This window comes from Aplidium turbinatum, chromosome 15 (assembly GCF_918807975.1).
Source record: "Aplidium turbinatum chromosome 15, kaAplTurb1.1, whole genome shotgun sequence".
NCBI lineage: Eukaryota > Metazoa > Chordata > Ascidiacea > Aplousobranchia > Polyclinidae > Aplidium > Aplidium turbinatum.
Window position 1 is genome coordinate 5,502,394 of NC_137486.1, and position 59,355 is coordinate 5,561,748.

Sequence of the window (59,355 nt, forward strand, 5' to 3'; positions counted from 1 at the left end):
ATATCTGTAGGAATATTGTCGAAACTCAAATACATTCTACCAAACAAAACATTATTAACTTACAATTATACTACGCACTGGTACATTCTCATATCGTATATGGGATAACGATTTGGGGTACATGCTGTAAGTCACAAATGAACAAGCTTAGCACCTTACAAAATAAGGCTGTCAGAATAGTAGCAGGTGGTCTGATCATGTCACACCTTTCTATAAGAAACTTAACATACTCAAGCTTAAAGATTTGTACGAACACGAAATTGCTAAATTCATGTTTAAATTTGATACGGATGTATTGCCTCTGCCTTTCGCACACTACTTTGAAAAAAACAAACTCATGTATAATGCACGTCTTACTAGACACTCTTTTAATGATTGTTATTTTGTCCCACGTTACGCCTCATCCCGACTCCAGCGCAGCATTAAATATGCCGGAGTGAAAATCTGGAACTCCTTACCAACGAGCTTGCGTAAATTGTCATTTTATTCTTTTAAAAAGCAACACAAATATTCACTCATCGCCAAATATTAGCACGACCAATTTTGTACTACCTTCATGCTACCGATAGGCTACTTTGGCTACTAAATATATTTCTCTGTGACCATCATCTAACACCTTGTCTCAATTTTCGTTATTGAATTATTCATTGTGTTCTCTATACCAGAGTTTCCCAAACTGTGGTCCGCGGACCATTGGTGGTCCGCGACGACTGCACAGGTGGTCCGTGGCGATATGACAAGAAATTAAAAAGTCACGCATATACGTTGTACAGTATGTATGTACCCTGTCAAAGATAATTGCCGCAGTTCTTTATTAATACAGAGTTGATTTTCTCTGACGTTACACAACATTTGGAATTGCTTTCTGCACATTTCAAGAAGTACTTTTTAATGAGAATTTTGAATTTTAAGAATTATGAGAATTTTGACTGGATTTTAAATCCTTTTGTTGTTACAAACACAGATTTGTCAGGACGCGAAGAAGAAGAATTAGCCGAATTATCATCTGATCGAACTTTCATGCTTAGTTTCAATCAAACAGCTATTGCATCTTTCTATGGTTGAGTGTTGTGGAGGAATACCTATTACCCATTGCTATCGCAAAAGGCAACTAAAATTTTATTGCCTTTTGCCACGACCTCAGCATTTTCAGCTCTTACCAACATGAAGACAAAATACAGGTCCAGACTTTCCGTGGACCCTGACTTACGAGTTTGCCTTTCACAAATAACTCCGAGAATTGATGACATACCGGTATGCAATAAGAAACAATCCCATCCGTCCCATTGATGTTGTCAGTTTTTTAAATAAACAAAATTCGGTTTTATTCATTTTTACCTTTGTATTGGAATTGAGGGGTCCGCGAATAAACAGATCCACAAATAATGGTCCGTGGCCCAAAAAAGTTTGGGAAACCCTGCTCTATACTATGTCGCTTATTCGTAGTGATCTTTCAGATTTCGTAATTAACTGTTATCGCAATGTTAGATCTTCTATTAGAATCTGGGGTATCTGCTTGACTCGAAGACCCATGGTCTCTTCGCAGATTCCTGTTGCAAGAAATTCCTTTTTTATTGCTGTATTTATTGTACTATATTTCCCTACAACGAAATAAAATCAATCAATCAATCAATGTGCCAGAATCCGAGCTTGGATTTGTTTTTGTTGAATATCAGCATTTAGCAGCAGAATTACCGGACTATGAAAAGGTTTTAAAAACTAAATAATACAAAAAAAGGCCAAATAAGGAAAATACCAGATAAGTCAAGTCATTTTATTTTGTTTCAACAGCGCCGTATAACAAACAAGCAGAGTAAATGTAATTGTCAAAACAATGCATTGTACAACTGTTGGTTAGATTATGGCGCAATCAGGATGGTAGTGAAAGACCATAAGCAGTCATCACTCAGCCACCACCCCATAACAGTAAATCTAACTACACATTCATACACACTAGTGTGCAGAGGCAGGCACACTACTTCAATGAATAAAAAAGGTTTGCCGCTGAGATTGAGAAACAACTGCTTTTGGTTTGAATTTCCATTCTTAGACTTAGTAAGCCGAGGATGAAGACTCAAACCAGCGACCAATAATTAACCAACAACCAATATGTGATTGTGTGCTAGAATAGGCTACAGCACTTGCGAAAGCTTTCCTGAAATTACGGGGATAAACTTGAATACCTCCACCGCCGAATTGCAACAATTATTATGTAAAACATACAAAAACAGGACAATCTGATAACTTACTACTGTAGAGAACAAAGATTAAGAAGTACGATACGATTTTTTGTTTGTCGTATCCAGGCTTTCACCCGGTGGTTGAAGATTTAGACTAAGTGGACAGGAAGGCAAGGAAGCTAATCTTCGTGTTCACCTTCAGGCATGCCTTTAAGTGTCCTGCCACAGACACAGCCGGATGCTCTTGAGCGATGTCAAACCGGCGCCCTTTCGGTTGTTGTTCCAGGGTTCTCACCACTCGGCTATGCAGCCGACGATGATATACCGTAAAGGTAGGTTATCCTTTGTATTGAGCTTTTGAGGTACGCATGTATATCCATGTAACAGTGGTTTTTGACATTTTTTTTAAAGCGATGGAACGGTAAAAAGGCCAAATGGATATTTACCTGTTTCTATCAATGTAATATCTTTATATCTATAATAGGCTATTCATATTTATTGATAGCGGATTGTAATAAATTGTAGCAAAAATATTTCTGAAAGTAGCTCAAAGTATAACAAGTATAAAAGAACTGTAGAGGATGAGTTTTAATCCGTTACAGTGATGACATCTGGTACCACTAGCTGGCTTAGAGGGTGAGCGCTGTCTGACTCGGCGCTGGCGTCACATCAAGAGTATTAAACAAGACAGTAGGCCTATTGAACATGCATTGAACAATGGTAAATATAGTTTTCATCTGGTAAGGTTACGATATATGAGAAATATTGATTATTATGTATTTTGAAGAATGAATTTAAAAAAAGCCAAATTTAAGGCCAAATCTAGAAAAAGGCCAAATGTATAATTTCTAAGGCCAACAGACTCTAAAAAAGGCCAAATTCGAGAAATTTGGCCTTAAAAAGGCCAATCTGGTAACCCTGAGTGGCACCACTGGTTCTAAGTGCTCAAAAGCTCGCATTGCGAAATTGCAAGGCAGCATTCTTACATCACAAAGCTTGCTTTGATGTGAGTGAACAACATTAGGGTTGCCAGATGGCCTTTTTATAGGCTTAATTACGAAAATCTGGCCTTTTTAAATTGCAGTTGGCTTAAAAAAAACTGATGCAAATCAGGCCAGAAAATCTGGCCTTATTCGGCCCTTTCTATGGCTGCAAACTTTGACCGGTTTAGAAAATATTATTTTAAGTAAATTGCAAATAAAAGTATCACTTATCATCACTTCAAAAACTTAAAGCCTGAACTATATCCGTTTTAATTACTAAGTAGAGACATAGAGAATGTGTTAGCTGTGGACAGGATGGTTCTATTGAGTTGAACCGGGTGGGCTACTAAACGTTTTCAGTAGGTAGGCTACATAACGTTTTAATTCCAAAAAAAGAATTTAGCTAAAATTTCATGTCTCAAACGTAAGCTTTAGGTGCATATACAAACCAAGATATTTTATCAGCACGTGTTTCCACGTCATAATTTTGATATAAACTGGCAAAACGGGCTTTGTAATGGAAAAGCGTCACATGGAGGAGGGGGGGTGACAAAAACGTTACGTTGGCGTCACATGGGGGAGGGGGGGTCAAAAATTCGGAAAAACAGCGTTACGTAATATTTGAACGCTCCCCTATGTTTTTTACTAAACCCATGACTAAACCACATAAAAAGAAGTTTGTGTTGGTAGTTTTTAAAATGAAACAAATAAACATGAAATTAAATGTTTGATACCTTTTTGAACGCATAGTCAGAAAAATTATAATTGTTGGCATATTGCTGGCAATGTTGGACAAAATTGCCAACCATGTGCCAACACATCTAGCATATAGCCGACATTGCAATTGTTTATTTTGTGGAAACGTGTAGGCTAATGGAAACTTTAAACTGTTTCGGTATCAAGCACGTTATCGCGTTGGCGTTTTGTTGCTCCCACCATTTTCTAGATCTCTGCTCAGTTTGGCATAAACAAACTGAAATGAAACTACTTTGTTGGCAAACCGTTGGCTACCCTTCTGACCAACACTGGTCTTAAATATTCATACTATATTTCTACGGTATCATAAAAACAATAGCAGCATTGATAGCCTATTATTAAAATTTAAAATTGAATGTAGCAAAATGATGGTATATATTTGCATAACTTTAAAGAAAACACCGAAATTGTTATGAATTGGCACAACGCTGGCAATGCTTCTGACCGAGATTGCCCAATCACACAGCTATATTTTGAAGCAATATAGGCTAACATAAAAAGAGGTTTGTGTTAGTATTTTTAAAGAATAAATCAAATAAACCTGAAATAAAATCTTTGAGACCTTTTAGAACGCATATAATCAAAAATATTGAAATTGTTGGCGTATTGTTGCCTTTGTTGGCAACATGTTGGACATAATTGCCAACCATGTGCCAACACATCCAGCATATAGCCGACATTGCAATTGTTTATTTTGTGGAAACGTGTAGGCTAATGGAAACTTTAAACTGTTTCGGTATCAAGCACGTTATCGCGTTGGCGTTTTGTTGCTCCTACCTTTTTCTAGACCTTTGCTCAGTTTGGCATAAACATTAAACAAACTGAAATGAAACTACTTTGTTGGCAAAGCGTTGGCTACTCTTCTGACCAACGCTGTTCTTAAATATTCATAGTATACTTGTGCGGTATCAGAAAATAATAACAGCATTGATAGCCTATTATTAGAATGTAAAATTATAGCAAAATGATGGCATACATTTGCATAATTTGAAAGAAAATACCGAAATTGTTAAAAATTGGCACAACGTTGGCAATGCTTCTGACCGATGTTAGCCAATCACACAACTGTGTTTTGAAGCAATACCACATGAAAAGAGGTTTGTGTTAGTATTTTTCAAGTTTAAAACAAATAAACCTGAAATAAAATCTTTGAGACCTTTTTGAACGCTTAGTAAGAAGTATTGAAATTGGTGGCGTATTGTTGGCAATGTTGGCAAAATGTTCGACGAAATTGCCGACCTTGTGCCAATATACCCAGCATATAGCCAACGCTGGCCCAGCAATCAATGTTTGCTGATCAGTCATCGAGTGAGCTGCGCTTCGCTGTTCTTATTAATGTGACCAGAGGTGGGCACAGGGCCGGATTTAGCTGATGGGGGGCCCGGGGCACTTTTAGATCGGGGAGCCCCCTGCAAAAAAATTTTTCGCGCCTACGACGCGGAAAACCACCTTTGCGTCTACAGTAACTTCAATCCAGCACTGCACAGCATTTTGCAGAAACTTCAAAGGCTGAAAAGAAGAAAAAATAACACAAAATCACATTTTTTCCACGTAGGGGGCCCTTCAAAAGTCGGGGGGCCCGGGGCACCTGCCCCCTCTGCCCCCCCCTAAATCCGGGCCTGGGTGGGCACCCGCTACTTTTAAAGTAGCGCGCTACCCGCTACTGCTACTTGGACCAAAATAGCGCGCGCTACCGCTACCCGCTACCAATTTACAAAAGTAGCGCGCTACCCGCTACCGCTAATCGGACCAAAATAGCGCGCGCTACCGCTACTTCTTCCGCTACTTTTGTATAAAATGACACTAAGTTAGGAAACACTCTTCAAGTCCCTAATGACGCAAAAATGACCTTGAAAACGAATGTTATCATTTGTTTACACTGTCATTTTAACGTCGTTATAGAAAACACATTCTAAGGGAAATTTATTGTTATGCATCTTTCAAAAACACAAGCATTTCAAAATGAGAGTCACTATAAAAAATAAGTCCTGCCAGCTTTGGCTTTAAGCACATCTTTTCCAACAGAGAAAAGTCTCTCCACCGCAGCACTGGAAGAAATGGGAGTGTTGTATTTAATGAACAGATGTTTTAACTCGAAAAGCTCAAGGGCTTGCTCCTGTCCGAAAAAAAGGCGTCCACAATTGTTGCTTCCTTCTGCACCGACGTTTCACGGGATGGCGCCAACACACCAAAAAATTCATCCTCGGAGTCGTGAGTGGTGGTGTCACTCTTCTAAGTATCAACCTGGCTTGATGTCTCTCGCAACAGTCGAATTCCATCTGTCTTGACTTTTTCTCGCAGTGCGTCAGCATCAGCCGTGGAAACGTAGTGCAGAAATTGTAGCCACGACGTCTTGAAGGAGGGATGAAGACATGATGCCATAACGCATTTCATGTCGTTGAAGCACTTGTTAAATCGTTTCTTCACCCCTTCAAGGACTTTCACTCTCAACTCCTCACAGCTCACAAGATCACTGATCTTGGTCAACTTTTTCGCGCAAATTGTAATGGTTGGAAGCAAGACTCCGTAATACGCCTTGGACTCGCCCTGGAGAATGTCTAAAGCCTGGCAGATAGGCTTCATCACATGGAGATATTCGCCGAAGTAGTTGACGTCAGCTAGAAATAAATGAGCTGTTTAAAAATAAGACAAACTACGTTGTAACTTCAAAGTTGTAAGCAAAACAAACCACACAAAATTGCCCTGTAATGATTTCTTTTAACAAAAACAAAAACCATTGTGTAAGAAAACTTTATCAGCAACAAATATCTTAGCTAACCAATTGTCAACAGTTTTACTTTAACCAATACGATAAAACCTTATTTTTGGACATCTTAACATAGGTAATGACTGATGAGGCAATGCTCACTGCATGGAGTCTATATTCTATAAACTTTGTTGCATACAACTTTACTTCGGCTATTATTAAAACAAACATTATCGATTTCATACCTTGATCGCAGCATCGCAGCTCCACACCAGAAAACGAGATTCCCAAAAGACCGAAACTTTGCAACCAAACCGATCATATAGAATTATAGGTTAGGCTATATAATATAACTGCTTGACCACGCCAGTGTTGTAAAAAAAACGAGTATTTTTTTACTTTAAATTAAAAAGTAGCGGGTAGCGGGAGTGCGACTGAAAAAAAGTAGCGCCTCTTCCGCTACCGCTACTTTGGTAAAAAATAGCGGAGCTACTGCAGCCGCTACTCCAACTAAAAAGTAGCGCTGCTACCGCTACTTTTACCGAAATAGTAACGCCGCTAGTAGCGGCGCTATACTAGCGGCGCTACATGCCAAGCATCGGCAAGTTACGGCTCAGTTTATTTATTTTATTTTTTTCCATTTTCCCTTTTGTTACTTTGCCGTTACTACATGTGCGCGCCAGCCATGAAAAATAAAATTTAAAAATTAAATAAAAAAAGTAACAAGTTGAGGACTTAAAATATTGTTGAAATGAAAAAATTGTGCTTTGTAATTTCGAAACGTTTCGTTCCGGGACTAGGTTTCGTTTCGATCAAAATCATTTATCTTTTTTTCATTTCAAGTTGACTTCTTTTGTGGAAGATTTCGTTTCGGCTAAAAAATGTTTGTTTCGAACAGCCCCAGTTAGTGGTCCACCTTTCTGCATTATCGGAAATTACATTCAGTATAGTGCCCCTTCAATATCAATATCAAAATAATCTTGGCCGAATAAGTAAAATGATTAAGGCGATGAGCATCTGATATACTGTATATCAGTGGTTCTCAACCTTTTAACAGTAGGGGACCGGCAAAAAATTTTAAAAATGTTCGCGGACCAGCAACCAAAGATCGTAGGCCTAGTGAATAGAATGAATATTTTTTTAAGTTTTGTTAACCAAAGTTGTCGTTGCGCATCATAATGCAAGGTTTTAGCATATGATTTGTATTCAGGACAAAAATTGGAATAAAACGGCAATCAAACCAACTCAAACAGGAAAATGTCAATCCATTTGCATACAGAGATGAAAAAGAATTGTCGTTTCTAAATAGCTAGTTGAAACAATTACCATCAAGTCGATTGTTTTGAAAGTTAGGCACGAATTCGTTTGCAAGACAAACCAGAAGTGTGACAATGATGTTTTCAAATCAACTCAAACAGCAAAATGTCAATCCGTTTGCATACAAAATCAATGTCAGTGGGAAATTTGCTACTGTTGTTACGCTGCCAGTATGTGAGGCAAACGAGATATCAAAGAAGTTTCTAAAACACGTAGCTCTGTTTCGGCATCCAGGCGATTTCTTTGCTTTGTTATTAAAGCTAGAGATGAAAAAGAATTGTCGTTTTTAAATGGCTAGTTGAAACAATTACCATCAAATCGATTGTTTTGATTTGAAGGTTAGGCACAAATTCGTTTGCAAGAGATAACCAGAAGTGTGACAATGATGTTTTTCGAATCTGGACAGCAAAGTAGAAGCACAACATATTGTAATTCAATCAGACTTTCTTTTTCATGAAGATTAAGGTCGCATGTGTTGACATCATCGATGCATGGATTATTTATCCAAAAGCTTCCATGTCGAGGATCTTCATGCTACGCAAAATGATCGTCAAAACTGTTAGCCAACTCTTTGAGGTGTTGACTCACAATGCTTAGCACCTCGTTTTACTTTTTTCACCACTCCATTTTACCAAAGTTTTCCACAGCAAATCGGCTTGTCTTCATTCCATTTCGAAGCGCTATTTTCCGCATAGGTTTTGAAAAACAAGATCTTTGCTTTCTCCAACTCCGGTTCTGGCAAATTTAAATTGCAGGCCTGACTTTATCCCGGAACTTCAAATTTATCTAATTCCAAATTTTCGTCTCCAACGACTTTAAAAATTTCCAAAATCAAGGACAAAATTTCCCATTTGGTTATGTATTTTTGTGTTTCAAAACTTTTTGAAAACTACACGCAATTCGTCACAAAAACATATTATCAGCGGTACAGAATTAGGTCATCAAAAAGTTCACCTTTTTTATCAAACGATTTCACCTGGAGATATGTCAGTTTTACAGCTGTGCATGTTTCACAGTGCGATCACAATTTTACAATATGCTAATGACTCCACATTAAAATAAGCTTTGCGGAAAGTAAGATTTTCTGCGGACCGGCAAAAAAATTACACGGACCGGCGGTTGAGAACCACTGTTGTATATGATTGCCAAAAATGATTTTGTCCTTTCTTTTTGGAAAAACATTTGAAAAAATGCATATTTATAAATAAAACATATTTTGAACGTTGCCAGAGCCCAGAATATGAATCATGTTTATCAGTTCATGAGAAAGTAGAATTTTACTTGCACATTGCTATTTTGTAAAAAAATCATTTGAATTATAAAAATTTCGATACACCAAATACCACAAAAACGTTATGTTGTCAAAAATTGTTGACATTAATATTATTGGTTGGTTAGGATTTTTTTAAAAGTTTAAAATATTTGTGATATAAAATATTGAGAATTGCTGCACACATGGCAACACTATTTTATTAAACAAGTGAAGTGAGTAAAGCTTGGTTTGGATTTGGAAAAAATGTACAGAAACAGAGCCCCGAATAGGATTAGGGCATAACTGTTCATTCAATGTGAAGTTTGTAAAGTGCCAATGCGTGCTGGCTTATCTTCGGAAGAATGATCTGTGCGCTGGGCTTTGATCAGGTTAGTGTTATTGTCACTACTGGCAGTTCAGTTCAAAACAGCATACCATGGAGATCAAAGCCAGACATTGTGACTGTGACGTAAGACTTGAACTAAATTGCGCTGATTAGTGTAGAACTAACTACTCCCATCCATTGTTAGCCAAGAATTCACCTTTGTTACGCTGATTCAATGTCATCAATTGTTGAAGCAACGTAAAAATTCAAAGCTTTTCTGATTAAATGGAAGCTAAGGGATATTATACTGTATTACCGTAATATTTTGTAGATGCGCACTGGAAATTATATTCTCGCAACAATTGTTCATGCTATGCAATGGCGTCAGGGTTAGAAATGTTTAAGCCAAGGATTCAACCTATTTTGTCCCCAGAACACTTCAAACCTTGATTTCAAGGGATGAAATCGGGTACAAATTTTTCAGGGGACGAAATAAGTTGCATCCGCCTTGGGCGGCAGCTGACTTTGGTGACCTTTTGATCTTTCGCTGTCATCCTTGTTATGCAAATTATTTGTGTTTTGTACAGTATATATATTTTTGTTATTCACCAACAAAATAAACTCAACTAGCCCAGGGTTTCCCAAACTGTGGTCCGCGGACCATTGGTGGTCCGCGACGACTGCACAGGTGATCCGTGACGATATGACAAGAAATTAAAAAGTCACGCATATATGTTGTACAGTATGTACCCTGTCAAAGATAATTGCCACAAACAAACAAAATAACAACATTCATAAAGAAACTCAACATATGGAAAACAAGGATAAATGATAATGTTGTGCATATTATGTTTCCTGTTCTGTGTGACTATACATTACCAACAAAGTTAAACAAACCCTTAATTAATACAGAGTTGATTTTCCCTGACGTTACACAATATTTGGAATTGATTTCTGCACATTTCAAGAAGTAACCTACTTTTAAAAGAGACATGTGAGAAATGTGACTGTATTTTTAAACCCAGACTTTCCGTGGACCCCCGACTTACGAGTTTGCCTTTCACAAATAATTCCGAGAATTGATGACTTGTGCAATAAGAAGCAATTCCATCTGTCCCTTTGATGTCAGTTTTTTAAATAAACAAAATTTTGTTTTTATTCATTTTTACCTTTGTATAGGGGGTCCGCGAATAAACAGATTTACAAATAGTGGTCCGTGGCCCAAAAAAGTTTGGGAAACCTTGAACTAGCCAACACAAAAAGCAACGAGTGGATGAAATAATTCACAGAGAACAGCATTTCTACAAGCAAAAACCTCAATTTGTCAATCTTGGTGATCCGGCCTGAGTCATTGATGCTGAACTGCCAAAGTTAAGCCCTCAAAAAGCTTTTTCAGTTCGAAGATTACAAATCCCACTAACAATAAAAGATCCCATCTAGACAAACCAAATGATATATTGTACTTTTTTAACTGTAAATCACCCACTTTTAAGAAAATTTTAAGTATTCTATAGGCCTACTGTGTAGTAGCCTAGAACTACTGATAAGTAACATTATGAAGTTTTAAGTACAGAATCCAAATCAATTCAAATCTTAAGCATCTGAATCCTAAATAGAATTAAGTTTATATAGATCTCTTATTGCTATTTTTTTATGTCACATGCATGTTATTTTTCATTGACAAACTTTTTGCAAATGTAACAAATATGAGAGCTGGTGCACAAGTTTCTGCCTTGGTCAAAAATATGTTGATGTCATCATTTGTCATAGGATGGAATCGACCAAATTAACCCAAAAATATGGAATCATCAGAAGGTCCTGAAAAATATGCAAAAGCAATAAATTGGTAATACTTAAAAAGATATTAAATATTATAACCCTAATTTAATCTGCAAAAAAAAACATCAGAATTACTAAGCGGTGGCATGGCGGTGCAGATAAGGTGTTGACTTTTTAATTATACAAACCTGGTTCGATTCCCGGATTCAGCTGGTTGTTGAAAGTTTACCGCTCACCTCTACCTAGGGTGTAATAAATTGGTGGGCATAATTAAGGCGGCCGAGAGAAAGAAACTGGCCACCTTACTCCCCTTAGTGCCGAGGGCTTAGTACAATGAGAACCTTATCTTCTTATAGCTGACACTTGAATCAAGTATGGGACCACCTTTACCTTTTACCATCATCGGTTACGTCTTAGTTGAGGCTTTTGTGGTAACCGATGGAGGTAGTCTTTTGTTATTCTGATGTTGTTTTTTTTTCAGATTAAATTAATGTTATAATATTTGATATCTTTTCAGGTATTACCGATTGATTGCTTTTGTATATTTGTATATCTTATTGTTTAAATCGTAGTATGTGTGTTATTTATGGCAAGTGTAAGAATATTCAAGCCTATTGTATTGCGAAGTGGTGCTTTGTAATTAAGTCTATTACTGGTATGTACTATGTAATATATATACCTAACCTACCATAACAGTGTATGTTCGATTTTGTTGCAGTGTCTGGTTTGTTTGATGTAAGTTTGATTGTAAAAAATCACATATTTATTATTTGTAATTAGTTGTAGCTATATTGGAAGAAATGTTGCGTTGGATTCGAGGAGAAGAAAAGGAGAGGGAACCAGAAATATTTGAAAATGTGGCGCTTGGTTTGAAAAAACTGTACAAGAATCGATTGAAACCTCTAGAAGATGCTTATAAGTTTCATGATTATCATTCCCCGCCACTAGACGATGCTGACTTTGATTCTAAGCCCATGATTTTGTTAGTCGGCCAATATTCAACAGGAAAAACAACTTTTATTCGATATCTTCTGGAAAAAGATTTTCCTGGCATGAGAATCGGTCCTGAGCCAACTACTGATTGCTTTATTGCTATAATGGCTGGGGACAAAGACAAAGCCACCGGTGCCATTAATGAAGGTGTAATTCCGGGAAATGCTCTTGTTATTGACAAATCAAAGCCATTTCGAGCTTTATCGTCATTTGGAAATGCTTTTCTTTCAAGACTGCAATGTTCAATGATGGAGAATGAAGTGCTACAGAGCATCAGCATCATTGATACACCTGGAATTTTATCAGGTGAAAAACAAAGAGTAAATCGTGGATATGACTTTTCTAAGGTAAGTTGTAAAGTTTAGTTAGGAATTGGTTTGTGCAAAGGTTATATATGAAGATAGTCTAATGAAATGAGTATATTTTTTCATTCTTCTAATGATCTAATCTAAATATGGTTTCATAAGAAAGTTTACTTTCTTGTACCAGACAGGTAAGGCACAGCAACAGATTGGGGTTAAGGAATATGATAATATATCTTACACATTTGTAAATAATTTGAACAGTCGAATGTTTTCGACTCAACTTAGGTCCTCATCAGGAATCCCAAGTATAAACTTCAATGTTTCTGGCTAGGTACTAACTTGGCTAGCTGAGCGAGTAGATCGAATCATCTTATTGTTTGATGCTCATAAGTTGGATATTTCTGATGAATTTCATGAAGCCTTGAATGCCGTAAAGATGTACGACTCTAAAATCCGCGTGGTGTTGAATAAAGCTGATCAAGTGAATACACAACAGTTGATGCGAGTGTATGGTGCTCTTATGTGGTCATTGGGAAAGGTATGTTTCCTCTATGAATAGATGCATTTGTGCAAACTGTTTAATGTGTTTATGGTATTTCGAGTTTACTTGTACTAGGTAGATTTTCTTCAATTTAGTGCCTTTGAATAAAAATTGAGGTGAAACATTGTTTATTAGTGCTATGTGCTACAAACCTTACCAATGTAAATTGTCATTTGTCAATATATAATAATACAGTAGTCTCTACTTGTTAAGCTCAGCACGGGACTTGTTAGGCGGGGAACGAATTTCTGCCACTTCTATACGCTTGATTGACTATGGTTTTTCAAACTTTCAATCGCGTGGCATAAGAGGTCTGATCATTTCAAAATTACAAATTATAAAGCATATATTTTGGCCGTTCCTTAGCCTACCAAAGTTGATTCATCAAATTGATTAACTTGTTGAAAACTGTCACGGCATGCATTTGTAAGTGTTCAATGGGTTAGGTTTGTGAGACATAAATTAATGCATAGATTTCATGTTGACAAGAAGTAATTTTATTTTGCTGCCTAAAATTTATTTTACTTTTGGAAAAGTGTAAACACCTAACTCCACGTAATTGCTCTTTTCAGTTTAGATGCAAATTGTTTTTGTGATTCCTTATTGTATAAAAATGTCGGCTATATCATTGTGCTGTACAAACTGTCATTTAAACTGCTTTTATTTAATTATTTTTTTGTAGGTTATTACAACTCCTGAAGTGGTTCGAGTCTACATCGGTTCATTCTGGGATCAACCTCTGCTGTATGATGAAAATCGAATCTTATTTGAAGCTGAACGCAATGATCTGTTTGAAGATATTCAGAGCTTGCCAAGAAATGCTGCCCTCAGAAAGCTTAACGATCTCATAAAGAGAGCTCGATTAGCGAAAGTAAGCTTCATACTTTTATCATGTTACTCATATTTTTTAACGATCTTTCTGTTAGTTTTCTGTTATAAGAAAATTATGTAAAACAACAAAGAACAAACAAATAGAAATTAATTTTTATGATCATTTTGAATACTTTCAATCTGTATTTTTCTTACTGGCATCTTCTCTTTTTGTGTATGTTAAATGCTCACGCTGTCGTTGCTAATTGTTACCACCTAATCGCTAAAGTGCAGTATCGTTCAAACTAGTTAGGCTACTAGTTTACGCAAACTGCCTCGCTTAAAAAAGGCTTGTCCTTACGATGGAGGTGGTGTCTGAACGTTATTCTCCAAATTTCTTTTATGTTAGCTTGGCATTTCAGGTGCATGCCTACATCATTGCCCATCTACATGACAACATGCCTTCAATGTTTGGGAAGGATAAGGCAAAGAACAAGCTGATCAACGACCTTGATAAGATTTATGTTGAGTTATCGCAGAAGTACAACACATCATTAGGTAATTAGCTAGTTAGTTTTATGGCGCCCGTTCGTATGCTATTTGAACGTTGCTGTTTACATAACAAGTTTTTCTTATACAAGTTTGTTTATACCGGTACTGTAATTAATCGAGCCCTATACACTTGCACAGTATTGTTGTTTCATTTGTAAGTAAAAATGACAAGCGGTTTCCTAACCGCATCTTGAAAAATGTAAAAATTGGCAAGTACCGGTACCTAAAATCTCTTTACTTTGTGAAAATATGTCTGCCTTTATTGCAGTGACACGATAGAAAACTAAACTCTTAGTTCTGAGATCATTGCAATGTGATGATTGTAATGTTCCCACAACAAAAGTTTTATCCGGGTTAGTGGCCGCCTGTACGCTGGATTCCGTCCCAGACGAGAAAAGGCGGAAGTATTGTCTAGGCTTGGCTAGGAAAGTGGAAAAGTTGCTTAGCGTTTTGCAGCAGAGCTATTTTTTGTTGATGATCAGTGATCACCCAGTAGGGTTTCCTTTGCTTTTTCGAATCGAACATCTTGAGGGGTTCAAAAATCCAACTAAACTTTAGAAGCAATTGGTTGAAATTAATGGTTGAATGGTTAGTTATTTTCAATAAAAGCAAATAACACAAAGATCCTGACCTGGATTTTCATCACCTGTTTTGAAATTTGAAAAATCTGTCTCATGGAAACGAGAGGCAAAAATATTTAAGATTTGTTGCGGTTTTCAAATTAGATGCCTAGTGAACAGGGTCTGCTACTATTCGGTGAGTCCGATTCGGTGAGTCCGATTCGGTGAGTCTGATTCGGTGAGTTCCTAATTTCTAACCCCTAACCTTAACTCCTAACCCCTAACCCTAAAACGGCAATGATAATTAGGCTACGGTACCCGAAAATTTAAAAAAAAAATTTAAAAAATCCCCCGTTAAGGGATCGGACTCACCGAATCGGACTAACCGAATCGGACTCACCGAATCGGACTCACCGAAACGGGCCATTCCGTAGTGAACAATATATACATACAAGAAAATACTTCAAAGTTTAATTGCAGGCTATCAAATCTTCTTCAAGAAAACTCTAACCCAAATTTCTAGGTTAAGTATTTTTTTTAATGTCCGTTTTGTTTTAATTCTGCCATAATATCGCATTATGATTAAACGTTGAAAAAAATTTGTTTTTTTAACTCAGCGTTTAAACTTTTAAAACCGACTGAGTGAGCATGCGCGTATTGTGTTTGGACAAACAAGAAACTACGGAAACAAACTTGTGTTTATTGTAGAACATATGTTTATTGTGCGATAGTGTAAGTTTTCTGTGGCAACTAAGTACCTATGCAAATCTAACTACCATTGACGGACTCTATTATGTGTTAATAATGCTGCTTGTTTTTTAAGATTCAGGTAAATTGCATATTCAGGTTAGACTTGTGGCTTCATGGGTTGTTTAGCATGATTGTTTTCGATGGTTTTGCTTTGAGAATGAGTGTTGCTGGTTGCAAATCATTTGTTGTTCATTTACTCAACCATTATAATTCAAACTTGCGTACAGTGCAAGAATACATTTGGCATTTTAATGTGTGTGAAATTTTCTGCAAGCTGAGGAAACGGGATAATTTGTTAAAATGAATGGGTTGCTTTTTACTGCTTGTTGGCTAGCAATCACATGTTTCAAGTACCAGTTGATGCCTGCTTATAGTAAATCTCGCTTTGATCGCATAAATGTGTAATCTAAAGTCATAGCCTGATGAATTTTCTGCATGAACTCTGGTTCTGTTTAATATTGTTGGTTTGAAACAGTCTCCGAGCGGAGGTTTATTTATATGACACAATGTCACATGATGTGTACACTGTACAGTAATGTCACCGAGCAAAGAATTTGTTGTTCATGATGTCATTGTATGACATTGGTCGGTTTGTTATTATATACCTGTCCGTTAAGTTATTTGTGCATTGGTTGTTGTGCTTTTCGTCAAAGTTGTCTTCTCGCAAATTCCATTTCAAGTATGATTATTTGACTTGCACAGATTATGATGAAAGTCAATATTTTAAACTATCTTTCCATAGCTGGCCATTTTTGACCTCAGCTTCATGAAATGTATGGCATAAAAATATAAGCGCAAGAGCGCAATGACATATTAAATAGCCCTGTGTGTTAATTCTTTGCTTGGTTTCCCGGTAATTTTTTTGTTAGCTGTATCTAGTCTACTGCAGCTAATGTAATTAGCATGATTGGTATGCCAGGCGACTTAATGCGTTCCCATCAAAAGGAAATGATGAGCATTTGTTAGATGCGTTGGAGCCAATGCATTACCTTAGTTTACCTTTCCACTTTTAAAATGAGTTCATAAGTTGTAGGATTTCTTACAAAGTAGTAGGCCAAAGCCGACAAGGACAAGATAGAGTGAACCTCTTGCTTCGGTGTAATATCCATCATACATTGAAAGAAGTTAATACAAAGTTTGGTTGCGCAGAAGTAAATCCAGCTGCAATTTCCTTTGTCGCTTGTTCGTGATTTAATAGTCATGTAGTGTGTATTCTGCATAAGATACACTACATATGCCAATTTTATTAATAACCACTGCTTTTGTATTGAATACTACAATATAAGTATCTAATTTTTTATCTGCTAACAGTAACGGAAAAAAAACGAAATCTTTGCACTGTATTGTGGTTTGTTATTTTGCAACTGCACTTAATTCAAGCCGTCCGGCAAAGTGTGATTGTGCATCGTGTTAGTGAGACATTGAATTATTTTTAATATTTCAACAGTTTTTATTCTGTACTTTTTTGCAATTTGTAGTATATAATTATATATATATATATATATAGTGTATATTTCTTATAAAGATTGAAAATACACAAATAAAATATTTAGAATTACACATTACCTGTTACCACCTACATATTAACATCAAATATCATTTCTCAGGTGACTTCCCAAAGGTCGAGCACATGCGGAAGCAACTGAAACTTGCCGATTTCACCAAGTTCAGAGGGATCAGTGAATCGATGATCAAAAAGGTGCACTGGTTAACTTTTATTGTCACAATTTTTTATTTCTGAAAGCGTAGTATACTTTTCAAAAAATAACGTTTCATCTCTCAAAAAAAAACGCCCGGTATATATACTTTAAATAAGTTTATCGGGGTTTGGATTACGATACATTGATAAGACATAAATTGATGTTAATACTGTGTATGTAAGTACAGTACATACATATGACTATGTTCGCGGCATAACAGTGCACCGCGTGATTTTCCTTCCCAAAATTCTAGTCTCTGGTTCAATCTCCAATCACAACGAATTAACCAGCACGATAGTCACGTTTGTTAAACAGAACCCAACAAGCTATTTCGCCTCCCGCAATCGCGTAGCTGACTCCATTTGTATTGTCCTCAGGTTGACGACATGCTGTCCAAGGACATTGCTGAGCTGATGAAGCTGATCCAGAAGGAGGAAGCGAGAACAACAGTGAGGATCAAACAAGACGGGCCCGCAGTGAAAGGCATGTGGCCGAAAAACTTTAAACTTGACTTCAATTTTAAATTGCAACTGACTCCCACTCCGAAAGTCGTGCATTCCCACTTGACAATAGTTGTCTTTTTTGCGTTGATTCAACGTCTACAATTGTTGGCACTCCAAATGTTATGTATTCCACTTGACAAAACCCGTCGTTTTTACGTTGATTCAACGTTTTTAGCGAAGGCGATGTCAATGAAAGGAGGAATCAATGTAAAGAGCAGATTTTGCTAGCTCAGACTGTGCACTTTTAGAAGTAACCCATTGCCATACTCTTCTCAGATTGCAAAATCTGTCATTTTAACATTGAATCAATGTAAAAACGACGGATTTTGTTGTTTGGACTGTTTAGTATTCAGTTGCTATGCCCAGTCTGAATCTTTATTCTAAAGGTCAAGTTAGTGGTTGCACTGTTGGTGTTGAAACTGCATCTCTTTCCGATACGTTTCAATGCGACCGTGTAAGAAACCGGCAATGAAACCATGGGCTGTTCACTACAATGCGTTATATTCAGCCAAGTCAATTGTTACACTGATATTTTTTCGACTTGCATTTCCTTGCTATTTTTTTGAGTGCTAGTATATCGTGTAACAATGTATTGAGAGTTTTGGTTGGTGACCAGTTCTAATTGTATTTAACAATCAATATTTACGTTTTTGATGATGTCATGGTGATAGAAATCTGCAGACGTCTGCAACGTCTGCAGACGTTAAATCAATGTAAAAATGACGGATTTTGCTGTCTGGGTAGCGGCAGCATAAATTTCAGTTATATGCAAGAAAACAAATCTTCCGTCATTGATAACCGAACTTATGGCCTTCACCATTTACGAGTATCATCCCACTTGGGTTTCTGAAGCTGTTTTTTGCCCAAGATGGTAAAATCATTACAAATTTTCAAAAATTGGTTTTCTACCAGCAAGGCAATTTCTCTGGTTTGTCTTTGTAGGAGGTGCATTTTCCGCCAGTAACGACAACCCGTTCAATAAGGAATGGGGTGAAGGGGCCAACGCGGGGAGTGATTACGCCGGGGACTGGATAGTCTCTGAGAAGAAACCTGAGTACGATGAACTGTTCATGAAACTGAACCCCACAAATGGAAAAGTCAAAGGAAGTGAAGCAAAGAAGGTTTGCTTGAACAAATATAAATAATAATGTTTTGAAAATAGTTTTTTTGGTCTATTAAAGAATCCATCTAAAATGGTTCTTCATTCTTGGACCAGCTACCTCTTCCATCCAATTTTTATTAATATCTGAACTACAGTGCATGTCGCTTTCAACTTTGACGGGTGTCAATCTAACTTTTTGTATTTCTTTACATCAAAAGCTAATGTTTGTCCTTTCTGTATTGCTTAATTACTGCACAAGCCTTTGTTTTTCCCGTTTAGCACTAGCCATATACTAAATTGTCTGAATGCTTGCAGGAAATGATCAAATCGAAGCTTCCAAACACCGCCCTGGCTAAGGTCTGGCGGCTGGCTGACTACGACAAAGATGGCGCCCTCACTGAAGAAGAGTTCGCCCTGGCCATGCACTTAATCAATGTCAGGCTTCAAGGTCATCCCATCCCTGACGAATTGCCTTCCCATCTGGTCCCCCCATCTCAGAGAAGTATGTTGCTATGTTGATTACCGAGTTTCGGTTTCAATTGTATTGCTTTAACATCAGTTTTATAGAGATAATGAAAGTACGTATTGTATGTATAGAGATAATATAATAAAAGTTGCTATTTTTTAAACATAGAAGCTAGTACCCAAGCAGCAAATCAACCGTTTTTCTGACGTTGAATCAATGTGAAAAACGGTTGATTTCTATCCGGGTAGTTTTTGTTGTCTTTTCTTGACTGACTTGTTAGCTCGTGATAGCAGGAATACCATCACTGCTCCGTTCTTATTTTGTTCTCGAAATAATAACATTGTTCTTCTCTTTTGAAAGAAGCAAACCTTTGCTGCTGCTTCAAAAAAACAGCATTGCTTTGTCAAACCGACATAACTGGCTACAGACCGTAGTTGCTGGTTAACACTTCCACTTCTCCTTTATTGCTCGTAACATGATGTATAAATCAGATGCATGAGGCTGAGTTGGTAACCTTCCCCTTAACCAGCCTGTTTTTTCCTGGTACTGCTTACCATAGCCGTAGGAAAGTAAAACATTTTGGGGGGTAAGCAAATTTGCCCAAATTTGGCCTTTGCAAATATATGTTTAAAAAAAAACAAGTTATCTCTGCTCGCCAGTCGTGCTCTTGTACCCTTACTTTTTGCCGATGCTAAATCGAAACTTATCTTTCTGCCCAGATTGCAATACCACATGCAATACTTTCCTAAACTGATGATAATAAATCTATTACATTCATTGGAAAATATTAATTATCAATATATCTCATAAATTACAACAATTATGTAAAGTTTCTAAACTGGTAAAATGTTGGAACATTATGGTAAGATTGATTTGGTCAAATAACCAGACAAATTTGCTGTTTTTTTTTCCAGCGAGCGAGTAACCCCCCTGCCCCCATCTCCTATGGCTATGCTGCTTACTACCCAAATAACAAATCAGTCGTTCTTTTACATTGATTCAACGTGTGTAGACGTCTACAGGCGTGAAATCAATGTAACACAACGACTGATTTGTTGCCTAGGTAGTGGTAGTATGGTTCCAACAGTGTGTTTTCCTTTTATTCATCAGTTTTTGTTTGTATTGTTTTAAAAGCAGGTTAATTTCAGGTTTACGCATGAAGTTTTGGGAGCAAGTCTTTTAGGCGCAGACAGTTAGGCGTCGGTCAAATAGGCGCGCACACTGTGGCGTCTGGAAATTTAGGTGCGGAGCACTGTGGCGCCCGTTCATTTAGGTGCTATTCCTAGTAAAGTCTGCAGATTGTATAAGCTTGGCAGGTAGGGCAATGCTTTTTCACACAAAATGTTGTGTTGAACAGAAAAATATGTCATGGCTTCCTTGAGTGAAGCTGCTTTAACCGGCAATGCTTTTCACACAAAATGTTATATTGAACAGAAAAATATATTGTATTTTAATGTGCAAGTACGGCATTTATTTGTTGTTAGTCCAGGTTTCAAGTTTCCGAACATGACTGAGCCTATATTCAAGCGGATATACCGTAGCCTATAGTCAAGCGGGTGGTAGGCTTGAGTGAAGACTAACTTAGTTTTCCGTCAAAACCCCGACTAGGTTTAATAACGAGCAAAGTCGCACCATTATGCTTGCAACTTGTAGCCAGGGTTCATATGCCTTATAGAAATGTATTCATGTAGTAGAGCGTTTTCTCATACGTACTCGCCACACGACTAATCCATCCCGAGTAGAAGTAATTGCGAAAGATAACAGATTAAGTAAGGTTCCATCTGGCTGCAACCCCCTGCTGCAACCTGTGTTCAGAATGCATAGCAAATGTCCTGTGGAGATGTGCTAATATCAAGAGTAGTAGAGCGTTGTCTCGCACCTCATCTCCATTCGCGCATTAACAAAACAACATATTTTTCTGTTCAATATTTATATAACATTTTGTGTGAAAAAGCATTGCCCTACCTGCCAAGCTGATACAATCTGCAGACTTTACTAGGAAAAGCACCTAAATGAACGGGCGCCACAGTGCTCCGCACCTAAATATCCAGACGCCACAGTGTGCGCGCCTATTTGACGGGCGCCTAACTGTCTGCGCCTAAAAGACGTGGACCCGAAGTTTTCGTTTTGTGATGTTTCGTTGAGTTGTTTTTATATGAGAAACTTAATTATCGTTTGCTATAACACTTTTTCCTCACTTGCTATTTAAACAAAGCTCAGTATAGTCATTGCCAACTTTACCACAAAGTCTGTTACATCATGACTATGCAAAGTGTATGCGATGGAGCGGTGCAAGTATATGTCGGTTCGACGCCCACACGAAGCACGTACCCAGGCAGCAAATTAGTACTTTTTTTCCTTAATTCAACGTCTGTAGACGTTGGATCAATTGGTGGACTGATTTGCTCGTTGAATTGCTGTGGCTTTTGCGTTGTAGTTGGGAGGGTAGACGATGACAAGTTTTTAAGTGCAGTACCTGTGTCTGGTCACTGTGATCTGTCACCTCCATTGACCATCGTATTTTGGCACTGGCGATAGTTTTGTAATTTCAAAGTTTTCAAAGCAAAGGATTTTTTCTGCGTTCCCTCACATATGAACCAGATCATTCTGGTCTACAATTTGAACTTGTTTTAACCGGGGTTTGACGGTAAAGAATATGGTTTAACTTTACTTTTATGTTTTTAGACGTTACAACACAATTTTGCTTTGATTTTGTTTTTTGTATTTGCATGCTTATCATTTCAATGTTTTGTTCACAGAACATAGCGACTATAACGAAGAATCATATTGATTGCTGTCATTAGCATGCTTCAAGGTTGGTTTTTGAATGGTTTTAACCATCAAAGCAGTTCTACATTAAAATCTATAAACATTTTTCTAAGGGAAACAAATAATTGTAATCAGCAATTGTGGAAGAACGTGGCACTGGCTACGCTTTATGGCTGAAACAATTTCTATTACGCTTCCACTCAACTAACGATATACTTTTGTTTCGTTAAATTTTCATTATAGTTAGTTTGCATTTTTCATCTGATTTCGTTAAATAACCATGCATGCCCTAACTCCCTCTGCGCATTATTATTGCCTCTCAACTTTAACAAGCTGGTAAAAAGAATGAATGGTGAGTTTTTGTGTTGCGTGAAAATGTCTGGATGATCACTTAGTTATTGGCTGCTCGCTGATGTACTCCGGGGATGCATTGTTAGAAAGTCAGTTATGGATTAGCAACAATATAGCCTCCAGACCCAGATTTTGGTTTGAGGTTTGGGTCTGTACTTTTGCCACCCCGCAAGTATAGTTCCTAATCTCAAACAAAGGCGACAGGGTCATAATAATTGACCGATTATGAGTGTTTTGGTCTATTGTGACAACTTACAGTAGTACGAAACCATACATGTACATTTCGAGAAAAATGTATCGATAGTTTCCTATGGTTTTGAATAAAAAATAAAAAATATATCGATAAAAAGATAAAAAATATAAAAATATAAAAATAAATATATAAATAAATAATATAAATAATATAATAATAAATAATAAATAAATAAATAATAAATAATAAATAAATATAAAAAATAAAAAATATATCGATAGCTTCCTATGGTTTTGACCTTTGAAGAGACTGCTTCAAATGCGTCGCTTATGCTCAATGAGATTGTGCGTTAACATGCTCAAAGAGCGTTACAACTTGAGCATAACATATATACAACAGAGTCCTTAAAATTAAGGATCAATTGTTGTGTCAATGTGTACACTCAAGCAAGAGATTATTACGAACTGAAAAGTTCCTTTGAACACGTTCAGCAAATATTAAGGCAGTTGATTTTGGAAGCTCATCGCAAGAGTGTAAAACGCATCAGCTGACCATCCATGATATGTTTAAATTGTGAATTTTAGCAGTGCAATGTTGCTTATTTAAATCTCAGTTTAATGAAATGATTAATCAGACGTATCAATAATTTTTCTCAAGTATATACATTAGGGTGTTTCAAAAAAAAAAAATTTGGATTTTGGGTATGCATACCCTCTCATTTTGTGAGGCTTGGTGAGAAAATAAGTTTCCCAAACTTTTAGCTTGATTGGATATCATTAACAGACCTCTCAAAGCACATTGATATTGCATGGAATAACCCTATGCTTAATTGCTTATGCATTGGCGTTAGCCCCACATGCCTATTATTGGATACAAATATGACCATAACCAAACATAATTGGGTTATAACAGACCCATTTGCCTAGTTGTTAATTTCCTTGAATGGTTTATCATAACTCAATGTAGCCTACTGAACTCGAGCTTTGTATATTACTTGAGCTTATTGAGCATTTCATTCAACATCTTGAAAGAATAGGAAAACTGAAGCAAACGAATGAGAACATAAGAACAAATCCGAACATGAAATCTAGGATTTTGATGGTAGAATGGCAAGAATGTCCTTCTTTCTTGGCGTTGTTGCTAATAATTGACGACGATACTCAATAATCTGGTACATCAATTGTCGTTGTTCTTCGTCGTTGGTGAGGACTAGATTGAAATCTGTGGCTAACTTGACAGCTCGTTTGGCACAATCATTGACTACGCGGAGTGCACATACAAGCCCCTTGCCCTGTTTATAGTCATCTCGACTTTCCCACGTTTCTGGATCAGCTGATAAGAACTCCTGTGGCAGATGGAGTGCTTCAAATAAACACTGTAATGAATGCAGCGTAGCGAAGTCGGCAAGCTTCATCGCACTAAACGATGCCACGTCATCAGGACACACTCGACGAACATCTTTGGATTTCGCTGGTTTTGATAGTGCTACCAGCTCACGTTTCTGATCGGTGGACAGGGCATCATCAAATAGAGCAAGACAGATGAGGTCCTCACTCAAATACCACAGATGGCCACGCAACTTGTGCATGGCTTGTTTTGCCACCTGACGATCCACGCGTTCAAATTGCTCCAGCAGCTGCAGCAGCAATAGGTCATTGCTCGGGGCTAATGTGGTCACTGGTGCAGTTACCCATATCCTCACATAAATGGTCACAATAAATAGTGCAATGCGTCGGAGTGCCTGCAGTTCATGTTTAGTCAACTTATACTGGTGACGAAAAGCAAAGATTTTGAGGCAGTATATTCCTTTTGCCATCCAGCGAGCACGATGGTATGCACCAGGTGGCCTGAACTTTGCTTGATCTGCAACGGGATGACCAAGAAGAAGAAGGGCCAGGATGATGAACTCGTGATAATCCTTCCTCGGTTGATGTTCACACAGCTGTTTACATAGAAAGTCGATAACTTCACACTTGTGCTCAAATAACCAGGCATGTTCAGCGTCAGACAGTTTTCCATTTCCAGATGTGTCATCATCAAGAGGAGTTGAAAGGGATTGGTCAATAAATGGCCACAAATCTTTGAATTTCCAAAACAAGGCAATTTCTGGTCCAGAGCTCACAAAGAACGTATCAAATATTGCAGCTGCTACTACTTCCAGAATATGATGTCGACAGGCAAGGAAGAGTAGCCGGCGATCGAATGCCTGTTGCACTACAGTGATTGCTCCTGTATGAATGCCTGTGTTGCTTGCAGTGGTATCAAAGCATAAGCCGGCGAGACGATCTGCGACTCCTGTCCATTCTTGCAGAACCTGGACAACTTTCCCCCCATCTGCGGTCCAGTTCCAGCCGATAGACAGGGAATTCCGAGCAACTTTTCCACACCTTGGCCTGAAACCACCACAGCCAAACGATCACTTTTTCCAACATCATGATCTGGCAACATTTTACTATCAAAATGGGCAACAAGTGGTACTATGGGACGAAAGTTGTCCCTCAGCACTCCACCAACTACTTTTCGTGATTCTTTGCGTGCTCTGTACAATGAACTTGTTGATAGTGTAATATTTTGAATGTCAACACCTGCCGCTGCCAACGCTGGAGCAATGATATGCATGGCCTGTCGAGGTGTCGCCTTTGTTCGATCCAGGCTGGCATTAAACAGAGGATCACTGACGATGCAACGATGAATATTGCTGCTGGCCTGAATTGAATTTATTGTGGCTTTTACGCTTACAGTCTCTGGTCCTCTGCGGTGATAAGCACTTACGCTCACTTCCTCATCTTCATAATCAGATGCACTGCTGGACTCTTCCACTGATACTTGTCCTTCACATAGTCCTTGTAAGTTAGTTGGCCTTTGTTTCTGACTTGATCCTTGTTGTCGCTTGCTTGATCCTAGTCCCTCGGCTGATGTGGATGTATTTTCATAGCATGACTGAGACTGGCGCTCTGCTTCAAATTGTTGTCACCTCAGCTCCTGGGTAGTACGCTCAAGTCTCTTCTTCATTCGCTTTTTATATGTCAAATCTATGCCACCAATTTTCCTTTTCCGAGGACCACGTTGGTCTTCGAGGAAGTCTCTGTCTTCACGGATCTGGATGAGGCTGTCACAGGATGCATGTGCTATGTCAAATAGCCTTGTCTGGGAGATAATAAAGTCAGATTCTATGTCTTGCTGCCTCTCACTGCGGCGATGCTTGTTTTTTCCGACTGCAACATGTTTACGGTAGAGTTTCTTCAGCTTCTCTACAACATTTGGCAGCTGTGTCGTAGGAATACTAGCAAGACTCCACACTTGCATGACCTCGTCAGCCACTTCCTTGCAGCTTTGAGCAAGGTCTAACTTCTTAACCTTGATGCTGTAATAGATGCGCCTCAACACAATCCCTGCAGTTGGCAACTGCTGAGTACTGCTGTCCACTGTGATTTGTTGAAGTGACTGCCCGACAAGCCATACATTTGTAGATGACCGTGTTGCTTTTGCTGATGTATTCATGCTTTCAACCATGAAGAATCAGTTAAACCATCAGTAATCAGTTAAAAATCACCTATTTTCAGTGTCTAAACACAGATATTAATAATCGATATTGATATCGCCGCGGGGATAACCCGATATCACTCGGAACCGGGGTGATGTCCACATGCTAAAATTATCAAGTCCTTGAGAGGTCAGTAAACGACCTCCAATCAGGCTAAAACTTTTCAGTTCTTATTTTCTCCCTCAACCTCACAAAATGAGGGGGTATGCATCATCAAAATCCAAAATTTTTTTTTTTGCATACTATCATGAAACACCCTAATATACATCCTTCTCTTATGGTTTGTGCTTAATGCTGTCACAACGTGCGCAAAATAAAAGAAGTAATATTTTTATAATTATTCATTACATTCTGTTTGGAATTCTTGACATATACGAGTTGTGTTTCATAGAGGTAACTTTTGAATTTATCTTCCTTCTGAGTGTGACCGCATTGATGTGGCCCCGAATGGTTTAAGCATTAATTTTTCTTTCCTGCCTGTGTTAATGTGCGTTCCTTCTGCTTGCATGTTAATCAAAGTTGATGTTAAACTGTTTGTTCATGTGCATCGCAATTCATTTTGTGACCGTCTTTGTCTCATATAAATAGAAAAAGGTGTCTTTTTCACCTGAAAGGTTCTTTTCAATAATAATTGCTTAAAATATTTATACCAAACTAATATTAACCCAATATTTTTCTTCGAGATCGCAATCTGTGTGATTTCTCAAAATTCTGGACACTTTGAGCCACAATCGCTGTAACTTTTCATTTTGAATTTTGCAGAAGATTAGTTGGATTTGAAACTAAATTCCAGATCCTTCCTTCCTCTCACCGACGATCTCTCATTCTCACATAAAACAAGAACAATGGATGACTTTTAGAAGGACTTTATGCTTTACATTTACTAAAACTCTACAATTATTTATGACGTCACGATCTTGGAAGTACACACCTGGCTGTGATGTGGTTGTCATCGGGCTGTCACTCGGGCATGGCATACCATGAAAGTTTATGTCGCCGTGTGACACTTTATGCCATGTCACGGCTGTCACGCGGTTGTGTAAGTTCTGGGACAAATATTAAACCTAGCCTGTTCCTTACAAGTGCCTTAACCCTTTTGTTAAGCCCAACTTTTATGTACCAGTTATAAAGGACGCGTGCTTTTAACAGCGCTCCAATTCATTGATGTCGCTCGATGATCAAGTTTAAAATGTTAACTATTGCGTGGTGTTTACCTTGAGAATGAATACTAACACAGTGTGAGAAACGTCAATGAAATATTTTTCCTGTCTTGTTTTCGGACATGTTTCCATGATCAAAACAGAAATAGCTAGATATGTATCTTCCCCCAGGTAGCAGAATTGGTTAATTTTGCATCGATTCAACGTATGAGGCTAACCCCAGGCAACAAATCAGTCGTTTTTTACATTGATTCAACGTCTGCAGTTTGTTTGAAAAAACATCTGCAGACGTTGAATAAAATCAATGAAAAAAATGTTTGATTTATTGCTTGGGACTTTGACGATAACGAAACGGCCAATTGTGCCACCGGGATGCAGTGGCAGTGAAATTTTCAAAGTACATTACCCTTCCTGCAGATTATGTTGTACAAGGTGCAAGTTAATGGGACGAATAAATCGTTTTTTTTTGCATCTGGTAAATGCAAACAGATATTGCTTTACTGATTACGAGATGACGGGAAAGGGCGAGATATATTTAATTTTGTTTCATTTAACCAAGCCACTTGTCAGGCATGCCTACATTAACAATCATTTGATGTGTTCTTGATTGTTTGTTGATTTAACATCAGCTACTGCATTATTTTCATAAATAATATCGCAATAAGTGATAGCGAAGTGAATACTACATCGCCACATCTTACTTAAGGTTGCCGTCTATTTGAACATCCCCGTATTTTACTTTTAACACTTCCGCTAAGTTTGTTAACTCAATGTAATTTGACGTAGTAATAACAAAGTATTTCAAGAAGTGAATAATAAGTGTTCCAGCAAAGAACGCAACTCCTCGCAGTTTATTGCGTTCCTTGGGTGCATGTATCTCTTAGAAATGTCTGATTATTATTAGTTATCTCGCCAACTCACATTATGTGCCGATGCATGCAATTTTCGTGATGCATTCACATACGTTCGTGTATGCCTAAACACGCACCAAAAGATAAACACTCGAATATCTGAAGAATGGACCTTGCACAAAGACAATCAATCGTCGACAGTTATTACTTCGATATCTGTATGATCCCAGCCAGAAATTCAGTTCTTTTTTACATTGATTTAACTTTTGAAGAGGTTAGATCGTTGTGCGATGGGACTGATTTCTGGTCGTGATAGTGACCTGGGTGTAGATTACTTGTGGCTGTCAATAAGCCAGGTCACGAGATCGGTGGAGTCTGTCTTGTGCAAAGGTCGTGGTTCGAATTCCTACACAAGAAGTTCATTTATTTTTATTGTATGTATCTCTCACCAACACGTCTATTTGTGAGATTTATAGGCTATTTGCCTGTTATCTAATGATTTCTCTCACATATTATCATCTAATACATGTGATTGTGTAAGCTCTAAAATAATATCGTGTGCTCAGCAGTAGGGTACGCACGTTATCTCTTGGGGTGTGCAATGCCAAACTCTCAACCATATTTCACGTTGACTCTGCAATATTTGACGCTAGATTAAAGTGACTACCTGGGGTCCTGTTACACTTTTGTTTTACTGAAAGTTATTCATCTATGCCATTAGTAGTTGTATTTTGTTCCCAAGTGTTTTATGTAACAGTTTATTTTGGGCTTAACCCAACTTGTCTTTTGCTACGTTTGTTTAACGTAATTCAACAAAGTGAACATAATTTGTTACTTTTGGTTTTTCACTATAGTGCTGTGGTGTTGGTGTGTTCTTGTTAATTCCAGCTGACGAAAGTTGTGTTTTTCACCGTTTCAACGTCGCTAGACGTAGAAGCTGTCCAGAAATGGCGACTTTCGTCTGCTGCACGATATTTCTTTATAACTCTTGTGCTTGCACTGCGTATTCGGATTCTTCGCAAGGAATTACTGAAAAAGATTGCATTTTTACGTCCATACAACGCAATAAGCATTTTTCTTCACAGTGCAGTGAGCACTGAGCAGTGCAGCGTGCCCTAAACATAAGGTGGCCTTAATGAAGAAGTAATTAACAGTAATACTCATTTAGATTGTACAATTTAGCAAGTAAAAAATATTTGTCCTACAACCATGCATGAACCAGTTCTTTGTACGTTGATTCAACGTGAACAGAACGTGTATTGCTAGCTGCGATCAGGCACCGTTAACTGGGATTTTTGGGAATTCGCAAAAACAAATTCCTTACAATCCATTCCTTTAATTAGATACCCTTGTACTCACACTCTTGCTAAAATGACCTTTATTTCACGAAGCGAGGTAAACCTGATTAACAAACATGACTGCGCAGCACACCAATTCTGCTTCATTTATCGACAAAGCCAGAGTATGTACATTGTACCGGTGTAAAGTATCATATGGTTTCTTTGCCTACATTTAGATGCTTCTATGACACCCATAATTGTTATTTGGGGGGCCGTCGTTCTTGCCAAGTATTGGCAATAGACAAAATTTTTAGTCCGCTATATTTTATGCTAATCTCCGAATTTAGACTAGGGTACAATGAAACAATCAGTTTATTGTTTACTGTCAACACTGATGTTTGTTTTGTTTGCCTTCCACTTGACGCTCAGTGTGTTGTCTTCATCTCCTTATAATTTCCAAAAATAGAAGCAGCCTATAAAATCTTAACATACGATACTGCATTGAAACGAGATGAACCACTGTGGTGAAACGGCAACTGTTGAGCTATCATATCACAAGTTTGGCGGTTAACAACTGTCTTATTGTGCTAAATGGCTTGTTGTAAGATCATTGCGTCAGATAGTATTTGAAGAACTCGTGATGCGTGACAGTAGGCGAAGGAGTGATATGTGCTACTTTGGTAGGCCGATCACCACCACAGAAAATCTCTAAATTATTTCACACGGGGTATAACGTAACTGTCTAAAACGTCAAATATAAGTATTGGTTTTGTTTTTTCTCTGAGTTTACCCTTTTATCTCCGAAGGCCTCTACGACAGCATGCCATGTGCCTTTGTTTGCCGAATTGTGTTATGGATGCAACGACTGTAACTAAGGTATATTTGCTGATTGTTGAAGCACTCGTGGGGAGTGCATGCGTTTGCTAGATATTATTTATATTCTTTTCAACTATTTGTCGCTCAAACGAACATGTGTTTCACTTCTATTCATTCACACATTATGTTTGCCTTCCAAATACTTGCATGAACAAGTGTCACCATAATTGCTATTATTGTACATAAGTGGTAACCACAACCTAACAGACTACGATTTGCATGTCGGATGATGCTATTGTACCTGATGTAGCCTACACCTTCATCGCTATGTTCCATAACAAAAGTGCAGTAACACGCCTCAAGGCTCGTGTTTATTTTGAGTTGAATTCAGCAGAAAAGATCAAAAACCTCAGTTGAAAAGGGCCTTATCAACCAATAGTTTACGAGTCATAGAGAAATTTAAGTATATGTCTCGCTGTAGTCTGTAAGAAATGTGGAGCAAAAAATTAATAGGCTACGCTTAAAAATTAAACTTATTTATGCGGTTGACATTTGATACGTTTTCAAGTGGTTCCATTACCGTTCCAATGACAAAGTAAATAAAAGGGCCTTAGCAACCAATGGTTTAGGCCCTAGAAGGCTGCTTCTCACAGTGGAATTCAACTAGGCCAGTATTTAAAATATGTAAAGGAACAAATAGGCTACACTCATAAATTTAACAATTTATAAGCTACCGGTAGCCTACGGTTGATATTTGAAGCGTTTTTCGGTGGCTCCAATGACAGAAATAGGCTACAAACAGAATGGATAAGTGCATAAAGTTTTGCCAAAATCATTTGACTTCAATATTTATGTCACTTTGTTAACATTGAGGCGTGGCTGAACAGATAATTCAGGACTTCGTTACTGAACATCGCTCAAAAGTTGCTAAACTGCAACTGCCAAATTAAAAAAGTGCATGCAATTTAAATGTAGCCTTTCCAGTCAAAATTGAAAACTAAAAATGAAGTTGGATAAATTAAAAAATCCTGTTCACATACAAAATGACTACACAATTAAGTTCAGAGGAGAAGTATCCAGGCAAGATGAACTAAAGCACAATACAGAAGCAACAGTGAGTGAAACACACACGTGACAATTCAATCAAAGACGGTTAAGAAAAAGGAGACTCCATCGGCAACAATTGTTTTTACTGAAATTAGCCAAATTCAGATAGCTTACTCCCCCACTGAAGTTGGCCAATCTTAGTAATAATAACAGTGCAATTAAAGACCATATTTAAAACTGCCAATCGGATTCTAGTAATAAACTCTTAGTGGAGGTGGAGTCTTTCGAGATTGTTTGTCCGAGTTCGACACAAAGATTCACGAGGCACTAATTATTAAATCTTCCAACCCAAGGCCGAGCAATTGTTGCGGACGAAGTCTCCTATTTCTTAACCGTCTTTGATTGAATTGTCACGTGTGTGTTTCACTCAATGTTGCTTCTGTTTTGTGCTTTAGTTCATCTTGTGCAATCTGCCTGGATACTTCTCCTCTAAACTTAATTCTCCATTTGATCCGTTGTATTGTGTAGTCATTTTGTATGCGAGCAGGATGGGCAGTCTTTCAATGTTTAGATTAAACAAAATTAATGATGTTAGCCTAGGCTATAGGCTACTGTGCTTCTCAAGTATTTTCTCATGCAATGTATTAATTACGGTACTTTTTTATAAGCTTGGCAAGGACTAAGTGTAGGCTATAGTCAAAAACGTTTCATTTTATTTTTGAATTACGGTACAATGTTAAATGTATTGTTGCTGAGCTGTGCCTGTTTATGGTTGAAAAAAATAACCTCTCTACCCAAGTTATGGGCTATTAAGCTATAAAAAAGTTGTAGACAAAAGTCATTGGGGTTAGAAGTTGGAACCACCAAGAATAAAAAGGCATTCAGCAGTTTTTTGTTTAATTCATTTTTGTGTGAATAGTTTAATTCAGTGGTTCCCAACCTTTTTTATCCGGTGGACCCTTTTAGTCCACATTTAAATTCCCCCCCTATAAATTTAGTTTGTTAAAAGCTCGTTTACATTAATATTTTAATCTAAGTCTTGAAAGATAAACCAAACTTTCACTAGTAACAAGCTTTTTAGCCTGTAGGTTAATATTCCTTTTCATTCTGAAATAATTTAATTATTGAAGAACGTTGCTGAAAAGTATTTTATTCAAAGAATACATTCAAACTATAAGAGTCAATGCATTTAACAGTCTGTGTGAAGCTTGTGATTTTTTGTGTCGACAACTCATGAATGCTGGAAGATTATTGGAAAGAGCACGACGAATATCATTCTCCACGTCTAATCTGTTTCTCTGTTTTGTTTTCATTTGCAAAAGTTGAAAAACCTGATTCGCATAGATAAGTGGAAGCAAACGGAAGGATACTTTTCTGCCACTTTGGAATAGGAATTACACATTAACCGCCAAAATCCGGTAATTGATTTTTCTCTGAATATAAAATCTCTTGCAAGAATTCGTTTTGATATGTTTCTCGGCAGCCGATTTGTAGCAAGAATTGACAGCGATAGACACCGTGTTTCGCCCATGAGGCTGGGCTCGTCAGTATCGCACCACTAATTCTGCCACAAAGGTATTCGACCACCGCTTTACCAGTCAGTTTAACTCTTATCTTTGTGGAAAGAGTGCTCAGCCTTGTGCTGATAGCCGGGAAGAACGCCCCTTTCTTCACAATTCGTTTTGAGTTATAAAAATTCATCCTGCAATTTTCAGGGGGAATTTGGTTTTAAGATTGTAAACCTTTTTAAGCCTAGCAAGTTGGCCTAGACTAGAGCGTTAAAGAGGAAGTTATTATTAGATTAACTCGCGATTATTTAAGCAACTGTGCACTGACATGGATGCAGACCATCCTGTTAGCCTACTTATTTTTTTTTAAATAGCCTACTCGATGGCTTTCATGAGGAAACGTAACCAAGCGAGTGTTTGAGCTTAAATTATTTTTTGACCTTTAAATAAAATTGGAATTTGCTTCATTGCTTAATGATGACAGATGGACTAGATTCCTTGCTTATTTGGTTGATATGTTTGGTCCATTGAATAAACTAAATCTAAAACGGCAAGGGAAAAACACCAATATGGTATTATATTCAATCGCCATCTCCGTTCAAAACAGATTGCGTATCAACATTGGTTATCTGTATCCATGAGCCATTGACATATTGATACCATGTGAATTTACAAACTGCACTGCTTCCTTCTGGCTCAAGGCAGGTTGGAAGAGAGTGATTGATTTATGTCACCGTAATTAGGAGCTTTGTCTTAAGGTACTAGAAGACTCTGCTGTCCTGGTCGCGGGACTATGTTTTGTCTGGTCTCTACCTTTCGACCACCCTGGCTTGGGTGGCCCTTACAAGAGCAGATGCCAGTACCGCTCAGCATGATTAAAAGATGCTTTGGAAGCTTTCACCAGCAAGCTTGATAATTGAAAGAGAAAAAAGTTAGAATGAACTATTGAACATGTTACTATGTTTAAAGAATTATCATCGGTGCTGGTTGCTTACGGCAAAGAACAAGTTCTTCCAGAGTTGAAAAAAAAATTGATTTTGCAACATCTCACAGCATTAGAACTGGAATTCATTCGATATTTTCCTGAAATTTATAACGATGATCTTGATTTAATACGAAATTCATTCACATTGTTGATGGAAAAACTTCCCGATAAATTGCAGGATGAATTTTTATAGCAACGTTCTTCATTAATTAAATTATTTCAGTATGAAAAGGAATATTACAGGCTAAAAAGCTTGTTACTAGTGAAAGTTTAGTTTATCTTCCAAGACTTAGATTAAAATATTAATGTAAACGAGCTTTTAACAAACTAAATTTATAGGCTAGGGGGGGGATTTAAATTTGAATATGGACTAAAAGGGTCCACCGGATAAAAAAAGGTTGGGAACCACTGGTATAGGTGGACTGTAAGATGAAAAAATTAACCAGTAAAGTTTTTTTCTGAAGTGAACACAATCTATCAAGAAAACTCCTAATGCTTCAATAAGGTTTGAAACATCGCAACCGCAAAAGTTGGATGCATTAAATTTGGAATGGCTGAACCTTTGAATTTTTGCATAGAATCCAGTCGTGGTGTGATTCTACTTTTTACACTACTTGTTTGTTTAGGCTATATGCGGCGCTATTGAAACAAAATAGGTAAGGTAAATTGACTTCACTTTAAAAATATCGGAAACCCTCCTAAAACGGTAAAGGTTAGGACATGACCACAGATTTAACAAAAAGGAAAATAAAGCTGGAAAAACTTCTATTGAGTTCAGGGTTAGGAACTCTAACATTTGATACTTCTGTAGCATTTGCAAAAAGTCGGCCAGCCAGGTCTTTTTACTTGTGTAGAACTAAGATGAAGTCAGAAGAGTCAAGATTAAATGAATGGCGTATTCAGGATTACACCGGTAGTTGAAGCTTGAAGGTCTAGATTAAATGGATCTTCTTTATCATGTGTCACACTGCCATAGCCCAGAACATCACGCAAGCTCTTGCTCTATCGTTGAACTCAGCTAAATCCTGTGCAGAGCATCTTACTTTTAGGATAGAACATTCGAGGAGATGTTGCATCGCTTGCTCCTGTCCACATTTACAACTCGTGCTTCCCAAAGAACATTCCTAGTGTCGCATCAACGTCTTACACCTTCCAACACCAGTTCTTAAGCGATTGAGGCATCACAAATACTTCCAGGGTTCAGGCTATCTAGAAAGGAAGGCCTTTTGTGAGAGAAAGCTCCATAATCCAAGTGTTAGCGCGGCTTCCAGCTCCTGCCACAGTTAGACCCGCACATTGGCAGCGACCTCATCTTGACCCACTGCAGCAACTGAATGCTGGCGTTTGGCCATGTAGTGGGTGCCTCAAATCTATGTCCTATGATTCGACAAAGAAGCTGATTTTCATGTCCATCTTCAGGCATGATTTTAAGTTTTGTGCTAAGGACACAGCCATGTCAGCATATAAGAGCAGTCGCAGTGGAAACATCCAACATTCCCTGCTCCTGATAAGGCCAAATTGATGCCATATGGTGGAAAGGTCAAAGCATTCGTCTTTTGGGATTTCAAAAAAGTGTTGTTCATTGATTTCCTTGAGAAAAACTGCTTGATTTTGAAGCTTCTTCGTTCACGAAGTCATGTGCTAACCAACTGAGCTATCGGGGCACACAATGTTCTGTTTGTTCATTTTTTGTCTGGTTCACTACTCTTCATGTAGCCTTTATACAATTCAATTTACACGTTTGAATAGTGCTTTACAAAAGAGTGAGCAAAATTTTTGCCAAAGTACCGGTACCAGTGCAATGTTTTGAGATGAAAAAGACCAGGTTGGCTACAATGAGCAATGGGCCACATGCCAATGAAAAGAAACGGCTGAAGATTTTTGCTAAAGTATCCTTAAAGCCTGGTCTACACTACAAGCCCGAAAAGCGCAAACGCCTGCATTGTCCAGCCTCGACTGACTAAACGCTGTCTACACTGGCAAATTTGATCTTGCGACCGTGTGCATTCAAGCGCTAACAACTTCACTTTCTGCTTGGTTACGTCATCTGGCTGGAAATTCGCCTTCAATTGATTTAAACTTATCCATCAAACGCATCCATCACTGTACTGACACAGTGTAATAGGTCAACTGAAAATAATCTAGAATAGTATTGTAGTAGACCTAGAGGCTAGAGCTATCCTATAACTTGTACAGTTGAACACTGCAATCAATGCAAGGCTAGCAGGTAGGCCAACCCAAGTTTGACCAAAAGCCTGGCGAAGTGCTACCTGAACCTGACCAACAGCTAAAGATAGTTTGAATCCGCCTAAGAGGTAGGACCACCATACTAGCTGGAAGGCCAACTTTAATCATACCAAAAGCCTAGTGAAGTGCCACCTTAACCAAACTAACAGCTAAGTAGGCCTATGTAAGACTTTTTTAAACCTAACCTTTTAATTTTTATCTACACACACCAACTAACCTATTAACTGAAACAGAGTACCATCTTTCCAGAAAACTGAAACTGCCTTTCCACCAAAGTCCCACAAAATGCCAAGACCTGAGCTCAAACTAAATTTTGCGCCAGAACCTTGGTCAAGCGAATCTCTCCAGAGCGTAAAAACAGCTCGCGATGACCAGACATTTTCAGGCCGACGCCGGCGCTGTTGCCGAGAGAAGCTTTGTGTTAAATAAACAAACAATGCGCCACGCTCAGCTCAAAATATTTTGTAGTGTAGACCAGGCTTTAAACTCTAGGGTTTGCTGCCGTTTATTGGCATGTGCACTATTGCTTAGGTTATCGTAGCTAGCATGGTCTTTTTTGTCTCAAACATGTCAATGATGCGAAATAATAAGCTTATCGAAATAAAAATAGACAATTCTTACCCTCCCCCAAAAGCTGCTGCTATTTATTTTTGTGTTTTTGCAAAATTGTAGGCCTATAACAACTTTTGGAGCTCGTATACAAGTCCCCCTCCCACCTCCTTGGTAACTCATGACAAAGACAGAACTCCACCAAGCATATAGGTAGGGGTAGGGGGTAGAAGGTCAATTTCTTGAAACCAGCTGGCCTATTGCTTATTAGGACCAAAATAACATAAATAAACAAAAAAAATCGAAAAAAAAATTTTTTGCTCAGAATTCGCCATCTGCACCCCTAAAAACCCGTCGAAAACCCCGATTTCACTTAAATGAGCATAACTTTCTCATTTTTAGGGTTATTTTGGTCAATGAAGACTCTATTTTAGTTAGAATTTCCTCTAGAAACTGATTAAGTTACTTAAAATAAGAATTTCCAAAGAAAAGAGTTCAAAAAATTAAAAAAACACTTCATTTTCAATTTTTCGATGCAAAATTTTCTAATTTTTTGCTAATTTCTTTGGCTATACTGCTCAAAAATTAGTAAATGACCCCAGAAATCCAAGCTATTGATAAGAAGACTTCATTCCATGCACATTTGTTGTGATTCCCCATGACTAAAGCTTTTAAAATTAACATCATCATCATATAATCATCATCCCTTCCACCTTCTTTGTAAGAGTCACACTGTAGAAGCTCAGGATCGATCAAACCTCAAAGTAGTGTCAATGATTCAAAAGAAGGTTAATCAAAGAGCTATCTTTGAAAGTATCAATCCAGCACTTAAGTCATTCTTCCGTGGTAAAACTGCTATCGTTGAGGCTGGAATTGAAGCGATTCTTAACCTTGTTACTCATGACAAGTCTGCAAAGTCATCCTTAAAAGCAGATAATTATATTTGATCACATATGTGAATGAGAGAATGTAGTGAAACTCATGCTTTTATACCAGCAAAGAAGATTAGCAATAGTTGGTAAAGCTGCTGCGTCCATTATCAATGCAAAAGACATTCCGTTGATGCTTTTGGATGAAGTAGACAATACAAATCAGTTGGTTGAGGCCTGTAAGGTCTATGTGGCAAGCGACCTTTTCATGACTGAACTAGAGGTCTTGGCTTTTTTCAACTACCATGTTACCTTCCCATTTCCCAACTGCATGGAATGTAGCTCCCAGAGTGATCTTCTCCAAATCCTTCCAAGCCTATACAGTATACAATCACCTTTTAGAGAATCGTACCGACACATTGAGCAAATTTGAGGTGCAAATCCATGGTGTTCCGCCTCCAATGATGACAACTGATCTGGCAAAAGAAATTTGTGGAATGATGTGTTTATCTGCAGCTGAAGCAATTAAACTACAATGTGGAAGAGAGTATGGCTTTGCTGATGAAGGTGAAAAGTTGAGACTAACGGATCTTTCTCAACTTGAAAGCCATGAGCTTGAAGGCCTTCCTAATGAAAATGTTGTCACTGACAGAGATTTTTCTCCCTTTGATAGAGAAGCAAGAGTTGCACATTACAGAAACCGCAAATTCAAAGCGAAGAATATCAGAAATAACATGATTCTCTACAAATCAGAAACCCAAGGAACTGTAGATAAGGTCTCTTGCAAAATTTGTAGAGCTCTTGCAGTACGTGAAGTGGCTTGGACAGATGCTCAAAAAGTGAGATTTAAGGAGAGAGTTGAGATGAAGCTGGCAATTACTAAAGAATTTCCAAATTATACAAACAAACTTTTGAACCACTGCAAATCATCGGGCGGGCCATGTACCTCTGTTGATGGGCTCCATGATGTCCTGCAGAAAAAGCCAGAAATCCAAAAGGATATCATCAAATACGAACTTGCCTATTCTGTCCATATTCACAAATTTGATAAAGCAGCAAAATCAGATTTGTTTTGGCTCAAAAAAATTACTCATGAAGAAAAGTTTGAAAACTTCACCATTTTGTTGGCAGGAGATGATACCAACACATCAAGCAGTACTATTTGAGATTTGCCATCAAATGATGATGTTTTGGATGCTATGAAAGACACTGAAATTATATGCACGTCAAAGAATAGACAGAGATCTGATCTTCAAGTTAATGAACTTTGTGTTTGTGCATGGCAGAACAATACTGATCAATTTGTTTGGTACATTGGCTATGTCAAAAAGATTGAGAATGACAACCATTTGATTGATTATTTGCATCGCTCAGCAAGTTCTGATCTTAAGTGGAAATATCCAGATCATGAGGATGTTGAACTCACAGAAGTCTGTCAAATAGTTTCTTGCTCTGTAAAGGGTATTTGGGACACTTCTCCTGATGCAAGAAACAAGTCATTCACATTAAAAAATGTGAAGGAACTTCGTAGTGCATCCAAAAGCACATTCAATAACAATGAAACCGCCAGTTTATGATATATATATATAATTCCTGTATATTGTATACTTATGAATGTGAGTTCTAATATTCAATTGATGACTTTATGTATTCAGTAGTAGTTTGTATTTAATTGTGTGGCAGATACTTTCCGCTGCATTTAACACGCTGGCCGCAAAGTATGTATACGAGTAATGGATTAAAAAATGTTTAAGTCACTGTATTTACAAAAAACACCATGCAAAAACTTTAAAAATAGGAAAACTATTCATAACAATTCATTAACAATTACATTATTTATTCAATGGGAGAGTAAATGTGAAAAAAAATTCTAAAACTTTTTTTTTGACTTTTTTTCAAAATTATTTTTTGTAAATCTATGAAAAATAGGGTATTTTTTTAGTTGTTTGGTCTAAAACATTAAATTGTGCTTAATTTATAGTTTTTGAATGGCTTCTCTGACTAATTCTAATAAGACTAGACAGTAGACACCTCATAGACCAATATAGCTCTAATATTGAAGAAAATATGCCCGATTTCATAAAATTGTCAGTTTTCGGGGTTTTTGGGGGTGCAGACGCTGAATTTTGACCGAAAAAATTTAAAATAATTTTTTCCTGATTATTTGACATATTTTGGTCCCAATAAGCGATAGGCAAATGGGTTTTGAGAGGTACCCATAAAAAGGGCCTCTACCCCCTACCCCTAATATAGGGTGAAACTACTTTACCTTTGCTTTACTGTTCACACACTTCAATCCACATGTTTTGGTCAATTCCTCTTTGTCATGAGTTACTTGTATACCAGCTCCCAACTTTTTGTTTTAAAGATTCTTCAAATGTTCATAATATAGCCTACTGTAGGTTTGTGAGGGTGTGTAGAATTTTTCAATAGTTTGGCGTTTCATCAAGCCTAGATTGTTATCTGTGCACCATGCAACAAAGTTTTACCTTTATGTTCACATTATTTACAACGTTCCTAACCCATATTTACTTGTAATATATATTGCTTATGATTTTTGAAATAGGTTGTATAATTGTAGGCTATATTATACTGCGATGTTTGACAAGCGCGCAAAAATATTTTGCATCAGTTGTGGAGTTGAGATATCTTCATTGTATATCAAATGTACAGATTGTGACAATATTGAGCTGTGCTTGAAGGTATGTGACATGTGTGTAGCTTCAAATTAACATTTGTTTCGTTTGTTGCTGTTTATGCTTTTCCATTTCTATTTTACCAAGAGTTTACAATAATTTTTGTAGTGTTTCTCATCGGGAATTGAATTGCAACGGCATTTGAAAACCCACAGATACAGAATAATAGTGAGTTTGTAGTTTAATATTGAATATAAGTTCTTCTGTGAAAATCTTATTTAAATGAGAAATTGTTATCTGTTTGCACAGTATTCACTTGTGTGTATATGCTGTATAATAAATACAACTTTTTGTGTAAACTGTGTTGTTTTCATCTTTTATTCATCTAGCTTTGTACAATAATAATCAGAAAATACTATTCAAATTATTTATGATGTGTTAGTAGGTTAAAAAATTGGCTGATCAAACAAGCTGTTTTGTTACATTATATATATGTTAAATACAGGGTGACCCAAAAAGATTCGTACCCATATTTTATTCGATTTTTTCACATTTGGAACACATCTTGGGAAAGCCATAAATTGACTAAAAATTGACAGAAAAAGCTAAAACTGTGGTCAATGGTCTTCCATAAACTGAATAATGTAAGGTTGTAATTTGAAATAAATAGCTTTTCAATCAAAGTCATAATTGAGATTTTCATGGGTACGAATCTTTTTGGGTCACCCTGTATTTGTGGTAAAACTGATGAGTACCGGTAAGTCTTTTTTGATGTAGCCTACTAAGACTACTATAATAATCATTTCTAATCAAGTTTTTATTTGTGCCCATTGTGACAACATACAGTACACTGTGATCACAGATGCAATACAACAGGAAGCAGCAAGTGGACATAGCCTTTGAGTCATTTGCTCCCATTATTTTGGCTTGCTAGCCTGTCTGTTCTGTTCTCTCGTTTGACTTGTAGTAGCTTAGATTGGCAATGTCTCCTCGTGCAGCCAAGATACGGTAGTTGGGTCCAGTTGTCGAATACCAATGATTCCACTTGAGGGCCGTAAGATGGAACATTCGTGCAGTAGGCTATGTGTTGCATTGTTTGTTCTACCGCTCCGCAAACACATATCGGCATATTATGCAATCCCCACCTAAACAGATTAGCTCCAGTGCAGCCAACGTCACATCTGATCCTGTTCAATGTAACCCATGCCTTTCTTGAGAGGTCTGCTCCAGGAGGGATGGAGAGTGCTGGTATAACTGAAAACTGACAAGTGCTAGCCTACTAAGTGCCTTTATCGAGACACAGTTGTGTGCTCTGGAGTTGTTGAATCCACGACCTTAAAAACGTCGCATAGACGTTCATTTCACTTGACTATGCAGCTGACAAAGCACATTAGGCTACACAACTTTATTTCAAAAGTTGTAGTTTTTATCATGTTGATTGCGTTAAATCAAAACAATCAAATGAATCTTCTGAACCTGATTACACAGTGAAACTTCATTTTTTACTGACAAGGTTTTCAATTTTCGACACTATTTCCTTTCTGATTAGGATAATGGAACTTTTGCATTATTTGATGTCGCTTGGAGTGCCGAAGAAGAACAAACTCTACTAGAGAGTGTCGAACAACACGGACTTGGTAACTGGGATGAAGTTGCTTCAAACATTCCAACCAAATCAGCAAAAGCAGTGGAAGACCATTACAATGCACTCTACATAGAAGGTTATCTTGGAAGAGTGACTGTTCCAGCTGAAATTCCTAACAGGATGACTGATCACACTCCCCCTATACATGGTATAGCACTACGGTACTTAGTGTGATTAGTTTTTTTTAACATACCGGTATCCGAGAATATTTTTCATAATAAAAGATTAATATTAAAACAAACCAGCTTTGTGTAACTATTGTCTGGTATCCTGTTCTTTTTAAATCACTGTTTAAACCTTTGACAGTTCAATTATTGTCATTTCTTGCATGCTTTCAAATCCTGTGCATGTTTCTTGTGTAAAAAATAGCTTTTGCCTTGGTCCCATTTTAGCTTTGAATGCTAATGGTCCTAATGGAGGTTGTTGCAAATGCTGTTTTATCTGTAGATTGATGAAATTTTATTTTCTTACATTTATACTTTGGATCAATGTGGTGGTCATTCTTTTACATCCACTCTGTAACATCTCAAGAAAGTCAACATCCTTGCTGTGGCTATGGTGGAAGTGATTTAGTTTGATAAATAACTTTGCCACATTTATAAAGTTTCTTAGTTTGTAGATTGAATGAGCTACTCATTATTTCTGCGTAACTGGATTATTTATAACTTGACTTTACTGTAAATTTGTCTTTGATAGAATCAGTGTTTTCTGTTCCTCTTCCTCAAGTCAACATCACCAAGGAACAACGGGAAGAGCTTGCGTACATGCCAAACAGAGATGACTTCGAGCAAGAGTTTGATAATGATGCAGAATCTGTCGTCAGCTCCTTGTTCATGAACCAAGAAGACAATGAACTCGACAAAGGCAAGTGATAGTTGAACTCACCTCCAAATTTCAATGTTGGCTTCATACGTACTCTAGAAACAACTTTTATTCATTCATTGTGCCATCTTCACGAATGCGAAGCATGCACTTATTGTAAAGTTTAGGAAACTTTAGCTCATTGTGTTTGCTTCTTAAAATATAAAGAACACTGAAAAATAGCCATATATTTCAACGCTTGAAATGACTATCATATATTGTAACACAATTGTACTTGAAAGTAACGTTTTGTTTAAAAAATTGTTTTGTCATTTGTTGCTGGGCCACGCAGCTTATTGCATCTTGTCTGGTGAACAACCTCCAGTGTGACCTTACCTAGTAATAGAATTTTTTACCGTATTTTATTTTTTGGAAATTATATAAACAATGCAGACATTCTCGACTGAAGATAGTGACAAAACATAACTGAACATCGTTGAGTGACCACTGATCGTGATGTATCAGGTTGGTAACTTGCATATTTCCTACCAGGTTTAAAACTTGCCAAGGTTGGCATCTACCATGCACGATTGAATGAGCGCCAACGACGGAAAGACATCACCAGAGAATACAAATTAGTCGAAAAGTTTTTCAATAAGGACAAAAAATCTGTTCACGTTTCGAAGTATGAAAGGTGAGATCATCACAGCAGGTTATGGCATTTTAGTGTGCTTGTGCAAAGTTTCCAGATTTCAAAAAAATTTCCGATATTAAATGAGAACTTTCTGGCGACTAATTTATGCAAATACCGGTACGCATGCTAATTGTTTAATTGTTAGTTTTTGACTTGTTGTTCGCGACTAATAATCTCATTCGTACCTGCATGCCATTCATCGATAAACATCTATATATCTATTAGGCGGGTCAATATAAGGTTTGACCCCAAAAAAATTTATACAAAAGGTTTTTTTGTTCTAAGTGTATGATTAGGTTGTACTATACCCCAAAAAAAAAGTCTACAAAAATCTGACCCCGGGAAAGTGGTCAATTTACATAATTTGAAAATGGTGACCCCCCAAATTTTTCAATGTACACAAATTTTTTTTTAGTTCAATTAACACACTATAAATGTATTAAACACATATAAACATGGTATCTATGCACCAAATAAACATATCAGAAACCGTCTGTGATGTCATTATGATGTCATGGAAGACATAGGCGTCGATTTTTTAACATTTAAGAAAAAATTTGAGGAGGCAAGATGATAAAAAGTGTGAAATATGTACCCAAATTTGAACAGTTCCATAAAATTACACTGTCAAAGCTACAAAAAAGAACAGAAAAGCAGGGTGGCTGCCCCCCCAAACAATTTCTACTGGGGGGCGCGCCCCCCTGCCTCCCGGGAATCGACGCTTATGATGGAAGAGTATATGCACTAAACGTCAGAGAATGTCAGAGATGAAGTACCATTTTTCAAGTTATGATTGTTACATACTAGTAGTCGTCACAATTATCATCGGTACTGTCTGTGTCGTCTTGATCCAATGGAAGGACATTGTTTGGGTTTTCACAGGACACAAGTTGGCATTGTCCACAAGCAGAGGTACACGGAAATCCGTACCTTCTACATGTACATCGCCGTGTTGTGCAAGCGATCGTGCAATCGATCAGATCAGATCGATTCAGATCAGATCAAACAGATCAGACAGATCAGATCGATCGATCAGCACGCAGGAAATGGAATATTGTAGAAGATGCAGTTGGTGGGAGTCGGGCTGGCGCAACGAAGGATGACACTGAAACTACTTTCTTTTTCAACACAGAATGTCGCAAAGATGCCGCTTTGCTTTCCAGCATAGAGTAGAACCATTAACTGTTTGCCATACTCTTCAATAGCATCCACCCTCTGGCCAGGTTGTGTAAATGCAAGTGCCAAGGATTCTAGCTCTTTTTCGCCTTTGGTGGCTTTCTGAAAGAGTGTTCTCTTCCCTATTTTGAAGATTCGTGAGGTGGTATCGCATCCTGTAAACGCATGGATGAAGAGTAACTGAGAACATAGCTGTTGTCCGAGACATTCCTTTAGGGTATTAATATTGTACACCCTTTGATCTTTTGACCTCTTGTCCAAACGAAAATACATTGTCTTCTTCCGACTGTCCATATGATAGAGGAGAAGGATCAAGAGATCTGTGTCTTCTCCAACCAGGGTTGTAGTGTGGTATTCAGAAGCTGCAATAGTTGCCTGAACAATATCATAGTCGGCATCTCCTTCAGCGTTTATAACTGTAGAGCCTTTCACTTGCAGTTTGTTGCTTATCATGTTGATCAGCCCTTGCTTATTGCAGCCCTGTGACAGGAATTCCTCCTTGTTTCCAGTGAAGACTGTTGCTGGAGTGAAGCTCACTTTTGGATGATTTTTCTGCTGACGGCGTTGGTGGGTGCAGTCCTTCACTGATGGTTGATCACGATAACCGTCGAAAACGACTGTCGCCATCCCGTAATTGCGTAGGGTAAAGTCGACATAGCCATCCCCAATGGCGCCGTATGTGCTTCCCTTCGTCCATTGTACGCGATGCATGAGGTAACCACCATCAAGGACATACTTCTCGGTCTGTGGTACTTCGTTGGTAACAGCCTCATCAGATAAGCTGCTTGCGTACTCATCGATTGCTTTAGCAAGCTGTGTTTCCTCTGGCTTCCTCATAATGTTGCTTGTCTCAAACAGGGCAGGTGGGAATGGGCTCAGTTCGTATTCTAGAACCTCCTCTAGAGAAAAGTCACCTGCATTCGATATGACCAAAAGTCTCTGAAAAAGTAGGGCGGGATCGATGGATCTATCTTGGGAAACTTTGATGCAACATGAATCACGTAAAGTTTTCACTTTGTCCTTCCGTTTACTTGCATATGTAAAAACTGGCTGACCCTCCATTTTTTCTAAGATTTTCCTCCCGACTGTTCGATAGTCATCAACATTTACGCCATCTTTCGCAATCACTCCAGTGATGATGTTCCTCAGCGTTGGATCCGCACAAAATGGACTGAATGATTGGAGCTTTTCTTTGATTTTCGCGAGGTCGGCCTGATCTCTCTTCATCCTTGCCCCACTCATTTCCTTATGCTGTGCACTCGTTGTAAATGCTACGCTTGTTGAAGTCCTCCATCGCATGATTGTACTCTGAACAAGCTGGTGAGGATAACACCCACAAGGCTCGCTGCTCCTCGCTCATTCCACTACCCCTTGTCAAGCCACCGGTTGTCTTTAGCGATCTCATCAATGTCTGTTCAATTACAAGGTCCGAACCAAGGCCAGCCCAGACTTTGTCGGTTCGCCTGATGACATGTAATCCATCCTTAAATTTCTTGAAGACAGCAGAGTCCTTCATTTTGAAGTTTTGCCTGTTTTGCAAGTACAAGTATGCTGATTTCAAGTAGTTGTGGTGCCCTGCAGCAGCAAGTATTGGTAAGCACTCGGCAACAGCACTAAGATGTCTATCCCAGGAACCAATTCGATCTGCCATCAGCAGCATTCGTGTACATTTGACCATGTTCATGTAAGAAATCCAAAGCTTACTTGTCCTGGATTTATCAAACAAGCCAAGTTTCTTCTTGTCAAGTGCTTGCTGAAGTTTAGCATTTGTCTCCAAAGTAGCTACTGTTTCCAATGTGGTCTTTTCTTCTATCAACAAGGTGTACATGTCCTCACACGACATCACTGAACCAGCTAACTCGGGATCACTATCCATCATTTCAGAGACCAGCATCCCATTCAAGCATTTTTCTATCAAGAGGTGGCCCCGCAAAGCTTTCTGCACAGCTTTGCCACCCATCATATGCTTTACTGCATTGTCCCCATAAACAGTTTCGAGAATGTCCATCAGACCTGACCCTTGTGGACAATGCCAACTTGTGTCCTGTGAAAACCCAAACAATGTCCTTCCATTGGATCAAGACGACACAGACAGTACCGATGATAATTGTGATGACTACTAGTATGTAACAATCATAACTTGAAAAATGGTACTTCATCTCTGACATTCTCTGACGTTTAGTGCATATACTCTTCCATCATAGGCGTCGATTCCCGGGAGGCAGGGGGGCGCGCCCCCCAGTAGAAATTGTTTGGGGGGCAGCCACCCTGCTTTTCTGTTCTTTTTTGTAGCTTTGACAGTGTAATTTTATGGAACTGTTCAAATTTGGGTACATATTTCACACTTTTTATCATCTTGCCCCCTCAGATTTTTTCTTAAATGTTAAAAAATCGACGCCTATGTCTTCCATGACATCATAATGACATCACAGACGGTTTCTGATATGTTCATTTGGTGCATAGATACCATGTTTATATGTGTTTAATACATTTATAGTGTGTTAATTGAACTAAAAAAAAAAATTTGTGTACATTGAAAAATTTGGGGGGTCACCATTTTCAAATTATGTAAATTGACCACTTTCCCGGGGTCAGATTTTTGTAGACTTTTTTTCTGGGGTATAGTACAACCTAATCATACACTTGGAACAAAAAAACCTTTTGTATAAATTTTTTTGGGGTTACCCCCATATTTTTCATATATTGACCCGCCTATATCGAAATGTTTCTTTTAAAAACCGCGCGGATATTTGAAAGAGCATGGCAAATTGTCCAAGTTTAAATAAACTCATCTGTTTATTATAAAACATTTCAAAGGAGTGCGTTACGGTACATTACTATCTTCAATCTATCACGCCTTCTATATTGCATTTTTATCACCACAGAGAAGCGAGACTGAAGTTACGATCCTGCTCTCAATTCATGAAGAGAGAACAGTTTGACCAACTTATCGACGGTTTAGTCAAGGAACGGCAGTTGAAGAGAAAAATAACCAGGTTAAAGACCTACAGAAAGTACGGGGTTACCAAACTGGAAGGTAAGTTCATAGGTATAATATGCTGTAACATGAACATTTGTGGCACAGTTTCGGAATGGTCGCTTTAGAATCCACTTATACAATTTTGACCATTTTAAGATGATGTTTCATTTGTTTTTTCTCGTATGCTCCCTGCTAGGGATGAGATTTCAGGACCAACCTAAAAATCCTGGGATACCATCCCTAACTTCCTCCAACCACCACCAATGCCACGCAATACTATAGAAGGAGCGTTTTAAAATTGAGTTGCAGCAACGAAAATATAATGTTTAAAATGTTTTTCAGGCTGTGGGGCGTTTGACTCGGCGCTCTACAGGAGAGAGAGAAAGAAACACTCAAGCGAAAGCAAAGAATCATCGATTGGTCCAGATAGGCTTCACAGCGTTGGAGGTACACTAGAACTTTTCATTGATTCAATATAAACCTTTTGCATTACGGTTTGTTAGTTATTCTGGACTTGTGCTTATCAAACTACTATATTTGTGGAAAATACTATTTACGTATGACCACGTATAAATTATGTTTTAATATGTCTCAACAATGGTTCAATGTGTGCATACGTTGAATCAATGTAAATGTGAACTGATTTGTTCCTTGATACAGTATATGATTGTGCTCGGCTGCATATTTGAACAATCAAAGTCTGCATCGGTAGCTTGGTCGGTTGAACGCCCGACTTGATGAACAAAGAAACCTCAAGATCAAGCGAGGCTAGTTCGACTCTCGGGGTGCGCGCTTGAGCAACGCATTTCAGAATTGCTCTCCAAGAGCTGACTTTTGGAACGCCAAAGTTTTTCTAGGACTCTACTTGTAATGTTCAAACATACAAAGTTTCATTTTCCCAGCAATATCACTTTTCCTCGCCGTAGTGTAAGATATGAAACCTTATGCTATGACTAAAATTAACAGATGCCGAAAACGCGACGAAACCGATTGACCCTCGGCGCCAGCCAGAACATAGTCTGCTTGGCAATGGTGAGCGAACACTGTGCTTCAACATGAAGATTACACCTTCAAAGTACATGACTGCCAAAGTCCTTATAGTCAAGGTGGGGTTTCTACAACAGTAGATGAGGTTCACCAACCTTATGTTGTCACTGAGTGTAGGTTGTTGCCAGTATGTGCTAATAATTACTTTCAAATCAATCAAAATTATAAATCAAAAACGTTTTCAACAAAAAATCGTGCAATTAGACCTTTTCTTGTACTACTGCGTTCAGTAAAATGACAACAGCAGCGAATTCCAATTCCTAGAATGTTGATCAATTTATATCATAGCGTGTGTATTCAACCTTACTGTTACATTATGTAACAGTACGGTTGAATACACACGCTATGATATAAATTGACTTACATTGAGGTGTTGCGACCGTGCCAAGTTTTAAACTGAATTATCTGTTTCGGTATCAAAACGTTTTCGTTTTGTCGCTTCTACCTTTTTCTGGACCTCTGCCATGTTTCGCGTATATTGTTTTTGTTGTGATAGTGAGAAAGAAAAACAAACTGAACTATTTTTTGTTTGCAGGATTCGATCATGAAGCAGCAAAGCGGACAGAGCAAACCACGCTACTCTGCTTGTGTAGAAAAGTCTCAGCGCAAACGAATCTTGAATTTCTTAAAAGAAAACCAGTGGGTTTCTTGATCGCTTTGTTACATTGAAGGAATTGCGCTGTGTTATATTCAAAAATGTGTTTTTACACATCAAAGTTTGGAGAAAAAGCGAATATAAAATATTAGAGCCAACGCAACTGTTTCAAAAAGAGATGGGGCAATCACTTCACGTTTTTCATAACATCGGGGCTAATTGCCTGCTGGTTGAAGATAAGTATTTAGAAGTAGGAGCACAATGAAGCCATTCTTCGTATCCACTTTTGTTATCCACTTTTGTTTACAGTTTGTTTACAGACATCTGGTTGAACCTCTTACCGTAAACGTCGCTATAATAGCATCTGGACTGGAAGCCAAACACTAGGCCTAACAGGATTGCCATGTTGGCGGTTTTAACGCCAAATTTTAGAAACTTAGCATTTTTTAAATCCATTTTCAGATTAAAATATGGCACGGTCGCAACACCTCTGGTTAAATCAGTGGTTTTCAACCTTTTTGGTGGAATGGAACCCAATGAAACATTCTAAAAGTTCGAGAAACCCCTGTTCAATAATTTAATTGCCTTATGCAAAAAACATCCTTTGATTAATAAGAACTCCTTGAAGCGAAGAAAACATGTCAACGAAATTTGGCGGGAAAGCAGAAAGTTAAAGGAAATCGCACCAAAAGAAAACAACGAAAATTCGGGATCGCAGCGAACGTGTTAAAGCGTAGCAAATACAAGACTAATGTTGCTGGTTCGACTCTCGGGATATGTAATGTTTACTCTCGGTATGTAAACTTGCGGAACCCCTAGACTTGCTGGCGGAACCTTAGGGTTCCGCGGAACCCTGGTTGAAAACCACTGCCTTAGGCTATGGTAATAATCATGTTGTTGACAAAATCAGCCCAAAATACACCATGAAAAGCACCAAGACTAGGGAAAAGTTGCCTTTTCAAACCTGATGTTTTGTAAATAGTCTACTGCCCATTGATAAAACGGAATTTTGTAAACTATTAACAATGCTGAAAAAAATTGAAAAGGCGCCAAAAACATCAAAATGCCAAAGTCATAGTAGCCTGCTAAACGCATTAAAAAACGCTAAAATTTAGCGTTAAATATGACAATTCTGTTTGCCGTACAAGATTAGGCCTATCGTTTGGTTTCCGCTCCAGATGCTATTATAGCGACGTTCACGCTCTAACCCTACGTTCATTTGTCCATCAGTTCATATTTTCATCCTAACTACAGTTATCCGATGGTTATCGGCACGGTTCTCCGATTTTGTATTTGTTATGGCTGGGCAGTTTAAGAGCTATTTTCTATGTGTTCGCTCTGCTGCAACTCTGTGACGCGGCAATCTGTGTTTACTGTAGATCTTTATCAATGGGAAATTAGTAAGTTTTCCGTTTTATAAAGTCGGTTAAATTCGACAAAGATATCCTTGTATGTGGAATGTGAATATTGATTGTATAGTAGTTTCTAAAAAAAAACTCTGCTAATATTTCCCAAACCGCTTTTGACTGAGGGGTACGAGTGTACGACCGCAATTCTTGTCCATCTTTTTTGAAGAAATTTCTTTATTTATTGGTTATTTTCTCTGGTGACAGAAACCCTTCTAGTTAATACTTTTACGTCTGCTATGCGTTTTTTCACTGTCTTGCGACGTTGAAGAGTGCGAATATGGCGATGTGTTCACTTAAGTGTTTGTGCAATGTTTCAATTTCGTTTTTAATAAACTTGTTTCTTCCACATAGGTTGGCATCTGGTTAGGCCTATTGTGTGTTGAAAGCAACAGCCTTATACTTATAGCGTGTGTTTATGTACACCGCTATAGGACGTAGGCTACTGATCGTTTTTATGCGCTGCTCTCAATTTTTAGCAAGACAGCTAGTTTGCTAAATTTCAAAGTACATTATCTTGAAATCACTAGAATGCAGAAAAAAAAAACGATATAAAAAGCAGGCAGCCCATTCCTATGCTCAGAATTCTAAAAATCTTAACCAGACAAGTAGACAGGTTACCTTATTCAATCGTGTTAATGCAGCAGCTGGCTTTGACAAGTGGCTCAAGTGTTTCGGCACAATTCAGTTAACCAAGTGTCTACCGTTGGCTGATACTGCGAAGTCGTATGAAGATGGTGGAACCAGCTCAATTACAAACAAAAATTTCAACATAATTTTTATGTTATCACTTATTAGACGTTGAATGCGGACATGCCAAACTTTTGATTGATGAATCCTAAATATGTTGCAATCGTTTGCATTAAACACGAAAAAGTAATTTCTGTAGTGTGTTTCTATTAATAAACTATATATTAGCATACAATTATAGATATTAGTTTGGCAACGACTGTTGCAATTTTTCTTCGTCACTTTGCGTAAAGTCCGAGTCGGCCTTTTTCAACGACTCGAACATGCCAAAACCCTTTCGATTCCACTGGTTGGTTGGTTTTAAATCTTTATCCTCGGACTGACAAAGGCTTGATTGGTTATTCCTGGTAGTTTCGCATACTTGTAGAGGCTCTTGACGCAGGGCCGGTTACCGAAATTGACAGAGTGAAGTTTCCGATTGTTGAAGTGTTGCTGCCGGGGAATTATTCCATTCACTAGGTGCCGCTGAATGGAGAGCAGCCCTGAATGCGTTGCTCAAGCGCACATCCCGAGAGTCGAACCAGCACCGTGTGATCTTGAGCCTGGCGCGTAACCACGGGGCTACGGCACTGCCATGTTCTGCTGAAAATTGATAAAGCTTCCAAAATTCATGCTCCAAGGTGATCTAAAACCATGTTTTTCAACACTTTAATGATAGTGGCGTTGTACTAATCGTGCTGTAGGCTACGTCAGTATTTCCCAACACGAGTCCGTGGATTTATTAGAGTTTGTCGAAGCTTCTCGATAAGTCCTTCAAACATCTCTTCACATTTAAGTTTACTGCCGTCACATTTAAATAATAGGCCACCATATTATCACTGCAACTTGGTACTTCTTTGCGGGGGAGGGTGACTAGTCCTCACACCCGTTGGTCGACGTTGCCTTACATGCGAGAGTGGGAGCTTCCGATGTTGGGTTGCTCAGCGAAGGCAAGTCGACCCTTGTGTTCTACCAGAAACAACTTAGGTTTGTGGTACTGCATTAGAGCAAAATCCCGAAAGCGGATTAAGCTGTTTCGTGCCACATAGTTTACCGCAGACATTACTTTGCAATCGCCACTAACGGATCCAAGGAGGGGGACTTTGTTATGTGTTCCGAGAATAATCGAAAACATGTAATTTTTGTTTCCTTTTTCCAAATTTTTTTCTCTTGCTCAAGCCCATTTCATTAGTCTAATCCTAGTAGGCTACTCCATTAGCATTGGCCACGCAGGGTTTTAGCAATGAATTTAAGGAGTGAAATCTCATGTGCCCTTCAAAAACTAAGAAAACATTGTAATCCTTATTCCGAAATAATTTTCAGTCTGGTAGGACTAGTAGGCTAATTGTTTTTTATTTTTTTTACTTTTTCACCGCTACAAAATGCGATACAGACTGTAGGCTAGCCTTTCACGATTTCAAGTTGGGTTCTTTTGTGAGTCAATTCGTCTACAAAACTATTCATATTAGGTCTTGTTTCATTAATCTTGTGAAGTTGTACTGTATATAGTGATGCCAGCAAAATGTTAAGCAAGGCAGTTCAGATTGCAAGAAATCCCTTTCTTATGCAAAAGTCAAATTTTGTTTTTATGCGTTGGCCATTTAGGTTAGCCCACATAGGCTATAACTCTGCTAGGCTTTATAGATAGGCCTATAATCTTACAAAAACATTCTATTACCGTACCATCAACTTGATGGCTCTATCCTCACTCTTCAACAAATATTGTTGCAAATTTAAGTCAAAGTTGATGTGGTTTACTTGAAAGTGCAATTTTAGTGTCACAAAGCAAAACTTTGAAAAATTCAGTAATAAAAATAAAATGCTATGAAATTACTGTCGCCTAATGGGATCACGAAGGATGGATGGTCATTTTATTTTTGTTGCCATACAGCGGGAAAAACGAGACTACCAAAAGGCAAACACAAGTTAGATAAAGGAAAGAGAGATTAAATTGTGATAGGCAGTGACAGGGCATTGAACGTGCAGTTTTACAAACATCTTTGAGTTCGATTTTACTTTATTTGGCTTTGATGGTTGTTTCAAATTTTTAAATACCAAATATCTCAAAGTTACGGTTTGCAGGAATCTTAATTCTTAAACTGGGAAGCTTTCTGTGCAAGCTTAATCCTTGCTGTTTCGCATACTTCAGTTCACATTTTATTTCCGACCATCAAAGTAAAAAAAAAACAAATAGCTTACAGGTTGTAGGCCTTGGTAGCCTATCACTTGCCATAACTTATCAGAGGTCTAGAAAAAGGTAGAAAGATAAAAGACAGAACTATATAGTTCATAAGGGAGGTCACAGCTAATCAAGCATGATTAATTTGTTGAAGAAAGAAGTCTTTCTGTAAATTTTTTTAGGTCTGTCTCTTTGACCCCGGTCTTCCGCTATAGTAGCCTATACCTTGTAGTATGCAAGATGCATGTCACCGCTTTCTGCGCTTCCAGATCTCTCAAAAGGCATGGCATAGCCAATTTGCAACAATTGCGAAACCAATCTCTGTAATTGTATGCTAATATCTACTTCATCCTCAGAAATTCCCATTTTGAAATTAATTATATCTTGTTTAGAAATGTAGAAACGCACTCCAGTAATTACTTTTTCGTGCTGATACAAACGATTGCAACATATTTTCATGGTAGACTCATTAATCAGAAAAAAGTTACCATCTCTACATTTAACGTTTAATCATACATAAAACTTGAGCTGGGATTTCACCATCTTCTTATGACTTCGCAGATAAGATGTTAGTTGGCACTTGCTCTGGTTGGCCTAATCTAAAATAAGAAAAGACAGCATGGCCAATGGTCATGTCGATTACACGAAGAAGCTCAAATCACTTTTACACAGCTATTAAAATTGCTCTTATTACGTGCAGATTCAATGTTTGCATGCATAAATTTAAATTTGTTTAGTTGTGCTAAGAGGTTGTGAAAATTGTTTTCATGAATTACAATAGTTCTAAGTCATTTTATTTCCAGTTCAGTTTTCATGCAAGTACAAAATAGGAATCTTTAATCTTTCTTTGCTAAAATAGTTAACAAAATAAGTAACTGTTAAGTGAAACAAAAACCATCTCAAATGAATAAGGTCTTTTGGCTCAAAGAAAGGATGTTCTGTTCAGTGCGCCATAGCCCTTAGAGGGGTCGTAGGCATTTCTCTCTAGAGCAGCTTGCTGCTCATAATCACGAAAGAATCAAGGCCGAAGTCGAAATGACACCAATCCGCAATTGACTGCATGCCTTTGTCTTGCCAAAGACACAGCCACATGCTCTTGAGCGGTGTCGAACCGGCGCCCTTTCGAACGTCGAACCAAGGCTCTCACCATTTGGTAGGCTGGTAGCAAAAAAAAAGATAACTAATGTATGTTGGTGGTCGTTATGAAATTTTCGTATACAGCAACAATATAAATGAAAGCACTACAATGCAAGTTAGTCGTCTTTTCAGCCAGGCACTGTTGTTGTATTGGTAAAACCATGTAAGAGAAAAACAATGCCTTGGTTCAACAAAACTAGAAAGAAGCTTTGTCTGGTAGCAGACGTCTTAATAAAAGGTTTTTGGTAGCACCATGCTTCCAACAAATCAATAATTGCAAAAGAAGATGAACAATACAAAAATTGAGTTGTGAAAAAGCAATAGGCCTAATTGTTGACAGGGCAGACGAGGGGCTTCCCCCTCCAAAACTGTTGACAAAACTGCTTTTGTGTTAGCCGCATTTTAAATAGCTTCAGTTGTGCTTCAATTATGATTATCTCTCCAGTTTGTAGCCTATTTGACTCATTTATCAAACCAAAAATAGATGTTTGTAGAAGTTAGGGTTATAAGGTTAGCTTGAAATTTCAGCATTGAAGATTTTAAAGTATTTTTGATGGAGACAGAAAAATGTTCTTGACTTATTTTTGACAAAGTTGTAAGCAGTCTTTACCCGTTAATTTGGGGAAGGTTCTAATGATTTGATTGGTTGTTGGGTTGTGGGATTGATTCTTTATCTTCGGACTGACAAAAAATCCAATCACTAAGTTTGACAAAGTGAAGTTTCCGCTTATTAAAGTTTGGTCGTCTGCGATATATCCGTCCACAAGCTGTCGCTGAATAAAAAGCTGCCATTGAAGCTCGTTTCTCAAACGTACACCTCGAGAGTCAAACCATCGCTGCTTGATCTTAAAAGAAGTGGGATTTTGTAAGCACTCATATCATCAGTTTATTTACGCATTTAAAATCTGTTATGAAAGGTAGAGGTATTAGGCCTACTGCTTGCTATTTTAGGCAGAGAGAGAGAGTTATAATTGCTTGGTACTTTTCTTCGAGGATTTACAACACATTCATCACAAACTCTTGTCTATAGTGTTTTTTTATTATTTTCATCAAGCAGTGAAATTTTAAAACTGTGGCTGTGGCGTTTCTACCTTCCCCTATACAAATATACAAAAAGTACTACAACTTATACACCTACTAACACTGAAAACGATAAACCGTGTATGTAGTATAATGAGCGGCAACGTTTTCATTTCGTATTGTAGCATTTTTCTTAGTTTTTGAGGGACACACACGACTAAACTTCTACCCCTTTGATCATTTAAAAAATGCTGCTGACAAGATTAATGGAGTGCGGTTTAGCCAGAAAAAATGAGTGAAAAATGTTTCAAGTATAGAAAAAAATCCAATGCTTCTTCTTAAGATTGAGGGAAGCGCGTGAGCCAATGTCTCAGCCCTAAATCTACTCTAGGTTTGTCTGTTGCTTTATATACAAATGATAGTGTGTTGGTAGTTAATTTTGTAACTCTGCAATAGCGCAGGATACGCCATGACACGACGGTATTGCATTGCATGTTTATAAGATTTATACCAGCACTACAGATGAAGGCATTATTGTTATAACATAACAAATGTCCAAAAAAACAAATATTAACGTGTTACTATTGTCTGTGCCGTCTGGCGTGACCTGCTCAAGACCAGTGGTTCTCAAAGTGAGCATTTTTAACGTTGATTGGAGTAAAAACGTCAAAAGGGGCGATTGGGGGAAGGGTGAAAATATGTAACAACTCGTCAAGTGTAGCCGATGCTATATTCGCTACCCATGTAATACCTTATCAAGAATAGGCTATGGTCTACCAAATCTTCCAAACGTTTGTAAAGGTCACCAAGCAATGCATCACCTTCACAAATCCTCATCATCACAAATTGTGCACTCTTATATTGACTTCGAGGAATAGCTGATGCATGCTTACCTTGGAGGAAAACATAATGTTTCCAACGAAGAAAGTAATAACAGAAGAAAAGCGTTGTAGTAAACAATGTAGAGCAGGCTATCTAAACTTTATTACGGACATTGTTTTGTGTTTTAACTTTGATTCAACATGTAGAAAATTAAGTTTTATTTTGTGTTGACAAGTAGGCTATCTTGCTCAAAAGATGAAATCTTTGTTTATATGCCTACTTTTTTTAAAGTATGCCTACTGTCAAGATTTTTTGTCAAACGAATTTGACATTCAAGACAACCAGCTATTACCAAATAATGAATACGAACCACTTTTCGAAATCGGTAAGTAAAAAAAAAAAACACTGTAGCCTACAGTAGTTAGACGAAGAAGGCCTTTACTTCGCTTTTTTAAGACTTCTTTTTTTAAACCGTCTTTTTGCGCATGCCTTTAGAAGTAGCCTATAAACATCCTAACATCATTTTACAGTAGCCTACTTGTATATTTGATTTTGTAATTTGTTTGAGATTGTTGACTGGCCTATAGATTTTTAGCAAACCTTTCACAATGTTCCGAATTGAAGTGTCTGATTAGGCTGTAACAAAGTTGAAGCTCACTGTGTTGTCTGTTTTCTATAGGCTAAGTGTAGCAGTGGCGTATATTTAGGGTGTTCAAGGTGTTCACTAAACACCTCAAGAAATCCAGAAAAAAAGAAAATTTCCATCGGTTGTCGATGTTCTTTACTTTCATGATATTCTAACATCTTGCTGCATGCTGATCGCTTTCTTTTCAATTGCAAAACTCGTCCCCTTCTAATTTTAATACTCCAACGTTTGAGGTCATTGCCTTTAATTTGTTTCGGTCATTACCTTTAAGCTGGGTGTGCACTGAGGTAGCCACTTTAACAAGTCGAAATTCTGCCACTGAAATTGACTACAATGCAACCGCCAACCAATCAGAACGCGTTATAAGAGGCTACCGTTCAATTGTGACCCTTCTAGCACTCATCCAGAGAGTTAATGCTTGTTTTGAACTTTATTTGGTAATTACAGAAGAAAAAGAGCAATAGCAGTGGTGAGAATCGAACACGCGTCAATGAAATGACTACTTTCTAGCCCTAACCCTATCCCCTAAGCCAACCAGCTGACAAAAAATCCATTACTTAATTTGCTTTCTATGATCTTCTTTTCGCCATTTTTTACGTCACTTAAACCTTAGCTTATGATTGGTTGGCGGTTTCATTCTAGTCAATTTCAGTGGCAGAATTTCGACTTGTTAAAGTGGCTACCGTGCACTGACAGCTTGGCGAGTGTTATTTAAAATAAACAATTAAGAAAAATGACGTCACAAGGCAGAGAAAACAGCAATGGTTTTAGTTCAGCCAGGCTGTTCACTCGCTGATCTGAACACCTTGGCGCGTCATTGGGGGAATCCCAGGCAATAGCAAGTTTTAGCTTGTTGGATTGGAGTTTGACGTGATCAGAGTTGGAAACAAGATAAGATAAAATGTTTTTTATGCACCAAGTGCCAGTAAATTAGGACTAGCTTGTCTGAATCTGCAACGAAGCTTATGGCAACAGCCAGTGATGGGCATTATCGGCGATAATTTACCGGCGATAATTATCGGCGATAACTTTTTATCGCTTTTCGTTATCGCTCAATTATTTTTTCAGTTATCGTTTATCGTTATCGCCAAAGGCAATATTTGATTATCGCCGATAATCGCCAATAAATTTTATTTCGGATCAACACACAAGTGGAAAAACCATGAAAAGTAATATTTTTGCTAGCCACCTAGTTAATGAAACTAAAATTGAAACCAGTTCTTCTTCAGTGCCTAAAGTGTGTGTGCACAGGTCGTTGTCAGATGAGGGGGCACGCCCCCTGCAGCGACGGCCTTGACAACACAATAATTTTTAGAGTTGCAAATTGCAATGCAATAAAATGCATGCAACAATTCTCTTGTTGTTTTGCTGCAATCAGCAATCGTGAGTGAATTTTACAATTGAAATGTAAGCGCAACTCTGATTGCAGCATCGTGCATTTTATCGCACTTTTCAAGATCAAGACTCTGGAGAGTGGGATTTTATTGCATAGGCTTAGATTAGGGGCGTAGCAAGTTAAAAAGTTGTTCCTGTTTAAAGTTAAAGAAAATTAGCCATGCAGTAAGCATGAAGTAGACAAGCTATGTATAACCGTCGAGAAAAGATGCAAGAACAATACAGTAGGCCTATAGTTCAGTGCTCTCGCCACTCGCCAGAGCGAAAAAAATAGGGAGGGGGGCACCTGCCCACAGTGAGAGAGAACCAAAATGTTAACCGATAATGTTGTTCCGATATAAATTTCGTTTGATTTTGCGTGTTTTGGAATTTTTTTAATTATTGCTGACTTTGCTGTAAACAGCCTTTGAAGCAGAAAGCAAAATACAAAGTTTGGAATTTTTTATGGTATTTTCATTTGATTTAATTATTTTGCCTACTGCACGTAAGTGGCAGTGTAACTCAATTGATAAAAGCATCCAACTGGTATCTGAAGGTACAATTATAAGCACGGCGGTTACCTCGGTAGGCACTTTAACATTACCCACTTGTCGAAAAGCGTACTCGCGATTCAGCTGATTTCAGTCATGTGACTCGACACGTGATATTCTGATCGAAAAATTTTGATACAAAGAAATTTAACTGAATGCTTCGCTAC

General features: G+C 37.9%; 2 protein-coding genes across 2 annotated transcripts; both read left to right on the top strand.

The window, feature by feature from the left end:
- The first annotated feature begins 12,059 nt into the window (after positions 1–12,059).
- On the top strand, positions 12,060–30,902 carry LOC145783898 (EH domain-containing protein 3-like). Its single transcript, XM_082595656.1, has 10 exons — positions 12,060–12,639; positions 12,929–13,135; positions 13,821–14,009; positions 14,371–14,506; positions 17,418–17,509; positions 17,888–17,993; positions 18,956–19,134; positions 19,431–19,617; positions 22,341–22,396; positions 27,201–30,902. Exons 1-9 carry the CDS (start codon positions 12,100–12,102, stop codon positions 22,370–22,372), a joined length of 1,668 nt encoding a protein of 555 aa, XP_082451782.1. The 5' UTR covers positions 12,060–12,099; the 3' UTR covers positions 22,373–22,396; positions 27,201–30,902.
- A 9,265-nt stretch (positions 30,903–40,167) lies between these two features.
- On the top strand, positions 40,168–51,084 carry LOC145784442 (transcriptional adapter 2-beta-like). The gene is made up of 9 exons (XM_082596257.1): positions 40,168–40,452; positions 40,555–40,614; positions 41,936–42,179; positions 42,728–42,895; positions 43,385–43,526; positions 47,588–47,739; positions 48,025–48,129; positions 48,649–48,788; positions 49,265–51,084. The coding sequence occupies exons 1-9, from the start codon at positions 40,348–40,350 to the stop codon at positions 49,379–49,381; spliced, it is 1,233 nt and encodes a 410-aa protein (XP_082452383.1). The 5' UTR covers positions 40,168–40,347; the 3' UTR covers positions 49,382–51,084.
- Positions 51,085–59,355: the final 8,271 nt, after the last annotated feature.

What these genes read in the sequence shown, in the direction of transcription:
- LOC145784442 (XM_082596257.1), top strand. Translation starts at nt 40,348, where the DNA reads ATGTTTGACAAGCGCGCAAAAATATTTTGCATCAGTTGTGGAGTTGAG. An exon ending in AGACAATGAACTCGACAAAG is followed by an intron (nt 42,896 to 43,384) that starts GCAAGTGATAGT and finishes ATTTCCTACCAG; the next exon opens with GTTTAAAACTTGCCAAGGTT. An exon ending in CCAAAGTCCTTATAGTCAAG is followed by an intron (nt 48,789 to 49,264) that starts GTGGGGTTTCTA and finishes TTTTGTTTGCAG; the next exon opens with GATTCGATCATGAAGCAGCA.
- LOC145783898 (XM_082595656.1), top strand. Translation starts at nt 12,100, where the DNA reads ATGTTGCGTTGGATTCGAGGAGAAGAAAAGGAGAGGGAACCAGAAATA. An exon ending in AGAGAGCTCGATTAGCGAAA is followed by an intron (nt 14,010 to 14,370) that starts GTAAGCTTCATA and finishes TTGGCATTTCAG; the next exon opens with GTGCATGCCTACATCATTGC. An exon ending in AAGGAAGTGAAGCAAAGAAG is followed by an intron (nt 19,135 to 19,430) that starts GTTTGCTTGAAC and finishes GAATGCTTGCAG; the next exon opens with GAAATGATCAAATCGAAGCT.